The sequence below is a fragment of the Alnus glutinosa genome, chromosome 14 (assembly GCF_958979055.1).
Source record: "Alnus glutinosa chromosome 14, dhAlnGlut1.1, whole genome shotgun sequence".
Classification (NCBI taxonomy): domain Eukaryota; kingdom Viridiplantae; phylum Streptophyta; class Magnoliopsida; order Fagales; family Betulaceae; genus Alnus; species Alnus glutinosa.
This window is the reverse complement of record NC_084899.1, coordinates 24,352,083-24,413,030: the sequence shown is the minus strand read 5'-3', so window position 1 is coordinate 24,413,030 and position 60,948 is coordinate 24,352,083. Positions and strand designations below refer to the sequence as shown.

Genomic DNA, 60,948 nt, shown 5'->3' with positions numbered 1-60,948 from the left:
GTGAGTCTCACTTTCTGGCGCGTGGTGGCCGCGCTTCTCCCTCCAGCCTTCCCCTGCCCCTGTTGTCGGCGGTTCCTAGCAGCCCCTGACGACCACTGTTGGAAAGAGGTTTTCCAATTGTGGCTCATGGTCTTCACACGTTGCCACTGGCGACTCCCAACCCCTTCTCTCCATTGGTGCTGTGTTGTGTTGTGTTTGTTTTATCTCTGTATTTATGGACCTTTTGCTTTTTGTATCTTCTCCATATTTTTCTCTATATCGGTGTTTGGGTCCTCTAGACTCATTAGACACAATTAACCACTTTTACTGGTGACCCGATTATTGGCATCTGGACTAAGTATCAATAGGCTCACATCTTAATTTGATGCATTGCCTTTACGTACTTTCATTCCTAGTTAATTTCCGTTGGGTTGCCCAGCCCTTATTTGTTGTATTTTTTTTTCTTTAAGTCACAAACTTAGCTTTAGCTTTAATTTGTAATTCTTTTCCATGCATTTATAAAAAATAAAAAATACAAAAGCCACAAATTCCCTGTAATTAAAGGAGAAACCACATAAGTTTGTCATTCAAATATTAATTAAGGCCATGTTTGAGTTTTGTATTATATTGAATTATTTTTTATTATATTTGAAAAAGTTGTTTGGGTTGGTTTTTTAGGTTAAAATTATACTCGGGTTTTCCTCGACTCATTTTTCGACTCGTTTTAAACCAAACTAAAAAAAAATAAAAACCCAAAAGTGGTAGGGTGGATCGACCACCTTCGTCTGATTCGAGGGTAGCTAAGCCATTCCTAAAATAGCAGCTGGGGATGACTTCGAGGGTGGCTCGAAAACCACCCTATTTTTTTAAAAAAAAAAAAAAAATCGGTTTTTTTAGTTTTATAATAATAATAATAATAATAATTTATAATAATAATAATAATAATAATAATAATAATAATAATAATAATTATTATTATTATTATTATTATTGTCATATATTTTTCCTAATTATATTCAATTTAATTAACACTCATAAACATTTTTTTCAAATTTTGATTCAAATTCTCTAAATCATCAAAACATAATTTTAAAAAATAAATATTTTCGGTATTTATCATTTTAAATATAGCAAAATATAGTAAAATATAATATTAAAAAAAAAAATTGAACACCCGAAGGAGCTGTAATCTATGGAATTAAAAAAAAAAAAAAAATTGCAATATAGAATTGTGAAAGGAAAAAGTTAAGGACATGATATTAGAATGAAGTGTTTTGAATATAGCGTATTCAATACGCAATAGCCCACAAGACACTTTTAAAACGCATTTTAAAGTAAGGTGATTCGAGAATGGCGTGATGCTATTGCTATCTGCCTAGCTTGGTCGCAAATGGTCGGTGAGGAGAAAAAAGGTCTAAGCGCCCCTGTCTATCTTTGACCCACTCCACCCTTCCAAGCGTTCCAGTGGCGGATCCAGGCTTGTAAAAGTGGAGGGGCTAAATCAAAAAAAAAAATTTGAGGGGACAAAATTAAAAAAATTAAAAAATTAAGGGGTAAAATTTTAATTATTATTATTATTTTTTTTTGTGAAAAAAAAAAATTAAGGGAAAATTTTGGGGCTTGGGCCCCCCTAGCCCCAATGTAAGACCGCCCCTGAAGCGTTCCAACCGTTACTTCCATATGCTACGGCAGAATTAATATCTAACCATTGATTTTTTTATTTTTTTTTCCTTTACCTATCCATCCACAAGTTGTTGTCTTTGGGACTTGGATGGCAAATGAAACCAGACCGTGTTATAATTAGTACTATATCTTTTATTATAAAGTTTTTTAACAAACTAATTTGATAGTTCTTAATTAAGTAAAACATATGATATATATATATATGAACTATAAGTGATAGTGGTGGTTCAGTGGCCTCAAGAAATCTTCAAATAATTGGACATGTACTAAAGTGCTCCGTTTACTTTCGAAATGGACGGTTAGTATTAACCGTCTTGAATTACATTGATGCCTTAATGAGGCTAAGTCAAGCTATGATTTAGTCAGAGTGCTTGCAGTTTTCACCGCCCTCATGTGCGGCTCTCAATTGACAAATACTATTATGATCTGCCCAACTAAAACAACCACAATTGATCTTCACTACAAATCTTTTTCAAATTAAAAAAAAAAAAAGAAAAAAGAAAAAAGAAAAAGTAAAACATTTTATCAATCACAATGCAGGTTTCTTATAAGTTTTTGCCTATGAAAAAAAAAACAAAAGAATCAAAAAGTAAGTGACTATACTTATGAACAAATTAATGGCATGTTTGGGTGTCGCCGTTTTAAAAATAAAATTATTTTTATATTTGAATTTTGTCATGCTTCTAAACAAATTATTATTATATCAAAGTAAGTAACTATATATAGCCTCATTGATACATACGCATATATCTGAATTTCGTCAAAACATCTTCTTTTTTTAAAAAAAAAAAAAAAAGAAAAAAAAAAGGAAAAAAGAAAAAGAATAAGAAAGAAATAGAAAAACCCACAGGCAGTAAAATCAGGAAAAAAATTTAGGGGTGGGCAAAAAAAAAAAAGATAATTCGCCTCACACATCAGATTTAAAAAAAAAAAAAAAAAAAGAAAAAAAAAAGAGAGATAATTCGCCTCACATCACACGTCATGCAAATGGCAGTAAAAGTTGGGCGCACCGTCGTACTGAGATCCGGCGAGTATCCACGTCATGCTTGACAGTACTACCCAACTGTCGGGGGACATGGTTTTGGAAGCGGGAAGTACTGATTGGGGGACCCACCCCATAAGTTGAACAGAAGACATTTTTGCAAAGAGAATTTTGCCTATAAAAGAAGTCCATTTTTCATAAACTCGTACACCAGCGTTGGCAACTCGGCAGTCGGAGATGGCGAGGCTTCTCGTGATCACTGTTGTGCTTTTCCTTGTGACCATGAGCAACCATGCAGATGGCCATCCACCTGTAGCCAACCGAGGTCACAGTGTTGCTCCTCCGCTGGGCTCACCGGAGAAGGATCCTCTCCTTCCGTCGGCCCCAAATCCCGGCACATACATACGTAACATACCTGCTGCAGGGGGCTCCGCTGTGGCTCCTCTCCTCGGCTCACTGGAGAAGGGTTTTGTTCCTCCATCGGCTCCAAACCCTGGGACCTACATCCCTGTTGCAACAACAGGTCAAAGCGCCATCGCTCCGTCGTCAGGCTCACTGAAGAAGGCTTCTGTCCGGCCTCCGCCAGCTCCCAATGGCGACCCTTACACCCCTGGCCGGGCTTCAACAATTAACCAAAGGGGCTTGGCTGGTTGATCACACTGATACTCATTCAGGCGGCGCATGCCCTTAAATCTTAATTTAATGTTACGGTCTGATGTGAACGGAGACATGCTCCACTTTCGTCTTCTACAGTAGTCTAGTAGAAGGAAGAAGAGAAGACAGATAATTAAAAGATTTGTCTCCATATATTCACGACGTCCCTTTCTCTTGTAACGCCGTAAAGTTTTTTTTCTTTTCTGAGTAATTAATTTCTTGTTTAGTTTTACCTTTCGTGACTTCTCTGATCTTGTTGTCAAAAGTAAAAAGTGAAGAAATATTAATTATATTGTCCCGAGGTTTAAGTGGGGTTTTAGAATTTCGAGGTTAGCAAAAGGGCTTGGCTGCAATCTGATGTTTTACAGTAGTTTGGGGAGTAGCGAATACCTGCGTTCAATGATTTTATTATGGGCGGCGAGCGACCGCAACCGTTGGATTTCTAACTTGACGTCACGTCCTGTGCTTTTTCTGTTGCTGTTGATTTTTTATTTTATTTTTGATGATGTGGTGGGCGGCTGGGCTTTGACAGAAAGTAGTGGTGGTAATCCCCATGTTAATTTAATGACTCGGCGTGAGACGGACTCGTTTGACTGGGACCGAGTTGACGGGTCAACTCCGTGGGTGGCTATTGAGGTGGAGATGGGGTTCGTACAGGTGACAGAAAGTCTAGAGAGAGAGATTGTTTGTAGCGGTGTCGTGCTTTTTTTGGCGAGGGATGCTATTTTGTAGACGTGGTTACAACCAGTCTGACGTGGTAAGGTGCCACGTCAGTTGGAGAGAAAGAAAAAAAAAAATCACAAAAACTTTGTTGAAAACCTAATGTCCATCCAATATCCCTTCATTTCAGAAAATTTTTGTCCCAAAACTTTCAAAATCTCCCCACCCAAAGGCTCTGCCCACCGCCGCCCTCCGTTGAGCAAGTTGCCGTTCCCAAATCTCTCTCGCACTTTCTCTTCCCCAAACATTACCAACTCAATCGCAGGTCTCTTACTTCCATCCAAAATTTTCCTCTCTCAAGCAACACCCCGTGTACACCGGTCACTGTACGCCGCTCACCACCCACTGCCTACCGTACGCCTCCGCCAGAGAGCATCACCTACCATCCAGCCTATCTCTCTCAACCACACGCGGTTTAGTCGCCTCCGCCCATCGAACGATGCCCACCCATCACAACACCACTGGTTTTTTTTTTTCGTTCACTCATCTGGGTTGGTTTTGGTGCTTGATTTAGGTTATGTATTCAATTGCCTCCCCCCCCCCCCCCCCCCCCCCCCCCCTTTTTTTTACCCATAAAATCAATAGCGCATTGATTAAATTGGTTAATAAGAGTGTATTTTGTGGATTGGAGATAGACCCGAGTTATGGGTATTCATTCTTCGGAGGATGTTTTCAATTAACAACAAGTTTTTCAAAACAATTTGGTGTTTCACCAAGTCTTATCTCTAGATTTTGTAGGTCCAATGTAATGGAGTATTGGGTTTTCTCTTTTAAGTAGTGGTGTTTGGAATATTACAGTGTTTTGCTTTATTATTATCAATTAGAAGCTTTATCACTCTTTTTTCGTTCTTGTGTTTGTGGGTCGAGCATAAAATGCTTCCAATTTTGGTTCATTTTATCTTGTTTTTCCGTCTTTATCATTTGGGTATTGATTATTTTGTCGATTCTATTTTTTGGGCCATTTGATTCTCAAGAGTGAATTGAAATCTTTGAATTTTTTGTGATGTTAGACAATTCTTTGTGCTGTGAAATTGTTAAGTACCTGCAAGCAAGGGGTAATTCTTCAATCTTTAATCCTTGGAATGAACTTAATGATAATCCTTTTTCTTTCTTTTTTTGTGTGTTCTGTAGCTTTATATTGAATGGGAAAGGTGTACAAGGAAAGAATAATGTTTCCATGGTTTGTTTTTAGTTGCACTTGACTAGATACAATCTTATTGTCTTGTATAAAATTAATTATTTGATGTTTTATTTTTTTTTTCTTTCTTTCTATAAGGCAATTGATTATTGTTTTAGGTTCCCTTTGACTTTCTACATTGAATCCAAATGTTGGCACCCATTTTGATTAAAACTCGCTCTATCTTTTGTGTTTGTAGTTACTTATTGTAGCCAACTCTTCTTAAATGGACTTTTCAAGCTCACGCTTAGAGATTGAGGGCGAAGATGATTCTCTGTTTACACATATTCCAAATGATGTTGCTTTGACACACCAAGATGACCCTCAAATTGGTTAGGCTATAAACTTTTGTTTGCTTTTTAATTTTGCTTCGACTCGATGATTGTATAATTTATTGTTTCATTGTTGTTCAACTACGTTGATTGTTTCTTCTAAACTTTGTATTCTTATTCTTATTAATATATTTTTATATATAGATGGAAATCTAAATGTATGTGATTTCCTTATGCAGGATTTCATCTCTTCAGACAGTGGCTCAAACATTGGGTGGTCTCCATCAGGTCTTCGTATTATAGTCCCATTTCATATTCTTTGGCTTTTATGTTGGAATTCCATGTTGGTTTTACTAATTACAAGGGATATGTTCATTAGGTTGGAGTGCCGGTTGATCGAACATATGAGCTATCACGATTGCTATTTGAACAAAAATAAGAGGCTTTCACTGCAGCTCTACAAAGAAATGACGTGTCCATTGTGTCTTAGCTATGCTCCCAGGTGAATTTGTAGTTATTTTACTTCTCATTGTTATTGTTCAATGTACCCATACAAATGTTGTGGATGAGAATTTTGGTTGAAACAAGTTTAAGGTTTTGAACTTTTGTGGTATTTTTTGTTATTTTTAGGTTGATCTACGGTGGCTATTGTCAATGATTCCTCTCCCTTTGAACCAAGAAGTACTGCTATTTCTTTTGCAGCAATTAGCATGTGATATCTATAACAACCCAGTTAGAAAACTTGCTTGGATGACAGACGTAGCTAATGTCATAATCCCAATAGACCCGATGATTTCAATGCACGTGCATGTGCGGCTCATATTCGATCAAGTATATAACATACTCAACCATATGCGATGCTTGCCTACATTTATTGGTGATGAGCTCTCAAGTATCTATCGTTTGATGCATGTCATCAATTCCATGCGATTAGCCTGTAAATGATGTATTGTACTTCTTGTTGACATGTTGTAATGTACATGTGTAGATTTTAGGTGTTTAGGTGTTTTGCCTTTATTGATGGGATCAAAATGTAATTTTGTTAGTATGAAGGAAATGGGATTAAAGTGTAATTTTGGTGATCCCACCATGCACGTGGCAAGTTGTTGGAATATGTTTTTTTGATAATTATGGTGCTATGATTCATTTTGTTGTGCTTTGGGTGTTTGGTTGGCTTATGATTTGTGGATATGGAAGCGATTTATGGAATGATTTATTAATGATTGAGAGGGAAAATTTATGGTTGGTTTGGTATGGTGTTTAGGGTGAAAACCTTTGGGTTGTGATTTTGGTTGAGGTTTGAAATGGCCAGATTAGGGATGGTTTCTTTTGAGAGTTATATGCAGGTACGCTTGGTCAGGAGCAAAGGTTGTTGTATAGTAATTCCAAATCCAACTTCTGGGATATCTGGTTCACTTTTCATAGGTTTCCTAGTTTATACTGAAAGGAAATGGGCTAGCCAACTATAACAGGCGAGAATGATTATGCGATTGCTATTCAAAGAACACAGAATTCACACCTTCCCTCAAGTAAACAGGCAAGTCTGACGTGTTAGCTCAATGTTGTTCACTCTTTGCTAAAGAAATGGGGGTTTTCTTACTACTTTTGCCAATCAATGGGTGGAACATTCCCTTTCTTGTTTTTTGGTTAGAATGTATTTAGAATCAAATTTTAGTTATCCATATGTATCCATGGAAATGACGCAATTTAATAAATCTTTGTTTTTTTCAAACAAAATACCATCATATTTCCATAGCAAAATACAGACCATAAAAGTAAAGATATAATAACAAAAAATCATTACAATCCCAAAATCGTTTCTACCAAACGAAACAGATAATAACAAAAAATCACTAACATATTACTCCACAAACATTACTATTCCGCCATTGAGAGATTGCAGACATGGAATTCCCAAATAGCACGTTTCCCTTGTCTTGGTTGGAAGTAACCCAAAAATCTGGCAAGCACACAAAAAGATGATAGTTTGAGAAGATGTTAAAGAAAAAAAAGAAAAAAGAAAAAAAGAACATAATATGTGTAATACCCCGTATTTTAAATATGAATATAAATATTCATTTACTAAAGAACCTTTATTGTTTTAATTTAAGTTTAAACAGACCTTAAACTTTGAAATTGTGAAAATAGGGTCAAACGAACTCCGTTTTGGTCGATTCAAAATCCAGAACGCTTGTCTCGAAGTCCTCTAGCTACCCTCAAAATTTCATAATTTTTGAACTTCGTTAAGGGTATGAAAACACCCGCAAAAACTACAACCCCGGTTATGGACGAAAATTGATATATAATATTTGTGGGCCTATTTTTATTCCTTAAGAGCCCAGCCCAGTCCATATCTACATCAGCCTGTCAACCCAGTCCAAATGATTCAAGTAAAGCACCTCACCACACGTGGCTTCTTCTTTCTTCCCTTTGTTGATTTTTTTCAAGCTTGCTGCCCAAGTATAAATTCCACCCTTTGATTCTTCTTGCTGCCCACGCCGGCTTCCTCAAGCGTTGGATCAAACGTGCTGCCCAAGCATAAATCCCAGCCTTTGATCATTCTTGCTCTCCAAGATGAATTCCAGCCATTAGATGAGATCCAAAGGAGTTGATCTTGGCCGTCCAAATTAGTATAAAAGAAGCCCAAAAACTCTCTTCTTTCTCTGCAAGTTACTTCTCCTTCTCCTTTGATTTTCCTCTCGGTCCAGTGGCTAAGATAGCAAGAAGAGAGCTATTAAACTCTCTCTTCTAGGAAAACAGAAAAAAAAAAAATCCAGCCCTCTTTCATCTTTGTTTCGGTTCAGCAAGGAAAGAAAGAAAGCAGAATCTCTTCTCAAAGCTTTCTTCTCTCCCTCTGTTACGAGTAGACAGCAACTAAAAGGAAAGGAAACCAAGAAATTTCCAGATTTTTGGGTGTTGTAAGTCTCTCTCTCTCTCTCGTTTATATCTCTGATATGTGTGTAAGTTGGTGGGTACAAAAAGGAAAAGAAGAAAAGAAGACCCAAAAGAAAAGTAGAAGAAACAGTAGGCGCCTCTCCCTCAATCTTCTCGTGTGTGTGTATTGTACAAAAGAAAGAACAGAAAGTTAAGAAAGAAAAGCAAAGAAGATGGTCTTGGTCAACTAAGGGAAAAAGGAAGCAATAAATATTAATAAAGAAAAGAAAGACAAGAAAAGGACCCACTTTTTCTCTCTCTCGTAAGTCATTTTTTTTAATCACCTACTTTGCAAGAACAAGCTCTTCTCTCTACATTCAATAGATAAGGAGAGAAAAGAAATAAAAGACAAAAGAATAAGGACTTTTCTCCCTCCGTACGTGTGTCCCAATATATAGATATATAATGAGTAAAGAACAATAAAAGGAAAAAAAAAAAAAAAAAAAAAAAAAAAAAAAGAACGTAGAAACCACCTCTCTCTCAGCCGATTCTTTGTACAAAATATATTACTTTGTGATATATTTGGTAAGTTCTTAACAAGCTTTATTTTTTTTTAATGTTTTGTGACTTTATAAATTTTTATTATTTTTAAATTGTGTTTTAAAACAGGCTTTTCAAGGGACACAAAAGATTTATAAAATACGTTGTTATAATGCCTAAGTAAAAAGTTATTATTTTACAAATGCGTGGTTACGCCGTCCTAATATTTTTTTAAAAAAATATTTTAGGCGATGTTGATACTAATGCCGTTATTATGTGTTTAATTAATTGACGAAAGAAAATAAATAATAAGGAGAAGATACCTTAGTTTTAGTTTTAGGTTTTAAATCTTATAATATTTCTCTAAACTTTTTCTTGTAATTTATTTAGGAGAAGGTAGCAAAAATACTGCTGAGAAAATACCAAGTAAGGGAAACACTACCTCAAAACCCTGGCAAAGTTTTAATAAAACTTTTTCAAAAGAAAAAGTCGGGAATTTTCTAAACTCTTTCAACTCTTTTAATATTACTTGTCTTTTTATATTACTATTATAAATATGCTCTTGATATATTATGTGATTGAAATCTCATGTGTTCATACTTGGTTTATATTTGATACATGTACACCATATGAGTAAAGATGATGATATCATAGTATGTGTTACATGTGCACCATATGAGCAAAGGTTGATGATATCATAGTATATGTGTTATATGTGCACCATATGAGCAAAGGTTGATGATATCATAGTATATGTGTTATATGTGCACCATATGAGCAAAGGTTAATGATTTCATAGTACATGTTTTATACGCACACAGTTTTACCCCCGTGGTACCATGTCATAGACGATCCAGATCATATATGTGTTACGTGTTATGTGCTATGTGTTATGTGGGTAGCATGGCAACCACACGGAAGGACTAAAGTGTGGGCTACCGGCCGGGGAGGCCTTCACCTAGGGAAGTTCCCAACCCGGTACGGCTCTCCCCTGTGACGACAGGATGGGCTCATAGTCGTCTTTCGAGACGAGCCAAACGTGCGCCGCTCATGGTTAATTAGCGGATATTGGACCAAGGGTGGTTAAAACTTACACGTAGCATAAATGATTCATGCACCATTCTACATTTGATATAATTGTATGTCATTTAACTGTTTCTTTATTTGCTAAATTATTTGAATTCTATTTAGAATTCCTGAAAAGAAAATTACACTTTTGTTATTGTGTTTTCCTTACTGAGTTGTCAAACTCACCCCTTTTTCCCCCCAAATCTTTTCAGATGACACTGTAGACCGGAGTATTTTCTTTATGGATGGCATAGACCACACCCTAAGAGCAATAGATCAATAAAGACCGGTCTAACTTTTGTATTGTACATATTTATTTTGAATTCCTAAAAAAATGATGTAATAATTAAAAAACTACTATGTATATATTCTTATAATGAAATATAGCCATGTGCTATTCCTGGGAAAATGTGTATATGTTTTAAATTATAGGAATGTTTTATAGTTCAGATTCGCGTTCCCCTTATATCCCAAAACGGGGGCGTGACAATATGAAACAAAACAATGTTAAGATAGATAAATTTGGAATTTAAAAATGCCGGTGTCAGCAAAATTAAAGCAACACAGCTTTCCAAAGATACTAGGTTATTATAACCAAAGATAGCAGCCACAAAATGACAACAATTCAAAACTTCAAAAATCTCATTAGATGCATAAATTAATGGTTTATAGTGATGGACAAAAATCATACAAACTATGATAATGTAGTAAACAACTATCAATCGTCCATCTTTTGAGAAATATTCAATTAACTTCTCTTGCAGATTTCTGTAGATGTCTGATGGATAATTTTTTCTTAAAAATAAAAATAAAAATTTTCTGCTTCAGTTTGTTGACAAGCCTACTTAGGGTGTGGAGACTGCACCATACATTGATTTTTCCTGCTGTTTTGAGTTTTGGTGATTTGCATTTAATAAACTTTTGTTTTTTTCCAACAAAATACCATCATATTTCAATAGCAAAATACAGATCCAACTCATCCAATAACCATCCAAAAACCTCATAAAACATTACAATCCCAACAAAAGTTTCTAGCAAACGAAACAGATAATAAAACAAAAATCACCAACATATTACTCCATAAACCCATTCGGCCATAACAAACCCAGAAATTTCAAAAAAAAAAAAATTGATCAATAACCATCACCCCCAATTCGGCCCTTCCACAACTAAAATCCCCAAAATGAATGACACCCAAAAAAATTGTTCCTCTCCCCTCTATTTGGTCCTAGCCAAGCAAAAATTTTAGCTACTAACAACATCATCCCAAACCATCACCCCCAATCTACAAAATCCCCCTCTATTGCTGTAAATTTTCACTCCCAATATTAAAGCAACGCCCAGTGCCAAACACCAAATACCCAAACCAAATATCCATACCCATAGAACAGAACCCATGTATAGATCAAAGGAGAGAGATAGAAAGAATACCGGTGGAGGGTGGTCGACCGCCGAACAGAAATCCACGCCGCTGATGCGTCTGAACTCCGAAATCCGGCGCCGATCTAGCTTAACAGCGAGAGAGAGGGAGACTCGCCGGTAACTTCAACGTCGAGTGGGACGACCGGCGAGCGAGCGAGAGAGAGGACGAAAATATTTGGGGGAAAATCTTTTTCCCCCATGCTGCTTTTTAGCGTTTTTGATTTTGCTTTTGATAAGTTTGAGTTTTTGTTTTGTTTTTTTGTTTTTTTTTTCTCAGGGGCTGACGTGGCAAGACGCCACGTCAGCCTGGTCGTAGCCCGGTCGTAACTGGGTCTACGATTTAGACTTTCTCTTCTTTGGCACTTGGGGAATTGGGGACGGGGACAGTAGTGGGACAGGGCTTTGCGGATTAGGATCCCCTCAAATTTTTTGCCCGAATTTGATAGAATTCGGACAGGTAGTTGTGAGTAAGCATTTATGGGATCCACCTGACCGTTTTAGTAGTTGGGCAGCCCAACTTTTATTTGGTCAGGTGGATCCCATAAATGCTCACTCACAACTACCTGCCCAAATTCTATCAAATTCGGGCAAAGAATTTGAGGGGATCTTAATTCGGGCTTTGCTGTGAAAGGTACTGGCATAATTATGACATAATAAGGTCCCACAAAAAGTACAACTGGCTAACGTTTTTGCAATCACATATAAAAAAGTACACCAAAACAAAGCCAAATCAATAATTTGAAGGAGTTTTTTTTTTTTTGGTATTAAAATAAATATTTTAATGTGACATAAAAATCAAAATAGTTCTAATCATTTTGTTAGTGTTTTGTGTTCATGCCCCAGGGTTATTTGATAATTTTTTATTTTTTTTAAAAAAGAGATATTTTACCAAACAAAGCCTAAAAATTTAAAGCAAAACATGTAAGAATTCAAGTACAAAGGAGGTGAACTTTGAAATATATAGCAGAAATAATTAGAAGCATGATGTACTCTGCTTTTGAACCGGTGCTTGAAATGGTCCACCTGTTGCACAATAAAGGATAGTATTATTATACTTATGGCGTAAACGAAAAGGAATAGGAAAATGATCATCACATTACTTTACATTAATTTTACACTAAGACATATAAGGTGTGAGACCCATGCATATTAGTCTTATATATGTGGGTCACTTATACATAAATTTCACACCCAATGTGTCTTAGTGTAAAATTGATGTATGGTAATGCGATGTAAGAATAACACATCCCAGAGGAATATATATATACTATTGAAGAAGTACAATTCTCAACTTTAGCTACTATTTTTTCTATACTTGTTTCAACATATTCTCTATTTTACTATTTATTTTCTTTAAATATTATTTTATGTGGAAGAGAGTAAAAGAAAGAGGGAGAATGAGTGTGTGAAAGAAGAAAGGGAAGAGAGAGAAAATAATAAAAAAACTGTTTGTAATGTAAATAGTGATATCTCCAACAAAATAGACAAATGGTTCTGAGCCATTTTTTTTCTCTAGCAACATAGGCAAAATAGATTTTTTTTTTTTTTTTTTTTTTTTTTTTTTTTTTTTTTTTTTTTTTTTTAAGTAAAATAGGCTATTCTGCTTATTTACTATTTACGTACACTACAAAGAGTCTTTTTCTTTTTCTATCTCTCCCTAATTTTTAAGAACTACAGGAAATCTAGATACATACAATAGCTCTAATTTGGGACAATTGGTTAAAATGAAGAGCACATAATGCAACAATATATAGGAGGAAAAGAAAAATGGTGGCTTGCACCACATCCAAGCCATAAGAGTGGCCGGCCAAACCATTCATTTGGCCAGCCACAAGACTAGTTTGGTCATCTTCAACCAGAACTTTTAGAGATGATCAAACCATTCCTTTTGACAACCAAAAGTACTCAACCATCTAAAAGGTTTGCTTGTAAGTGGTTGAACTACCACAATGGCCAAAATGGTGGTGTGGCCACCCATGTGGCTCGCGGTGCAAGTCTCTTTTTCTCTTTCTTACTTGTTGTTGTGCCGTTCATTTTAAATGAATGTCTAAAACATTTTGGATTGATACTATGTTAAATCACTATTTATCTAAAAAAAAAAAAAATTAAACTTATTGAAAATAATCAATTTATTCATTTAATTAAAATATTCTAAAGGAGATAAAGAATGTCACACGACTTAGGTATGAATCTAATTAAGTGACAACTTCATAGTTTTTCACTAGAGCATGTATGACTCACCTTCTTTGTATCACGTTACGTTCATATATAGTTATATGCAAAGCGCCATAAAGAATTGAGTGTCAAAAGAGTAATGTTGATTGATAGTGCTACGTAAAAGTGTGACATTAATATAGCATTTCTCGTATTGAAATTACAGGGGAACGTTCTACTACATAAATTCATGAAATAGATTAGACATATTCAGAAACTGAAAAGAGAAAGCTGATCTTCACATATCATGAATAGCTAATCATATGGCACACCCTCTTATTTACCATGCACCAATCATCCCCATACTTTCCAACAAAGAATCCGAATCACCATCTCCAATCAAATTAAGGACGTGTTTTCCCTCGATCCATGACCAGCGATTCTTCACTGCCAATTAATTCTTCTTTAGAATGCATAAAATTTGAATCATCAGCACCAGCCTTGAGGCCACCTATTTGCAGGATCCCACCTGGGAAACCATCTATTTTTCTTTGGATTATTCAAACCCAACACAACCTTTTCCTTCCGTGGGAAGAACATTAGCTTTGATAAAAACCCTTTGATTCTGCGGCTTGTCTTGGGGGTGTAATCATGTTTAGACACATGATCAGCCTCATGCACGTAGTTGAAGTCATGATCCTGAGCTGGGAAGATCTCATCGCGGGTACGAACTGTGTTGAGCCTCAGGTACCTTAATTCAAGCGACTCCTTGGGAATTTCTCTTGCCAACAAGGGAGAAGCACCACCCCAGTGATTAGTGCCCAAAGATGGGTGTTGGGGTGTTCTAAATTCCACCAGCACTTCTCTTTGCCTCATTCCTGTCCTCTAGTGATCATCAGCCTTCCATTCTTTCTGCTCTATGTATATTTAGCATCTTTGGTATCTTTTTATTGTAGATATATATGCCGGAGAAAACTCCTAAGCCCCATTGGATTCTTCTTCAATGTTGTATATATGAGACTAAGAGTTCACTTAAATTACCATAAAGATTGTCACCACGGATTTACTGGTTGGTTCTATAAAATGACCGTATTGGCTTAAGCTTTTAGAATAATTGGTATCAAAACGATTTCACTTAAATATTTCATGTGTAATGTTTCCGGCTTCACTTGTTGAGGAAGAGTGTTAAAGTATTACTTAAATAATTAAATTCGTTCTTTTTTATTAATTTAAACTTTTGAGTTAAGTAGTGTGATAGGCTACCGCACGTAAAAATAAAGTAGCATCAATAAATTGCAGTTAATTCACGGTACTTCTACGGCCGATTTTGTCATTTAGAAGGTTAAATGAACTGGCAGAAAGGGAACTTTGAATTATTTGCAAAGATACTTGTAGAAGACAAAACAGGACGATTGCTTCAAGAACTTTTGATGATGTAAATGTCAATTTCCACATATATATTCAGATGCCAGCCACATGGAAGGAACAAAGCAATCACCTTGCTGGTTGATTCTGATATCCGATAGCATTTATTCTCTTTGTGTGTTTGTGTAAAAAAAAAAAAGAAAAATCGAAGTGACTTTCTCACCACGTTCCACTCTATCGACACTAATTCGAAGGTGGCGATTTTTTTTTTTTACGATTTCACTTACCTATCAGAATTTCAATGACTTAAAACTATACCCGCACATATTATCAAGATATTTTAATTCAGCCGATAAATTGCCCCATTCGTGACCCATTTGGGTTCCATCTTACATTCAACGTGGTGGCAGTGGCTTAGATACCAAATAATGCAAGTATCGAGTACAAGTCACTTTTAAAAACCGACTTGCAAAATTAGAATTATACTTTAAGCCGCGTGGGACATTTTCCAATTGTAACACTTTGTCCCACGTAGGATAGTAACACCTATTCATAATGCGAGAGAATGGTTTGTTAAGACATTCTCATATACCCAACAAGAAGTGTTCATCCAATCTACTGCAGGAGGGATGAATGGAAGAGGGAAAAAAGAACAACTAACAGGAACTAATATTCTGATTCTCATCAATAATTATTCCAATTTGAATGGTAACTTGCCTTGGCCACGAGGAAAAAATGTTCAAATATATATACTAAACTACCAATTGCGACGACCGATCATCACAAAAAGTTATTAACGACAACTTTTGGACTTCCAGCATCAACTTTTTGTTGTCGCTAAAGACCAAAATTCTTATAGTGGTTACAGTTCCACGCATGTGCAGCAGCTAAACTATATGTCTCAATTGCATTAATAGGCATAACACCTATTGTCTCTTTTCCATTCATGTTTGGGCAGTTCATCAACCAAGTTGTCAATTTATTTAGTTGGGAATTTCTTCAAGAATATGATACTATCATCATGCTAGCATGATGGGGACTCAAGTTCACATCCATGAGTATATATAGATGCCTTGTATGCTTCAACTGTAAAGAAATAAGGAGAGACGAAAAGGTAGGATAGCGCGCATAGCACATTCAAGAGCTATGGCAGCCGTAGTAGGTGATCAATTGAGGGTGTTCTACAGGAGATTTAAGCCACATATTTTCATGGTTCTGGTTCACATAGGTTACACATTTCTGTACCTTCTCACTGAGGTTTCCTTCAACCATGGGATGGATGCTCATGTCTTTGTAACCTACCGTCATGCTATAGGGGGTGTAGTGATATTTCCTTTTGCCTGTTTTCTTGAGAGGTACAGAATATATATATATATATAATAAACATGCATATACACTTCCTAACAAATAATATATGTTTTATAACATTAATTCAAAGGGTTCACCATTTGATTTTCATTTTCTTTTCTGCAGAAAAGTAAGGCCAAAGCTGACTTTAGCGTTGTTTTTGGAGATGTTTCTGCTTTCTCTATTAGGGTAGGTAGTCAAGCATTGCTCTTCAATAGAACATGAAAGAAACTCAAAGATTTGTGATTACTAAAGCAGAAGCACTTACAGTTTCCTTTTCTTTTTCTTTTGCAAAAACAGGGTTAGCTTAACCCTTAACATGTACTTTGCAAGTTTGAAATACACCTCTGCAACCTTTGTCACATCCGTGGTGAACACTGTTCCATCCTTGACTTTTATAATTGCACTTGCACTCAGGTGAGGCTTAAGACTTGATGAATGTTAGAACAGGTTATGGATGGACGGCCAGACTGGTGATAGAGCCCCTGCAAAACAGAGAAAGAAGTCACAGGAGTCCTCCGATGGTTAATTAAGTTAGTTTTTTGTTGAGAGGGAGAGGGAGAGAGGTATTAGTGTTCCCCATTTCCCAAGGGACCGACGGACTCAGGTGACTTCTTTCTCTGTTTTGCAGGAGCTCCATCGCCGGTCTGGCCGTTCGAAAACTGCTCTAACAATGAATATCTCTCTCTTCACTCAATGAACAACTGGGAGACTTGATGAACACCTTTTAATCTGTAATTTATGTAGGATGGAGACTCTTGATGTCAGGCACCCTCGTGGGATGGCCAAAGTCCTGGGAACCTTGACATGCTTGGCTGGGGTGATAGTCATCGCTTTGTATGAAGGAGCTGAAGTTCAAAGTTGGAAGGGTGCTCCTATCCACATAATCAGAAGTAATCATGTTCATGAGAACTGGATTAAAGGACCAATTCTAGCTGTTGCAAGTTGCATATCATGGTCTTCATGGTACGTTATGCAGGTAAATAACTCTTCAAACACTGTTTTCTCTCAACCGTTGCAGGTTGAGATTACATATCCCCCACTTTTCAACATTACAGTCATGAGGAAATATCCGTAACAAGAGATAAAATCTCATTCAAAACAAAATATATATCAAGAATCCCCTAAAAACATGAACTGATACAACAAACAAGTGATGTAGCAACAAAAAATAGCCCCCCGAAAAAAAGTGATGCATTTGGCAAGCTAGTTGCTATGCATTGTACTTGTAGGAAGCTTTCCACTTTTTTGGACATAAATTTTGGGATTGATTCCCATGTAACGGAATGGGTGGTCTTATGTGAGAAGGTACCCAAACTTTATCCAGTTTTGACAGGTGTCAGGACACTTCCGGACACCTGCCTGAGCAAGGTGGAGTCCGGATGTCTTCTCATATGAGCATGTGAGACTGCCTCATTGTATGGATCTACATCCTAAATTTTTATGTTTGCCTAATTTGAGAATATCTTTCTATGAGAAATAATAAAAGATGATAGTGAATATATGTGAACCGCATAGGGAATTACACTGAAGAAGTATCCTGCGCCACTGTCACTAACTGCATGGATAAACTTTCTTGGTGGAGTACAATCAGCCGTCTTCACTTTAATCATACAACACAAACCAGCAGCGTGGCTCATTCCATTCAACATTGACTTCTGGTCCACCGTATACGCTGTAAGTAGAATTCGAATGAATTTGGAATTTCAACTTATTAATTGATTCTAATAGTCCGTTTGGCCCCACAATTTTGTTGGCCGAAAGTGCATTTTTAAATAAAATTGCAAAAAGTTTTCCATTTGGAAGTACATTTTAGAAAAATAGCGGCTTGAAAACGTGACAAAAAAAAAAAAAAAAAAACACGTTTTGAAATAGTTAAACCAAAGCAGACACTAAATGATGTTTTTACTTTTTGAATGATAAATGGCAGGGAATTGTATGCTCAGGTTTGATAATCTTCATTCAACTACATTGTACGGAACAAAAAGGGCCAGTTTTTGTGACCGTATTTAATCCCCTCGGAACAGTGTTGGTAGGACTTCAAGCATACTTCCTTCTTGGCGCAAGGCTGCACATGGGCAGGTATAATCACCAAAGTCTATGCCCACATTCAGGATATATCCAGACACAGATCGGGATCTCCTGCAATCTGATCATCTGTTCGGACAAATGACCCTCTCTATTTAAGTAGGTAGATCTCATAAGAGGTCTCTTACAATTGTTTGTCCGGACATAATCTGTAATTGCAGGGGATTCCGATCCGCACATGGGTTTAGATGGTCTCTAAGTTGATATGTGGCAAATTCAGAATTGTGGGAGCTGTTGTTGTTATCCTCGGTCTATACTTGGTGCTGTGGGGCAAAGAAGGTGACCAATGTGACATCAAATCCCGAGAGAAATCTTTTTTGAGTAATGATGAGCCGAAGGAACCCAAGGCACAAAGAGAATTACCTTCAGAAACGGAAGTCCCCTAAAGGCTTGTTTCACCCAGAAAAGAAGGCCTATAGGCCAAAGGGTCCCGAGAGAAAAACATGATGCATACCAGTGGAAGGGAAAAAGAAAGCTACAGCAAGCAGCAAGTGAGCCTAGCTCATGTTTACTGATTTATTCCCAACGGCTTCTGTAAAAGAGTAGAGCAAACATTACAAGATCAACAGGTTTGAATTCAGGATCTTTCTTTTTTTTTTCTTTTTCTGAGCTTCAAGATTATGCTCTCTGGAAGTGTACTAAATCAATAGCATGGATATCCCATGAAAAAACAAATAAATGCAAGTCATTTCAATGTTCCTGAGATACCTGGATGCTGCAATAGCCATTTCAATGATGGTGCTCAGCTTGTTTGGACACTGCTATAGGATTATGTCCAATATCCCTTTTGGACAGGATGCTACATAATGCTAACATGCCTCGATACATCCCATGTTTCAGCATTCATTTGCTTATAAGTAGAGCTAACAATTTTTTATGACTTGCAAACTCGATACGAATTCAACATAAAATAAGCGATTTAGAATTAAAGAGTTCGACCCGTTTAATTAAATAAGTCAGGTTATGATTGACTTATATAATCTTGTATACATGTCTCGACATAACAAGATTTGAATCCGACACGCAAAATTTAAGACCGACAATTATTTATGAAAATTTAAGACCAACAATTATTCATGACCTGCGAACCAGGCACGAAGTTTATAGATTAAAGTCGAAAGGTATGACCTGTTTAATTAAATAAATCGAATTAGAATTAATCTATATAATCTTATACTCATGCATTAGCACAACTAAAATGTGCCAGCGAATGCGAATTATCACCCCTACTTATAAGCTTCTTATCAGGTTTTATGTAATTAATCATCTCGATTAAACTGGTCCCAATCAGAAAATTAACAAAGACGAGGAAAAACCTCTTAAGGACTTCATCTATAAAATTCATGATTCAATCGGCTGCTTACAAACATGCCTGATGCTTCTTTCGCATTCAAATTAAGCAAGCTTTCTTTTAAATAATCTTGCTATGTAATTAATATACTAGACAAAAGCCTTCATCCTAACCACCTGAGTCGGCTTTCAAAATCTACTCCTTTATAGTTAACATAGAAGAATTAGGCTAAAAATATTTACAAATAGCCCATCATAAAGAAAATTGTAGACAATCCCCAACATGCTTCTTTACAGTAATTTCCTAGAAACCATATCGTGCTCTAGCTCACTTTGCTTCTTCAAGCCGTGCCCGTATTGACTCAGGACTTGATGCTTTATTTATACTGCAAAAAAGATTGTGTCATCAGACAATTTGAAGTTGTTTCATTCTATGAAGAATAATTTATGATTTTCTGCAAGACAGATAATTTCAATGTCTATTATTTCTTCCAATCACCACCACCATACTATATATTAACAAGGCTCACCGGAAGAGTGAATCCCCTCCAGATGGAAACTTTTCTGAAATCCAGTCCGGAACTAGTTCTAGCAAGAGGTTCAGCTGCTCTACAACTTCTCCTGTGAACAGAAATCAAGAGCATGACTAAAAACTCCCGGAGAAATGGGAAATATATCTACAGAGTACAAAGGCTTACTTCTGTCAACAATGTCACATTGGTTTGCAATTATCTTGTGTATTAGCTCCTCTTTTGTGATAACGGTCTGATTAATAGACTGGAATAAGAAGTGAATCATGTTAAAGAGCTTAGGTAGACAAGCAATCATTTGTCGCCTCCTCTTTGCTTGTGAGATCGCAGGATCTCGCTCCTCTATTGCCTTCCTCTCTTTCTCTCGTAACTGCAACAAGCAAACATTGTTACTTCTCAATTTTAATCATGTGATCGGAATAGTTAAAAGCCTTCATGTCTTCATCTTCAACAAGATGTTAAGATATGTGCATCAATTCCATGGTGCTACCCAATAGGGGTTCTGCAAATAAGAAGAGTGGGGCTGGATGCTGAAAACGTTGAGTTGAAATACACTATTCTTTGTACAAAGATAAAATTCAAAAAAGCATGCCGGGTTATACACCTCGTTCTTTATCTAGTTTACATAATTGCCATAGCAATAGCATGCAAACAACATGTATAAGCCATTCATATCCTATCCCTGATTTAATTCCCTTTGAAGCAAAATAAAATTTATTGGTAAGTTAATTGCAGTCTAATAACATCTTTCTTAAAAAAAAAAAAAAAAAAAAAAAAAAAGCACTGATGTTATACTGCTTTAGATATAACTTAGAAGCATGCTCAGTTAAGGACGAAAGCATAAGGAATTGATGATGGGGCTTACCGATTGCAGAAGATTCTCTGGAAGAATATCAAAGATATCATTATCAAGTGAAACACCTCCCACGCCATCTATTTCATCCACAATGTTTTCATTCTTTATGGGAGTGTCAAATTTTAATGACCTGGAACGGGGCAGACGCCTAACTAATTTGTTTGGTGAGCTAGTAGAATCATCCTCTGGGCTCATATAACATCTCTTTGGCGGATGCAATGCTGGTGTCACATTCATCAGCCTAGCTGGAGTGGAAGCAAGTTTTGCAGGAGTAGAATTGATCTTAACAATTTTTGTGGGAGAACCATTTTCACTATCCAGGGCATCTAACTCTTTGCTTGGGGTTGCAGGTGGGTAAGATGGTGGGAAACAAGCAGGAGAAGCACAAAATGCTACATGCTTTCCATTGTTGTTTGGTTTAGATGACAAATTTGCTGGGAAAGGAGCAACAGCAGAACTAGTTTCCTCTTTTGAGGAACTCTTGTTAATGAGTGACTCTTGAACTGGAAGATATGAAGGTCGGAGGGAAGTCCTTGAAAAGTTTTGAGAACCACTCTCTGCTTCATTGCTCCTGACTTTATGTGAGAAGCACTTACGGAAAGATGGAGGGAGATGTGATGCTCCTGCTGGTTGCTGATTGTTAGGTTCTTCAGTTGATGTTGCCCTAGGCAATGACAAGCTGGGAGCTTCATTTATGTATGAATTCAGATCTTTCTCTATTCCTTCTGGAATTTCATCACCCTGAATGCAGGTTTCTGATACTCCGGATGGCTGAGCCGTTAGTGCACCAGTTGATGTCTTAAGAGGAAATGATGAGGTGGGTATTTTGCTCATGTTTGAACTGACATCTAGTTTTGGACGATTAAATGGTTCAGGCAATGTTTCCTCCGGAATTTCATTGACCTAAATGCAGAACAAATATGATTAAGACTACATGGTATTTGAACAAAACAAGGCAATCCAAAAAACTTTGGATTAATACATACAACAAATGCTTCACAGTGAACATACAACAGGTGGACTGCAGATATATCTTTAAGAGATACTAAATATAACGCAGACGGTAACATTTAGTTAAACATTTGTAGCAAGTGAGAGGTCAGAAGCACCTATACTGTAAAAAGTTTTCAATCAATTGAAAAGAAGACAAGAATAGAAACCACAGAATATTATCCAAATTGAAATGATCTTGGCTAGTTCATTATGGTATTATCTTCAAACCCAAATAAGATTCCTAGCAAGAAAAAACATAGGCTTGCTTTAAGTCCCATTCTCATTAGGTTGCCACGGTGGAAGATAGAACCTTTTACCAAAGTATATAAAGAAAGAGCTTCTCACTCATATATAGATAGGAATAGAGCCAACAGTTGAAACACAAGCATCTCAGTGAAAGAATTCCCTTGGGATTAATGGAATATGTGCCTACGGGTTTTGTCAGTACTATCAAGCATCACTGCAGTTCTTATTCCATATCATCTGTCCTTTGCAGTTGGTTAGGAAGACATGACAACCAGAACATCAATAAAATGCTAGGAGAAACTTCACTTACCTTATGGTGTTTCATCACTTTTACAATCGTACCCCTCAAAGCTTTAAAAAGTTGCAATATGAGGTCACTATGTTTTAAAAGTTTGCAATGTCATTGCAAAGTGATGGAACATTGAGAGTAAGTGAAGTTTCCCCAAAGGGCTAAATCAAGCAAATGATTGAAAAACTAATATTGTACTAGATGTGATTGCAGTTTGCAGCAACACAATGGCAGGTAACTAAGCGTAAATCTAGGATAACCATGTAATATACAGAAGGAATTGATGACGCATACCTCAGGATGGGATTTTGAAAAATCCACAAGCCGCGCACGGAAGACCTTCCTCAAATGCATGTTCCCGCTCTCAGATTTCAACTTCCCATCATTTTCTATCGCATCAATATTGATAGAAACATGTAGATCTGGCTTCATACAACTAGTCCGCTCGTCAAACACAAGTATCCTCTTTACCTCAATTGCTTCGCGTAAAATAAACTTCAACTGAGCCAAGTGACTATATGAAAACCTCCTGAAACGTTAAAAATAATAAATAATAAATAAATAAATAAATGAAAAAAAAAAAAACCCCTCTATAAGATTCCTTAGCCTCAAAAGCCAAAGACAACAACTGTAAGGCTCCGTTTGGCGACTATTGGATCTCAGAAGGAATAAAAAATGGTCAATTGATTAAGAAATTATGTTTTTTAGCATTTTTATACGTCTCGTCTACTTTTCCCCCCTTCTTTCCCCGATCCAAACAGGGTCTAAATAAATCAAATTACTAAAAAAGATTCTATTTTCTCAACAACCAAGCAGAGGATGTCAACAATAAGACTCTAAACCCACTTTCTAACCAGTAAACAACGACATTCAGAAATCCATACCAATCAAACCTAAGACACAAAATCTACTCATTTTCCATCCCTATTTTTCATTTTCTCAGCAGCCAAAAGGAGAAAAGAGACCCAGAAAATTAACGAAAATTTTAAATAAGAAACAAACGAATAAAAATACCTATCAGTTAAAGACTCGATTTTCGGGCAAATATTCGTGAAAGTCGGTGTCGAACCCTTCAACCGCAACAACCGAATCGAACTATCCAAGCTATCAAAAAACTCACCAAGAATCTCATACCTGCCCATTTAACCACAAAGAACCCCAATAATTAACCAAATCAATTTACTTAAAATCAAATAAGACAGGATTAGAATTAAAACAAAACTCAAATCTCTCACTTTTCCGGTAGCTTGACGGTCTCTCCAGCGGGTTTCTTGGGTTTGCGGGCCGGGCTCTCGTCGGTCCAGGATTCAATCTGCCTTCTGGCGGACTTTGGCCGGCCCGACCGGCCAGGCGATCGCTCGTGGAGGCTCTCAGCAACCTTTCGGACTTCATTGATCGAGAGCGCGACGCCACGGTTGAGCGAGCGGCCACGGCGGGGGAGCTGTGCGAGCTTCTCTGGGGTTTTGGAGCTCAATTGGTTAGGATTAGGTTTTCGGGAGTGAAAGAGGGCCTTCTTCGAGGTCTTGGAGGGGATTGAAGAGGTTTCTGAGGAGTTCATTTGGTACTCAGAAAATGCGAGAGAGACAGAGAAAGAGGGGTTCTGGGTGAGAAATTTGCGGAAGAGGAACTGAGTGAGTGTATATTTAGGGTTTTTTTTTGGCGCGAAGACGTGGTGGTGATGGTGTCGCTGCTTGCCACGTGGCCTCCCGCCAAAAAGACCCGTTGGTTCCCGCAATTTTAATGGGGTCTGTTTGGGCAGTGGGCTATTGTAAAACTATAGGAGGGATAAGTTATCCCAAAGTGCTAAGAGAACCAAAAAGAAAAAGAAAAAAACTGTTTTTGTTTGCTGACTCTATTTTATTTTACAAAAATTTATATCCTTATTAAAAATTGACATGATTGTATACGGTGGTGTCAAATAAAAGATAGTATACATATTATACTGTGTGCGCTACTTTATTGAATGGACAAAAAATTCTTTTAAATTAGGTTAGATTATTAGAAGAATTTATTTAAATTTAGTTTATTAAATTAATATGTGTTCTTAGAGTATACAATTCTCATATTCATTTTAAAATAAAGCATATGATTTTCATATATATTTTTAACATTTTTTCTCACTTGTTTTAAAAATAAATATCAATTTAATAAACAAATTATTTTTTCGGTTAGAAGGTAAGAGCATTCTCGATGGATTATGCATTTCTCACTTTTAGCTAGAAGAATTAAACAAAATCATAAAAAAGCCATTTCATCCCATTATCTACTAAAAATGCATCTATTTTTTCATCCCATTACACGATTCACAAATGCATCTATTTTTTAATATTTATCTTTGGCTTCTCTCCTTTCTCTTTTTTTTTTTTTTTTTGGTGATAATTGTTATTTTTTTCTTATTCACAAACAAACAAAAAGACTCATATTGACATTTACAACTTTTTCCAATTTCATTGATGATATTAGTTTTAATCGAACTTGGTCACTACATTATAAACAGTTTAAGAATTGCAATTATTTATATAGCAAGGTGCAGATTAGAAGTGAACTTTAATGACAATTAGAAAAAATACTGTTAAAAAATTATTACGTTAAAAAAATAATTGTTTTAACGAAACTACTATTGTAAAATATGATAGTTAGAAAAATGTCTGGTATGTAAAAACAAAAAAAAAAAAAAAAAAAAAAAAAAAAAGGACAATAAAAAAAAAAATCATTTAAATAGTAATAATAAAATGAGAATAAAGAAAAATAAATAAATAATCGGATGTATGGTATTACTTATTAATTAAAATAGATAAAATAAATTTTGATTAGTTATTTTACGTCTAAAAATGTATACGTTGGGAGTGTTCTACTTCTAAGGTCCATGGATAGTGGATTGGATCATTAGAGTACGATCTGTAATCATGGGCTGCTGGACAACGTTGTGATTGTGCAAAACCCAACATTCAAAGATATAGTTGGGCCAAACTGAAAGCAGGACCAGCCCACTTATGGCAATTAGACCCAAGTGTCTCATCCCACCAATAACCCAAATTCCTTTTTCATACGGGCTTAGAGAATCCCACAAGCCCCCATTCTCAATCTCAGTTTCCGAAGGCCAAAAAAAGGGGATTCTTATCAGTTAAGTAAATCACAATTTGCTCACAAGAAAAAGTAAAGAACAATGGGAGAAAATTTCTTTGGTTAAGTCTATTAAATTTATATGTTTTTTTTAGAATAAATATTTTTAAAATTACATGTAACAATTAAAAATTATGTAGGTTTTACATTTTCCAAGGCAATTTAATGAACTGAATTTGAAAAAAATAAATAAATAACCCAATTTAGAAGAAAATTTTATTCAAATATAAATCATAATGTATCAAAATTCTTAAACTCAGCTAAACTTTATGCATCGAATATTGTTGGATTTTGATCTTCTACATTATTAATTATATTTAATAAATTAACATGTTTGGGAACTGGATTTTTCAAAACAAAAAACTGACAAGCATATGAAAATAGGAAATATCATTTTGGTTTGACCTAAAAACCCTATTTTAAGCTAATTTTACCACAAGTGTAAGAACTTTTTAGTTCTAACCGTGGAACAAAAACCTAAAAAGCAAAAGTAAAAATAAATAATAATAATAATAATTGAAAAAAAAAAAAAAGATAAAAAAGGAAAAATGGTGTTTTGAGTATTTTCCTAAATTCATTACCCCTTAAGATAAAAGGAGAAACCCAACCGAAAGACCAAGCCCCTCTGAGAGTCCTAGTCCTACACAGATTAAAAGAATTCCAGGAAATTCCTCTTTCTTCCACGCAACCGAACTCCTCTCTCTCTTCCTCTTCGGTTTCTCCTCTCTTCAATCAATTCCCTGTTGCTTCGTCTTCTGAAATTAACCTCAAACCCTCTCTTGCAATCCTCTGAAATTCTTTCATTCCAGCGGTTTTTTTTTTTTTGCCCCAAATTGTTTACTGGGTACCTGTTGAATTCACTGAATTTCATTTATTTCTGGCTCTGTTAGTTTGATTACTCCCTATACTTTGGTGGGTTGCAGGTAATCTTGTCTTCTGCTTGAAATTAAGTGATATTTGTTGTGTTTTTTTTTTTTTTTTTCCTTTTAACTATTAGATTTTTTTTTTCTTTTATGTTTAATGTAAATTTAGTTTCATGATGAAATTTCTTTATGATATTATAATATGGGCGTATCCGTTTGACTTCTAGTTATGAAAACTAGCTCCTCTTAAGCTAATTGTGCTTAAAACTGTCAAGGGAACAATTTTATAGATTATATTGGTATTTCTCGTCGGAAATTTGTAAATCTGTAGTTTCTGATGATTACCCAGTTGGGAATTTTGATTAAAGTTTTGATTCGCACCTGTGGGTATTTATTTATACGCTAAAAAATTATCTGGGTGCTACTTAGTTTCCATTTCTGGATCGAATTCTAGGTTCGTGATTGTGCTGCAGAGGCTCGGTGTGCATTGGAGGTTCTGCGAAAGGGAACACTGAGCCATTCCGTTGTTTTGTTTATGTCAACTGATTAGTGGACGCGAACCTTTATGCTTTCTATAATTTTTTTTTCCGTACAAAAGTTTGGCAAAGTATTGTGTGGTGGTGTGTTTTAGCCCATTTTGTTAATCTAGTCGTGCATTTTTTTACATTTCTGTCTAGTTACGCATTTTTGACACAATGCATTTTTACTAGTTACACATTCTGCAGTCATGCTATGAAGAGGATGTGCCTAGTGGTTTTGACAAACTGAAGAAGATTCGGTCTAGATGTTTGGTGCATTTTGAACTAATAATGAACATGATTGCAGATGACGCTGATTCTTATGTGCAGTCATGGTGATACGTGACTGCATTCCTTATGAACTGGTTGTGGAATTTGAGTTAATATTTACATTTATTCTTATGTCTTCATTGACCATTTTTATTGATAAGACAAAATAAATAAGATTGTCTTCATTTCTTTCTTTCTTAAAATGTCTTTTTTCCACCTTAAGAATTTGTTTCTGGAAAACCTAATTCATGGGTATGACATGATTTTGATCTTCGAAGCATTTCTAGCTGATTGAGTTAGACCGCTGATAGACTAGTGCCATTTAAAGTATGATAATATGGTAGTCTCTCTCTCTTCCCCCACCCCCCGTCACCCTTACTGCCACTCTACAGAACCATTCATGAGCTGAATATCAAAAAATTATTACACGAAATCCTATTTGTTTAGAACGCTCAGCACTCTAAGGAGTACTTAAAACACTATATTTCCTCGTCATGATAAACAAATTTACCCTTGATTTTACAACGGTATATTGTTACATTTGCAGGATTGGTAGAGGAAATCCAATTTGTTATTGCGGCACTGGAGATTGAATTTTAGACTTCCATTTTTTGTCAAAGATTGCTACAATTTTTTTAGCTTATCTTTGATCACAATTACTACAATTAATGGGAAGGTACACAAAGAATGGCATTTGTTTCGGCATTAATTTCCCTTTTACATCAAAATAGATCTACTATACTAAAGACATACTAGCATTTTTCAGAATGGTATACCTTTTAGATATGGAGCAGTAGAACGCCCAGATATATCTGATTTTCTTCTCTGTTCATTTATTATTTATTTTTCTTAGGGACATTTGTTGCATCTATAGTAGTCACACTACTAAATATGGGCAGTTAACTTTGCCTTATGCTCCAGGGTGTCTCCTCATACTTTTTTACACAATTTTAGTCTTCGATTGAACGTAGAGTCTGAGACACTTTATGAGATTAGGTATCTAAGGTTTGCCATATGTTAGACTTCTTATAGGTTGTCACCTATTAGTTTTATATTCTAGGTAGTATTCGTAAGGTTGCATTGTTGTATCCAAATTCCCCCTCCCTCAATATGGTGATATTTAAAAATGGTTTCTGCTTGCTTCTATTCAGTTGTATAATGACTCAGTCAAGAAAAATTGCAGTCAGACCAGTTGGAGTCTTTTGATCCATTATATTTCTTCTCTAAAATCTCCCCTTACTCTTTCTACCATGTAATCAAATTATGTCTTATGCAGATGAAAAAGAAAAATGAAGTATTCCACTACTTATATTTTCCAAGCTAAAATAACAAGTACCGGGATAATGGTATAGACATGCTTCTTTTTCTTGAGATCTGTGTAGCATATTTCCACAAGTTCAATGGCTTAGATTTTTCATCATCTGACTAGTAAGGCTAAGGCATCTAATTTTTAAGTTGTTGACCAAACTAATCTGAAGTTGCACAATTTAAACATAATCTTGGGGGCAAAGTTGTCATCCAAATATGGTGGATGATCATCAATTGATTGCATTTATCATTTGATTGTAGTGCATTTTTTGGTACAGAAGGGGCTAATTTCATTTTCTTCTTCTTTACAGCACCTTTCCTTCATACTTGTAAGTGGTTTGGGGAATGGACTGGTTGTATTTGCATACTGTTAGTCTTTGTGAATGATGTTCAGTGGGCCAAAGAGTGTAAATCCGTTCAGTGTATTCCAATCGAAATGGCGTGGTGAATCATCTTTGACTACAGGCTTGCTTAAGGATGTGTCTCCCGAGATTGAATTGTCTGACTATGGAAGGGTACCACCAAGTCCTGGTAGTGAGAGCCCTTCGGGACTTCTTAATGGTGATTCCTTGAATGTGGAACCAATTGCTGATTTGGACCTATTCTTTGAAAGGCTTTACAGCTACTATTGTGAGAAAGGGCTTTGGTGCATCATTATAAAGTGGATAGTTGAGCTTCTAAGCCTGGGCTTCACAATTTGTTTCTCGGGATTTTTCTTATTATTTGTTGACTGGAATGGTCTTCGTAATGCAAAGTGTGGGATGGATGCAGTTGAATCTGGAATTAAGCCTTGTGATCTTGCTAAGGATGCTCTTCATCAGCACCCATTAACTCCCCTAACACTTACCAAAGCTATTATTGTTGGATATTTAGGGATATTTTCCATTTATTGGATCTTTTGTTTTTTGAGGTTTTTTGCTCAATTAAAGGACACTTTGGGGATTCGTCACTTTTATTACAACAGGTAAGCTGTGAATAAGCTTATCTATATAAATTTTGATTGTGTTGAAGACAATGTTTTCTCTTTTGCTACTAGTATGAAAAGATAGAGATTCCTAGTAAAAGTTCTTATGTTTTAGTAATATTTCATCATTAATAACAATGAGCAAGGTTATTATGTACTGCAGTCTCCATGTTACGGACAATGAAATTCAAACAATGCCATGGGCAACAATTCTTGAGAAGGTTGTTCGGCTGCAAAGTTCACAACAGCTCTGTGTTGTTAAGGATCTTTCTGCTCATGATGTTGTAATGCGATTGATGCGCAAGGAAAACTACTTGATTGGAATGGTCAACAAGGGGGTTCTTGCATTCCCAATCTCTCAGTGGATCCCTGGTGTTGGGCCGACGGTCAAATTTGGCTCATATGGAGCACAACATCGTCTGATACTGACAAAGACCCTTGAGTGGACCTTAAATTGGTGCATACTGCAGAGCATGTTTGATCGGTACGTTGAAATTTACATGAATAACGTGTTATATTTAGTGTCTTGAGCATATATTCACAGGGATGGTGTATAATCATGATCTGTAATAACATATTCAGTGTATTCACTTTTATTACCTTCTACAGTGTGTAAGAAAGTGTATTTTCCTTTGTTTGGGAATTGTTACAATTTTTTTCATTGGAAATATAACGTCGCATGATGCATTAATTTTCCAGAATTTGCTAAAATAATGGTGCATGATGCAGAACTAGCATTAATGCTATTGCATGTTTTCCGTGATCTATAATGATTTTCTGATTTGACTGTGCTTTTTCTGCAGAAACTTCTGTGTTAGAAGGGAATTTATATCTAATCCAACAACCTTAAAGAAAAGGCTTATGGTAGTTGGGCTTGCAATGCTTCTTCTTTCACCATTTCTTGTCATATTCATGCTGGTGTATCTCTTCCTGAGGCATGCCGAACAATTCTATAATCACCCAAGTACTGCATCATCTCGAAGGTGGTCAACTTTGTCAAAGTGGATCTTTAGGGAATATAATGAGGTAATTATTATTTTTACTGCTATTTTTTCAGTCTATCCAAGTTTCTTCCCAGTTGAATGACTTTAGTATCTTATCCTTTTACCAATTAAAATAATGCTACAATGTTGGGGAATGGTTGGTGATTCACATGATAAAGGATTAATTACAAAACACGTCCTTGTAATTAGCCTGATTTATACTATATCTCCATGGCTTTCAAATGGTTACACTAAATCTCCTTGCAGTTCGCTTCCTTACAGTTCACATCCTTGCGGTCTGGATTAAATTGAAGCATTTTAATGAACTAATGAAATTATGTTACATCATTATTTGCACCCTAATTGGACACTGCCCTTTTTCCTTTTTGTCTATCCTCAATTGTTGTGGCGTCGTGTGGAGTGTACATAAGCAAGACCACCATTACACTTTGCCATTCCCAACCCAAATCTCCAACAGGGTGCAAATATGATTTGGCATCACTTGATTGGTTCACCAAAATGTTTCAATTTAATCTAAACTCTGAGGAGGTATGTTGTAACTTTAAATTAGTCATGGAGGTAAGGTGTCAAAAGATTGTCACAGGGAGGTAAATCAGAAATAATACTGCAGCTTCATTGTTAATTTGCAATAATGTTTACAAAGAAACTTTTTAAGAAAAGTTTATTTGCTCAAGGATTTCTAATGCCTAAGACTTGGGGTCAGATAGTTGGAGACGTGTGGATCTCATTGACTATGTTAAAAATAAATAAATAACTAAAAACAGATAGAACAGAGGCGTGATAGGAATTAATTTGAGAACAACTTATGGGGACACTGTCACGAAGGCAGAAAAATCTTATCTTAAAATTAATAAGTTATTATCCTTTTCTGTATAACAGGTGGACCATTTGTTCAAGCACCGGATCAATAGCAGTGTAGAGCATGCTTCTAACTATCTCAAGCAATTCCCGTCTCCTATTATTTCTATTATAGCAAAGTTCATCTCCTTTGTATCTGGCGGCTTTGCTGCTATTCTAATCATCATTGCATTTCTGGAGGAGTCGCTACTAGAGGGCCATGTACTTGAATTCTTACATGTTTTGTTTCAATGGCATATCAGACCTTGAATGTATTGCTTATGGATGCCTTTTTTTTTTCTTTTTTCTTTTTTTTTAACCATGCAGATATTTGGGCGCAACTTGTTTTGGTATGCTGCTGTTTTTGGAACTATAACAGCAATCAGCCGGGCTGCTATTACAGATGAGCTTCTAGTCCTTGATCCTGAGGGAGCAATGTCTATGGTGGTCCAACATACACATTATATGCCAAAGAGATGGCGTGGCAAAGAAAATACTGAGATTGTCTGCATTGAGTTTGAAACCCTATTTCAGGTACTTGAGTGGTTTTCATCTTTTCTTCATGTTTTCACTGAAGTAGAGCTGGCATGAGTGATTAAGCAAGAAAGTTCTATAAACTTCTTTTTGTTTTAATTAGAAAAGGGTACCTTAACTGAACTATGAGAATTGGTAGATAGTAGTCCTAGTGAAATCCAAATAGACACAAGGCAGAGTGCTGGGAGATATTAATTGTTTACACGGACTTTGATATGGTGCCAGGTCAGCTACATACTCAATTTTAGGATTCAGCTGTGTTAAGACATTTTCTCACCTTGGTAGCCATTCCCTTTACCATGGGATTTTGTGTCAATATGGGTATAGCAGGGTGAAGTGTAAGGGTTACCAGGTTGTCAGTTGGATATTGGTCTGAATTTGCTCACATCTATTAGCTGCTGTCCCCTCCCCATTCCTTATCCTTGGTTCAGTTTGAGTAATTGCGAGCTTGGTGCTTATAAACATTTTGTGAACTGATTTTGCTTGAAAGTTTGGCAAAATTCTCTAAGGGTCATATCTTCATCCTTACTGAAAGGGTTATTGGTGGTAACGGCTGTGAATGGTCAATCTTTTTTTCTAGTTGGGAATATACTATAACGTTGGGCTTAATGCGTCAATGTTTTATCCCTTTTTCTTTGGCATGGACTGGTGATTTATCTAATTGTATATGCATTTTAGAATTGCATAGTTGTTACATTGAGAAAGCATCTTGCATAGAATGGTATTAAGTAGCTGTATGTTTCACGTTGTAGATAGGATCATGAATCATGGGACTTGTGCATAATCTTCTTTGTTGTATATTATCATAAGTGTCCCCATCTCCACTATGGTTTGCTGCTATCTGATCGAGGGATGCATTTTCATGCAGTATTTTGCTTATTTTTGTTTCTTCTTAGGCATTTTGATTCCTGGATGGTTTTTAGAGAAATATTTCTGGGCTCACTTGGGCAAACTGACGATAGCATTTTTTTTTTCATACATGGTAGAGAAGGTTTTAACTAATTTTATGCTCATGAGATTTTCTTTTTCTTTTTTTTTTTCCTCTGATGCAGTATACTGGAATGATGCTACTTGAGGAGATGGCCTCAATTTTCCTCACTCCATATTTACTTATATTTGTTGTCCCGAAGGTTGTTTACTTTTTCAATAGACTCATTATAATATTCTTCTGCACCATAAATGCTAGTTTTTGAACTGACATGCCCTATTTCTATGTTGCAGCGTGTGGATGACATTTTGCAGTTCATTGCAGATTCTACAGTGAATGTTGAAGGTGTTGGTCATGTCTGCAGGTTAGTCTTCCTTCTTTGTTCTGATTTACTTTTCTGGCATGGCTCAACTTTAGTGGCCTTTTTTTACGTGTTCATTGACAATTTTTTTTTGTTTCTTCTTTACTCTCGACCTTTTGGCAGTTTTAGTGTCTTTGACTTTCAAAAATATGGCAATAGCAATTATGGTTCACCACACAATGCACCTCGCACTGAAAGGAGTTCCCAGGGGAAAATGGAGAAATCATTTTTGAGGTATGATCGTGGCTATATTTCTTGTAGGATTGATATAATAGAGGTCATGAAGCCTTACCTTCTATAACATTTAATGTGGAAAATGCCGAGAATATCCTCCGTGCAGTTTCAATCTCCTATCTTTTGAATTTTTTATTTTTTTATTTTATTTTTATTTTTTACGACTATTAAAATAAAGGGATAATTGCACTATTGGTCCCTGTGGTATGCCATAATTATTTTTCACTCCCTATAGTTTAAAAAGTGCATGGGAGATCCTTGTGGTATGCAATAATTACAAATCGATCTCTGACGTTAAATTCTGTTAAAATTTTTAACAGATTCCGTCAAATGCCACGTCAGCACCACGTGTCTCCATCTTATTGGTGACACGTGGCACTAACATGTCCAATCTTAATAAAATAATATAAATTTATTAAAAAATAAATAAAAATACTTATTTTTTTAAAAAAATTAAAATTCAAAAAAAAAAAATGGGGGCAAGGGGGTGGCCGCGAGCCACCCCCAGAGGCCGCCAGGGGTGGCGCGCGGCCACCGCAGTGGCCGGGGGTGGCGCACGGCCACCCCCATTGGCTGGGGGTGGCCCAGCCATCCCAAGCCTGCCCTTTTTTTTTTTTTTTTTTTTTAAATAAGTTTATTTATTTATTTTTTAATAAATTTATATTTTTTTATTAAGATGGGCACGTGTCGCCAATAAGATGGCGAGATGTGTCGCTGACGTGTAGGGCTAATAGATTCCGTCAAAATTATGGACGGAAAATCGACCCAGGAAGTAAAACGTAATTATTACATATCACAGGGACCTCTCATGAACTTTTTAAATCATAGGGAGTAAAAAATAATTATGGCATACCACAGGGACCAACGGTGCAATTATTCCTAAAATAAACCCCAACAAGGCTGGAAGCACCAGTGCTGCTGCAACTACCAGTCATTTAGTCTCTATCTTCAATTTCTTATCTTGCTTAGTTGTCCACGTCTATGATTAATTGGGTTTCCAATGTATGAGTTTCAAATTGCATTATGGAAGATGATGGGACATGATTATCATTTTATATTAGAAATTGAAAAGTAGCAGCAGTGATTTCCATATGCAATTTGTGAAGTTGTAGCTACCATAGTGCTATGCCGAGTGGTTTTGGATGGGGTGGCTTTCAATTAATTATTTCCTTCTGCTTCTCAAATTCCAATCGTTCTGTTCTGGTTGCAGCTTTCAGAGTAGCTATCCTTCATGGGAACCAAACACTCAGGGAAAGCAGTTTATATCGAATCTTAGGACTTTCAGGGAGCAAAATCTGCAAGGTAAGGGAACTAGACAGGCATATTCTCCTTCTAGAATGTGGCGTGGGAGCCCCACTTTTAGAGGCCATGGAGACCGACGCAACGTTTTCTCAAGGGAGCATACACATAATATTCTTGGGACTGGCTATCACTTGGGTTCTCTCTGGCTAATTGATGCAGATCAAAAGAATCACCCGTATCTTCTTGATTGGTATTATATGTCACAACCTAACCGCGTGACTGGTTACTCGAGAGATGGTGCACCAGAACCTTTTGAAGCAACTGAGCAACATCCCGGAGATGATTGGACGCCATCCAACTTGACACAAAATGAACCAAAGTATGAAGAATACTGGGGTCACCATTATGAGGATCGAACCCAATCCCATCTGGGGGCTTCTACATCAACTCGTTTCTTCCGGGATAGTGTAATAAGGCACCATGATTCTAGTAATTTGCGAAACCCAACCAGAAGCCATTGGTGGGCTAGAAGTGGCCCAGATGCTGCCCAGCTCCAGACAAGTTTTCTTGAGCCTCCTGATTTCATTCACGAGAGTTCAGACAATTATCATGATAACTTTTCAGATCGAATCTCAGAGGAGCGAGAACAACACTTGGACTGGAGAAATGACCACCAATTATCCCGAACCACGTACATGGACGACTTAGAGGCCGGGGAGTTAAATCTTCATTTCGATGATATATATAGCAGACCTCCAGAAACTCCCAGAATAAATCCAGAGGCTACAAGCTTCGGCTGATCAGGCAATTCGAATGCACAAAGGTTTCCAGTACTCTAATTGTGATATCTGTTGTGTGTATAAAGGAAACTGTGTATTCTTTGTTGTATATAAATTCATTTTGGGGTTAATCTCTCAATAGGTTTAAAGCTTGACCTAGAGGTCCAGATTCCCCAGAGGCCTTCTGAAAATGTAAAAACTAGAAACAAATACAAGTAATCGACCGCATTGGTTTATATCTTAAAAACTAGGGCATTTTAATTTTTAGAACAAGTTGATGTTTGTCCATTTGCTAAGAGTGTTGTACCTGATTCTGAACACGTTGATGTTTGAGGGTTACTCTTTTTTTTTTTTTTTCTTTTTTTTTTCTTTTTTTTTTGACATGTTCACACAAGAGGGGGAGGGGGGATTCGAACTAGTGACCTCCGCTTCATGAGGCGTGGTCTCCAGCCCATTGAGCTACCCCTTAAGGACGATGTTTGAGGGTTACTTGGCCCGCAGAAATGAGATTCGGCTAGGGAACTGGAATTAGACCATTGGAATTAGGATATGTCCGGTTATCGGACGCATGTCTCAATCTCGACGAGTCCATGCCAAAACTATTTTAAGCTTAAGTATTCTTTAGGAAGAAAATAGTAGTCTTTTTTATTGATGGCTAACATAGACATGATAGTCTTGTCAATAAGTTATTTAATTTGGATGTACACTTCAAATTCATCTTCTATCCAAGTTCGATTTTATAAAAATTAAATATGTACACATAATTTCTTACTCTTTTTTCTCATTGGTAAAGTTCTTGACATGCGGTTTCAAAAGTATTATCAATCCTTTTAATAAGATTACAATATTTCATTATAATTGTCTTATGCCAAAAATAAGAGAATAAAACAAAAACAAAAAGAAAGAAAGAAATGAAAAGATAGAGGAGGTTGAGGACATGAGAGAAGAGGCCTTTGGCGAGGTAAAGGCTGAAGTGGTGGAGGCATTAGACCTCGTGGTGGTGGTTTTTCAATACTCTTCCTACTTTGTAGATGTTCGTACAGGTGATCGAACGTGGATAGTCTAATTAATGAGACCTGCTAAGACAAAAAACAAGCAAGGATCACTCACCAGAAGTATCGATAGAAAATATTCTTGATGCTTAAGTTAGTAAAATCTTTGAGAGAGAACCCAATAAAACGAGAGCAGGGGGAAGAAGATGTACATACCTCAAAATAAGGACTATTACCTTCATTTATAAGACTGCCGTAAAGATGATAAGTGGGTTTGATATGACAAGGAGTCAAGGACAAAGGTAAAAAGAGACCAATAAGGAAGACGACATATGCTCATGAATTGCTTTTCTTTGGGGATGCTTCAATGAATCCTTCACTTACTGAGTCAAGTTTAAATAAGCAAAACCATGAATGAAATGATATCCTTATTTTTATGGTTCCCTCATCATGTGTCTGCTAGGCATATGACTGTCTATCTAGGATCGCCGGTCGGCGACTCCTTCAATAGAGGACTGATCTATTAGGCACAGCCCAATTTGGGAGTAGATGAACCTTATTAGGACCAAGAGGCATTAGACTTTGTTGGGCTTGAGTGTGCCTTGAAGGGTCTGAGGGGCCCCTAGTAAATGATATCACTAGTAGAAAATATCATGTTTCATAAAAAGTTAGGGTTAATTATCTTTTCTCCCATGAACTACCACTCATTTATAAGTTGCCCTCATTAACTGACACATGTCACACTCGGTTGCATTGAACTACTGTTTTATTACAAAATAAAATAAAATAAATAATTGATAAGAGAATCTCGTTAAATTAAACGGAACATTCATTTTTTAGTTGATAAATCTCCTTAAAAGACAAAAATAACCTCAAATAAAAAAAATACAACAATTAAAATTAAAAACTAAATTAAAAAAAATTTAAGAATTAAAAAAATAAAAATAAAAAAATAAAAAAATAAAAAAAGAGAGAGAAAAGAGAGAGAGAGAGAGAGAGAGAGAGAGAGAGATCATCAAACCACCCTTCAAACTCATGCGTGACCAGGCCACACCCAACCCAAGCTCTTTTGGAGTGGCCACCCTCAGGATTTTATATTCATGATTTTTATTTTTATTTTTTTGTGCTGTTGGTAGCTATTTTTTAACTTTTTTTAAAAAATAAAATAAAATTAAGTGCATTTATGTCAATTTATTTTAGTAAAGAGGATATTTTCATCATTTTACATTTTTTCAACAATTTTGACTAAGATGATGTTTTTACAACAAAATGGTAGTTAAATGCATCTGAATGTGTCAGGTGTCAGTTCATAAGGGGAACTTAAAATCCAAAAAAAAAAACTGCCAAAATGCCAAAAAAATTAAAGGATTAGTCTGCAATTAATTTTCCAAAGACAACATCACAAATGACATTGAATTAAGACAAAAAGGGAGTGAACCAAAAAGAAATAAAAGGCAAATACTGGTCACATAAAATTGAGTATAAGCTTATAGATTCAGAGAATTAAAACTAATTATCATGGAATTAGCACAAACCAAATTCGCACACACAACATTCCATAACAAGTTACCTAGGTAAGGTAGAAGGCCAGCAAGCCATACTTTACATTTCCAAAAAAAAAAAAACAGGAATTTCATGGCTATTTTCTAGAGCAAGAGCTCAAGAAAAAGTTCATTACAAAACGATTCTACATTTTTTTGACATTTCTCCAGAACAATCATACCATTTCAAAACAATTTTACAATTTTGTGATCCTCTAGGGAGCTCAATCAATTGCTTACAAAACTTCACAAGATTATCGAACTTCTGTGCAGGATACACCGAGATAAATATAACTATTTTCTCCAAGACAACTGCCTTCTTTAGCAAAATTTTTATGGCAGAAAGCTTATTCTCATCTCCATCATAACAATTGACTTTAATCCGCTTGAGATGGGACAAGAAACATGGAGGAACTGGATCCAATATCCTATCATCTTCCTCACAATTTGCCGTTAGGCCGCCCTAAATGATCATTTCAAAATAAATGTTTTATCCATCATTGTAAATCAGCAATAATAAGAAGGAATAGATACAAGATAGTAGCCATTGTAGATCAGGTGAGGTTACCGTCCAAAATTCCAGATTCTCAAGACAAGGAGATCTTTGCAATATCTCCAGCAGTGCTTCATGGTCAAGATCCATTGACATTTCATTGACAGTGAGCTTCAAATCCACTAGATTATTGAACATAGGTATATGAGATAGGAGTTCTGCTGCATATATTAGAACCTAAGCATAGGATAAAGCAATGCATCATAATTAAAATACATCCAGAAACAAAGCAAATACAAATGACAAACACGATATAAAAGCATGCTGGGATCATAGTGGAGCATGATTAATAATTATGATATTATATTTGAAAAGAATAACTTAAAATTAAACAAAAACCTAATCAGCAATTTCCAATCACTCACTAATATAGGTAGAAAGTCATCTGGATTTAGTAAGAGACTGTATGGGATAATGGTAAGACTTGGGTCCAAAAGAAGATTTTCTGGGCAGAAGAATTTTCTGTTTAATATCAATAACACACAGCCTAAGAGTAGAAACAAAAACGACACATGGAAACATTCATCACCATCAGAGAAGCACTTATCCAATGGTTTTCCAAACGCTATACAGATACTAAAAGAAATTAAAAAAACAATTTAAATAGCATGAAAACATTGAATGGTAACTTTCCCTTTTTTGATAAGTTAGAATGGTTACTTTCCTTTATATGACATTAGCTTCACCCTTTGGTTTGTTACCCCTTTCCAATTTTACCAATAAACCATACCACATTTATCCAAGCAATACAAAGGAGAGCTTAATTTTTCCAGCATTATATTGATATGTTATAGTAAAATTTGAATTTACAAAGAGAGACGCATGCATACCTTAACCGCCTTAGAGGAAAGTCCTAGAACTTCTATGTTGGAGAGCCCTGAAAGAAGCTTATACACGCGATGAGCAATTTGTTCTGATGTATTCTTAGTTTCAAGATAAATACATGCCTTTTCCAGTGAGAGTGACTCATATAAGCAATATTCGCTTGAAAGAAGACCAGAGTAATGAAATTTTTTGAGACTAACTCCAAAAATCATAACCTGACAACCACCATCCTCATAACTCTCAAATTCAAATATGCTCATAGAATGAAGCTTGGGAGCAGAAATACGCACAACCTTGAGACCAACCCAGCTGCAACCGTTTAATTCCAACTCCTCTAGGACGGGCAGACCAGAGAAAAACTGCTGGGTTAAGTACTCATCTGAAAATGTTACTTTTCCAATACGCAAGAATTTGAGATTTGAGAAACAAATTGTAGTAGGAAGCTTGAGGATACAGCACATATAAAGGCCCAAGCTTGTCAGTGTCTTAGAAGTAAACAAGCAATGAGGCAGTGAAAAATCTCCTTCGAAGTTCTCAAGCTCAATATACAACTCTTGAACATTATGGCTAATTGCTGCAGAGATCCACATATTAACACAAGATACATCACTTAGCACATCACAACGGAGAGTGAATCGTTCTATAAAAGAGGAGTCACGAAGACTAAGCGCCCTCTCCACAAATTTCATAAAAAGCGTTCTCTTACGCTTTCTCTTAGCAGGCGATGAATGTAACTGGTTAAAATCTAGGTTGGGAATTGAAGCCCATAAGTATTCCCACCTTTTGCAAAGTACGCTTGTCCTAACAGCATCTTTTGTTTTAAGAAAGGAAAGGATGTGAAGAAGAATCTCCTCAGGTAAATTAACTAAGCATTTGTTGTTCCCATCAATGTTTTCTTCTTCATTCAGTTTCTGCTTCTTTTTGGGTTTTGAAATAACGGAAGTTGTCTCCATAACTCAGATGGGTTCCCCTGATACACCCAATACTTTGTCAGATACAATAACATCTACAAAAGGCTTTAGGCCTGTAATGGAAATTTTGTAGAAACATATGAACACTGAGATTCAGAGTTACAAACATTCAATACATAAACACATGAGCATTTTCAGCTACAAAAATGGGCGGGCAAATGCAAAATTTTGGCTGTTTCAGAATCTTGACCAGATTGACAGATCCATTATTCACTTATTTATTTTTCTGGGTCTTTCTTATTTACATTTCTAACATTTACCACAATCAAGAAAGGAACAGAATTTTCGCTATTACTTGAGGATCATAAAGACAAAGGTTGGATGGATGATTACCGCTTGTGCCACTGGCGGGAACTAAACGACGGCGTTTCTCATAGATGGATTGGTGTTTGCGTTGGAGGGCAGCGAAAGAGAACCACAAAGTGAAAAGATTTGGAGGAGGGAACGTGTTTTATAGGTCCGCTTTTGTGTGATGGAAGGCGTCTCTGGTTCTTGGGCAGGGGAAGAGCCAGCGGCGAAGCGGAGGAGACGATGAGTTTTGGAGTTTTCGCTATTAGGTATAAGAACGGCTGAGATTGATTGAGGTTTCAGACATAAGAGGTTGAGATTCAAAGCTCAAGAAGCTAGAAAATTCGTGGGAATATGATGTAATCATATCATTTATGCTCCATTTATTTTAGCGTGAAATGATTTTCTGAAAAATGATTTTGGTATTTTATGGTGTTTGGTAAGGACAAAAATAATGGTCAACAAAAATAATTTTCAGTTTGACCGTAAAACCTTCTTTAATTTTTGAAAAACGATTTACGGTTTTAAAAACCGTAAATCGTTTTCCGAAATTAAACTCTTTGTCCTTGCCGGAATCTGACAATGATCGGTCGTCAGAATCCAGGCGGCATCAGAATCCAGCAATATCCGGCCACCGAAAAACAGCCGGTGCCGGAATCTAGCCATCGTCGTCGGATGCCGGCGGACCAGATTCCGACCGAATCTGGTCGAAATCCGGCCATGGTTAGAAGCCGGTCGGATCTAGCCAAACTGGCCGGAATCCGGCAATGGCGACCGGACGTTGCCGGATTTTGGCAACAGTTGCATTTTCTCCTTTTGTAATTTTTTTCATGCGAACCAAATGCCGGAAAATATTTTCGAGAAAATTATTTGTTTTTAAAATGATTTCGTCGAAAATATTTTACGAAGGAAACCATTTTACGTCGAAACAAACAGACCATTAGTATTTGTGTAAGTGTCCAATAACGAAATAATCTCTTATAGGGAGTTTGATTCTAATTATTTTTAGTATAGTTAGAGTTTTAGTCTAGAGTTAATAGAGTCTGTTTTAATCCTAGTTGGTCAGTTAGATAATTTAAGAGTCCTATTTTTTATTACTAACTATCTCGATCAGTATTGCTCCTCTATTTAAAATAGATTATTAATGAATAAGATATATAAATTGAATATTGTTTGGTATAATACAGTTTAGTGTATTTAGGAGATCAAACTCTCTTAAAGTAACCATTGGAGGTCACAGTTTCTTCGAACGAGCCCATTTATCATTTCCCTGTATTTTATATTAGTTGATATACATCAAAATCATATGCGTAGCTAAGTGTTTGAGCTCCTTTGGAAGGAACTCATTGGAGTTCATGTGACTTAATTATTTAAGTTTCTTTTTGTACATTGTAATTTTTAAAGGGAATAATTGTACCATTGGTCTATGGGGTTGGCATAAATTACAAATCACTCCCTGTAGTACAAAAAGTTAATGGAGGGTCCCTGTGGTAAACTACAATTACAAATCACTCCTTGAACCCGTTTTCCGTCCACCAAGTTAACAGATTTCGTTAGTTTGTCACTCATACCCAATAAGAAATCGACATGTGTCCATTAGAATAAAAAAATAGAAATAAATAAAACTTAAAAAAAATAGAAAATAACAAAGGGGTGGCTACCAGGAGTGGCCCGGCCACATCGGGGGTGGCACACGGCCTCCCCTAGGCCTAGGGTGGCCACACGTCGATTTCATATTAGGTATGGGTCCCTGTGGTAAACTACAATTACGAATCACTCCTTGAACTTGTTTTCCGTCCACCAAGTTAACAGATTTCGTTAGTTTGTCACTCATACCCAATAAGAAATCGACACGTGTCCATTAGAATAAAAAAAAAGGAATAAATAAAACTTAAAAAAATAGAAAATAATAAAGGGGTGGCTACTAGGAGTGGCCCGGCCACGTCGGGGGTGGCACACGGCCTCCCCTAGGTCTAGGGTGGCCACATATCGATTTCATATTAAGTATAACGTGGCAAACTAACGAAATATGTTAACTTGGTGGATGAAAAATGGGTTCAGGGGGTGATTCGTAATTATAGTTTACCACATGGACCCTCCATGAACTTTTTGTACCACAGGGAGTGATTTGTAATTATGGCCACCCTCAAGGACCAATGATGCAGTTATCAATTTTTAAAATTATCATTTAATTTGCAATAAAACAATATTGAATTTTGAACAAATGATAATTTCAAAAGTCATGTAATTTTTTTAGAAACAAAAAGAACACGAAGAACTTCTGTCATTATTCTATGTGATTTCATGAATGAAGAATCTTCAACCACACTGACGCAGTTGCTTTGTCGCTCCTTCAACTACTCCGCGACATTCTCCCGGCTCGCAGAGCATCATGCACCGCCCGCTTAAGTGTCGGAGTATAGATAAAAATGATTTAGAATGATATTTAGATGGTTTAGAGAATAGAAAACAAATTTGGGAATATATGTTTGGGAAGGTAAATTAGATCAAATATAATTGGAAAAATTAAAATTAAAACTGATAAAAAAAGAAACAGAAAAAGAAAGTGGTTTTCGAACCACCCCAAGTGTTTATGGGTGGTTCGGTTATCCCTGGATCTGGCCACCCTTAACCGTTGTTTGGGGGTGGCTTGACCACCTTTAAATCTTATGGGCAGGTTGAGCCAGTCCAAAAGCTCTCGGGATGGCTTAAACACCTTGGGACCTTTTTTTCTTTTTCTTTTTCTTTGATTGCTTTTTTTAATGTTTTGGTTTTTTTTTTGTTTAATTTTGTTTTAATTTTATCCCATAATTATTTTATAATGATAATGTGGTAGTATTAATTAATTCTTGTTTTTTTCTTAACAATACTAAGTCATGGCTTATTGAAAATGTCATATTAACATTATACGATGTGTGGTTGTAGAATAAAAATGTGGTATATAACATTAATCATACTTCGACTAGAGCAGAAAATTAAAATAAAATGTTATTTTCTTTATTTCCTTCGTAAAACGTCAGTGTTTTGAGGGAGCATCTCCGAGTCTGCTTCTTCTTTCAACCCCTAAACAGAGAAACCTGGATTACGAGGGTTTAAGGAAACCCCAACAAAAGGTTTAAGGAAACCCCGACATTCAGCAAAACCTCTCTAGAATTCCACCATGCGAAAAGCTTCAGTCTCACTTCTTTCACACCTCTCTCGTCACAAACCCAAATCCTTTGCCCCTCTTCTTTCAAGAAATTACATATCCGGTCCTTCTTCTTCTTCCTCACCACTAGTCTCACCCACCCATTTCAAGCCCAGCGCCAAGACCCATGGCTTATTATTCAAGCCCAACCAATTTAGGACAAACCCAATTCGAAATATGGACACTCTTGTTGAGAAACCAAACCAGTTGTCCTCCAGGCAGAGAAAAATCCAGGAAAAAACTGAGCTTGAAGAGGCTTTTGAGTCGGCAAATACCACGGAGGAAATGCTCAAGGCTTTTAAAGACATGGAGTCAGCTTTTGATGAGCGAGAGCTTGGGTTGGGTTCCTTGAAACTTGGCCTCAAACTTGACCAGGAAGGCGAGGATCCTGAAAAGGTTCTATCTTTTGCAAATAGAGCTTTGAAAGCTTTTGATATAGACGATCAACTGTCTTCTTTACCTCTTGCCATGACTTTGCAATTAATGGGTTCTGCTAATTATGACTTGAAGAGGTTTGCTGATAGTTTGGGGTACCTTAATAGGGCTAATAGGATATTAGGTAGGTTAGAGCTAGAGGGTTTTAGTGGTGAGGATTTTAGGCCGGTGCTTCATGCAGTGCAGCTTGAGTTGGCCAATGCGAAGACGGCGATTGGAAGGAGAGAGGAGGCTCTTGAGCATCTTAGGAAGTGTTTGGAGATTAAGGAGGTGATGTTGGAGAAAGATAGCATGGAATTGGGTAAAGCAAACCGGGATTTGGCTGAAGCATATGTTGCAATTTTAAACTTTAAGGAGGCGTTGTCATACTGTTTGAAGGCATTGGAGATACATAAGGAGCACTTGGGGCAGAATTCGGTGGAGGTTGCATATGATAGGAGGATTCTTGGGGTTATCTATACTGGGTTAGAGGAGCATGAGAAGGCGTTGGAGCAGAATGAATTGTCACGAAAGGTTTTGAAAAATTGGGGTCGAAGTTCCGATTTGCTCCGTGCGGAGATTGATGCTGCTAATATGCAGATTGCACTGGGGAAGTATGAAGCCGCTATTAATACTTTGAAGGGTGTTGTTCAGACGGCAGATAAGGATAGTAAGATTCGGGCACTTGTGTTTATCACAATGGGGAAAGCCTTTTGTGATCAAGAAAAATTTGCAGATTCAAAAAGGTGTTTGGAGATTGCCTGTGGAATTCTTGACAAGAAAGAGACGACCTCTCCAGTGGAAGTTGCTGAGGCATACTCGGAGATCTCAATGCAATACGAAAATATGAATGAGTATGAAACTGCAATTTCATTGTTAAAGAGATCGGCAGCTTTGCTTCAGAAGCTCCCGCAAGAACAGGCCTCCGAAGGAAGTGTTACTGCAAGAATAGGGTGGTTGCTTTTGTTGACAGGTAAGGTGGCAGAGGCTATTCCTCACTTGGAGTCGGCAGCATCAACTTTGAAAGAGTGCTTTGGTCCCAAGCATTATGGAGTTGGGTACATCTACAACAATTTGGGCGCAGCATATTTGGAGCTAGATAGACCTCAGTCAGCTGCTCAGATGTTTGCTGTTGCAAAGGACATCATGGATGTATCTCTTGGTCCTCATCATACAGATTCAATTGAGGCATGTCAGAACCTTTCAAAAGCTTATGATACCATGGGAAGGTATGATTTCTTTTCATGGTCTCTGGTCTGTTTTCCTAGATGGTATTTAATTAAGTTATTGGTTATAGGAATTGAATGTATTTCTGAATCTGTTCGATAATATGGTTACTTCTGTGATGCTGTGTAATTTAGTAGCTTCCTTTCCTTGAGGCCTTTATCAAACAGGTTCTTTTGTGTGTAGGGATAAGTAATGAGCACTCTTGGAGAACGTTATTATTAGTTATTGGACACATAAGAAATATGATTTTGAAAAAGTAAGCATTCTTGTAAAGTCTCAACCTTTCCTATGCAAGCATTCTCTCTTTCAAAATGTGAACACTAACCATTCCCATGTGATGTTTCTTTCTCACTGCTCACCTTGTTTGTCTTCAAAAGTCTATCATGACATGGCCTCCATGTCTTCGTCAGAAATCTAAACCACCCTCTGGGCTGATAATCTTAGACTTTACAGCTAAAAAAAAAAATCTGGAAATGCATCTCTCTTTCTCAGATTCAAGGAAAAAGATTTTGTCAAGAGTTCTGGATTTGACTGTTTGCTTACATTGGCTTCTTTTGTGGCTTATTTTTATACCTGTTGATTTCCTCTATTTCTTTGGCAATTGTATTAATAATATAATATTGTTTTGTTGGACTGTTAAAATACTTTATTTTAGCACCCTATCTTTAGTTATTCCCACGGTTTTTTCATTGAGCACTTATACACACATGCATAGATGTGAGTAGCACATAATGTCTGCATGTATATATTCATCATGACAGCAATTTAGTGACACAAAAGAAATTTTAAGGTTTAATTCGTCTTATCTCAAGCTATTAGGGAAAATGTTATGTTTGTTGAGATGTCTCTCTTGGTTTGTGCAGCTATGCTCTGGCAATAGAATTCCAGCAGCGAGTAATTGATGCTTGGGAAAGCCATGGCTCAAGTGCCGAAGATGAGCTCAGAGAAGCCCACCGGCTTCTCGAACAGCTAAAGAAAAAAGCCCGTGGTGCATTGTCAAACGAGCTTCCCATGAAGGCATTGCCCTCGCCTCATACTAATGTCTCTTCCGGGAGCTCATAACCTGATATTCTTGTTGGTCAATATCAATCCAGCAAAGTTTAGAGATTTCCTGCACAAACAGATCTACTTCATAGTCTATCACACTGCTGCATACATTATCACTGAAGTGGTGAGGGAGATTTGTTGTTCTTTTGACTTATTGAAAGTATGTAAGTAACCTGTCATTTAGGCCGCCTGAGTTTGATTGTGGTGAACTTATCATTTGGAGTTTTCAAGATGCCAATGTGTTACTGATTCTGTAGTGATAAGTTTTGTGTAACAAATTATGAAGCCTTCTGTTTGTTTACAATAACAGATTTTGTTTTCAATGAAAAGTTGTGAAAATATTTCATTCTCAATAATCAAATATGTACACTTAATCTCTTACTCCTCTTATTCTACAAGAAAATGGGTTAACATGCAGTTTCAGAGAAAAAAAAAAAAAAAATCGCTTTTTATTATGTTACGCCTAAAAGAAAAGAAAAAAAAGACTTATTCGTCTTGCATTTTCTCAATTTATACCAATCTTGTAAACTAATTGATCCAAATTATTTACAAATAAAACTTTAAATATGCTTTGAGATATGCAAAAATGCAAAGATCTATCACAAATATGCTCAATCCATTTCATTGGAGTAGATTCATTTTCATAATACAAATGACATTTTACAAATTTAATAGAGTATATGATGTTACTTTATTTAAAATTTTAAATGAAATGACACTATATTTAAATGGTGTGACATTGTATATATCGTTAAATGCAATAAAACAAAATCTTAACGGTAGATTTTGAGAGATCCTCCATGAGCACTTAAACTTGTATATGACTCAATGACACTCGAACTTGTATCCACCATTTTTAATGTCTCTCCAATCTTACAATTTTTGTATTGTTTCCCGATTCCCCCCAATTTGAGATTGTAATGTCTCTTTTCTGCGTTAAAAAAGACGAAAATAACATTGAAAAAAAAAATCCCAAAATTTTTTATTTTATTTGAATTATTTTTATTTTTTCATTTTTTTATCAATGTATTTTAATCATTTTAAGACGCGAATGGGAACATTACAACTTTAATGATAAGATCGGGGGACATTACAGATTTATTTTTAGTTAGTGGAGATATAATTTCCAATAATATAAAATGGAATCTTTTTTTTTTTTTTTTCTTTAGATGAATGAGATTTTTACCATGGTAAACTCAAAGTTTACAAACACTAAAATAAACTGGAAACCAGCAGCATATCAGCAGCTTAACAAACTATATACACTTTCTCAAAAAAAAAAAAAAAACAAACAAACAAACAAACTATATACACCATACACAATTACTCTGCAAGAAACAAAAAACTATAACCTCTGTTATCCACAACCAAGACAACTAACTATAACTACATAATTAGAAAAAAAAGAAAAAAAAAAAAAGAGACAACTAACTATATACACTTTTCTTTTACGATCTCAGGTTTACAAACAAGAAGTTATCGTGCACGACCGTAACATCTCGGTCTCATAATGGGAATAAATGAATAACTCACATAGAGTGAATGATTTATAAAGATACTCATGGGTACTTAATCTTACATTGCCTAGTTAGTAGGTGAAACTGGTCTTTATAAGGAATTATAAGGAAACTTCAAATTAACTAATCATTTTGGGGTGATAAAGCAGATGTGGCTAGAGCTTTTTCTTGGATCGTTACAACAATAATCAATAATATGGAATCGAAAAGAGAGAGAGCAAGAGAAAAACAAGACACAGATTTACGTGGTTCGACAATGTGCCTACGTCCACAGGAGTGCGACTATATTCAATAAATGATTTAGGGTTACAACATAACATATTTATATGATTTAGGGTTACAACATAACATATTTATAACAAAACCCTACTGTACAGACAGAATATGAGCCACTTGTTCCAACAAAAGACCTCCTAAACTCCAAATATCCTATCCGGCCGGTAAGCCCCAACTACAGCAGAGCATCTCATTTTCACTGTTTTTCTTAAGTCTTCCTATCTTATTTTCTGGGCAATCTTCTCTTCAGTTTGCACTTGATTTTCCATGTCTGATATTGTTCCTCTCTCTTTCAAGATGTTGTACAGTGAAGCACTGAAGCATAATCTGCACAACACATCTTTTAACCCTTCCCTTTCCATTCTTTTAACACCCTTCTCTATGATATTTTCCCACTCATTAGGAGGATCATCAATTGAGCATTTTCTGGAGTTCTCCATCCAAATCCTTTTGCAGAAACCATAATGAAAAAATAAGTGTCATCCTCCTTTAATGAATGCATTTTCAGTAGAAAACACAAAGAACATTCCCTCCATATCCCCAACTCAATGATTTCTCCCATGTTGTAAGACTGTCTCGAGCTGCCAACCACAACATTGCCATAGCAAACCAGATTAACCTCTACCAATCGACGTGCTCACATCTTGTTGGCTGCCAAATGCCAATATCAAACTACTAACAATTGGATCAAGTGCTTTATATTCTCTTAAGCGTAGAGAGTAATACAAAAATACTTTGTCATATCGACATTTATCACTTTATTATTTATCATCATTTATCACCGGGTAAAATTCTCTAGAAAATTTGATGACGATAAATAATGAAATGATAAATGTTGATGCGACAAATTGTCTACCATAATTTGAAAACAATTGTTGAAATTTGAAAATATTTACTTGGTGGAATACCATAAGAATTTTAGAGGATCTTGATCTGAACTTGTTTTCTTCATCAGTAAGAAACAATAAAATAAAGAGCAAAATAAAATTTATAACACTAAACTGGTCAATTAGTGAATTTTTCTCGAGATTAGCTATTAATTACCATAACGTCCAACTTTGAATGTCATTTTCTGAAGAGTGATTGTCAGTACTAAAAGCTCAAGCTCTCAGATATATGGGCTTAGCCTTCTTTGATGACCAATTTTTCAAAATGTTATCTCCAGAGATCTAAAGAAGGCAAAACAACTCTTATGGACTGCGCAAGATGCGCCATGTTAAATTCGGGAATTTGCAGAAGAAATCTGATTATTTTGCATATACTAAGAGCCCGTTTGACTATGCAATTTCATAGGTTTAGAGTGCGTTTTTAATCAAAATTGATAAAAGTGTAGCGCCCCAAATTTTTAAGATATAAATTATAATGGTTTAAATTATTTTTAAAACATTTTTAATAAGGCAAAAGAATAACTATGATTATTTATGAAAATAAATGTGTATTTTTGTTTTTAGAAACGTTTATAATTACAATTTGATAAAAACTCAAAATATACCTTAAACTTTGGAATAACGAAAACAGGGTCAAACGAACTCCGTTTTGGTCGATTCAAAATTCTGAACGCTCGTCTTGAAGTGCTCTAGCTACCCTCCAAATTTCATAATTTTTGGACTTTATTTGGTACCCGAAAACATCCGTGAAAAATTACACCTCTGAATTAGACGAAAATTCAGATATATAGATTTTGTAGGCCCATTTCTTTTTCTATAAAAACTCAGCCAAGCCCATGTTAAGCCAGCCCATCTCATCCCAGCCTCCTTACACGTTAATACTGCCCAAGTTTAATTAAGAAAGAGAATCAATGATGGCACTCAATAGCTAAGGTTCCACTAAAATGGCACTTTACACTAAACTAATGTTAATGGACTAATTATGCTGCAGACATGGAGTAGGTGAGTATTCCATTAGAACCTTCTCCCACCCACATCAACTTGCTGCCCTAGCATGACTCCTAGCCATTAGATCCATTCCAGCTTCAAGCAATCTCCACCGTCCCATGCATCTATAAGAAGAGGTGCAGCCCCCATTCGAATTACAGCAGGAAACCAGCACCTCTCTCTCCGTCAATTATATATATATATATGGAGAGAGAGGTGCTGGTTTCCTGCTGTAATCCGAATGGGGGCTGCACCTCTTCTTATAGATGCATGGGACGGTGGAGATTGCTTGAAGCTGGAATGGATCTAATGGCTAGGAGTCATGCTAGGGCAGCAAGTTGATGTGGGTGGAGAAGGTTCTAATGGAATACTCACCTACTCCATGTCTGCAGCATAATTAGTCCATTAACATTAGTTTAGTGTAAAGTGCCATTTTAGTGGAACCTTAGCTATTGAGTGCCATCATTGATTCTCTTTCTTAATTAAACTTGGGCAGTAACTGGGCAGTATTAACGTGTAAGGAGGCTGGGATGAGATGGGCTGGCCTAACATGGGCTTGGCTGAGTTTTTATAGAAAAAGAAATGGGCCTACAAAATCTATATATCTGAATTTTCGTCCAATTCAGAGGTGTAATTTTTCACGGATGTTTTCGAGTACCAAATAAAGTCCAAAAATTATGAAATTTGGAGGGTAGCTAGAGGACTTCAAGACGAGCGTTCAGAATTTTGAATCGACCAAAACGGAGTTCGTTTGACCCTGTTTTCGTTATTCCAAAGTTTAAGGTATATTTTGAGTTTTTATCAAATTGTAACTATAAACGTTTCTAAAAACAAAAATACACATTTATTTTCATAAATAATCATAGTTATTCTTTTGCCTTATTAAAAATGTTTTAAAAATAATTTAAACCATTATAATTTATATCTTAAAAATCCGGGGCGCTACATTCCTCCCCCCTTAACAGAATTTCGTCCCCGAAATTCGTAAACTATGCTTCGCATAAAGTTTACATTAAGGGAAGATTTAGATTCTTAAATCTTAAGTCTAGTGATACAGATTTTATGTGAAGCATCTAATTATTAAACATGAAAAATAAACAAGCATACAGCACCGTATGACAAATTATCATATATATAGAATTTTAAGCTCTTTATAACAAGAAATATAACAGATCAAACTAATATGAAGATTGCAGAAAAGAAAACATTTCATTTCTCATTATAGGAAGATTTCTTGCACAACAAATCCCTTTTGTGATGATGTTTTCTGATAATCGTGGTGGAAAGCTTGCCAAATGAGAACATGGAAGCCTCGAAGGAGAGGAAGGTGGGGAAGGTGAAGAAAGCAAAGAAGGCGAGGCAAGCAATCAGGAAAGGATATGAGTGCGGTACTCATATCGTGGTGCTCTCTCTCTTCTGTCATAGATCGCCATCACCGGATTGAGAGTAGATGCCAAAAAAGTTTATGGTGATGCGAAGGAAGAGAAAGATACTTCATCTCAGAAGCATGATCAAGGATAATCTTGCTTCTGGATGACATGATCAAAAATAATCTTGCTTCGTTGTTTGTGAATCTGGTTGTGATGCTGCATTTTTTTTTCCAACTTTAGACTTTGAAATTAGTTATGAAACTACATCTTCCTTCTCAGGAAGCGATGATAAGCTTAGACCAGAAGAAAAATTTTGGCTTTCAAAGTGTGAAGGGTTGAGAGCTCAAAGGTGTGCTTTGCAAGGGAGAAGATGAGTGAATTTATAGAGGAGATTTGAGAGGGAACGGTGCAAGTGATGCCGACAGTGGATCGTGAAACGCTCCTCCAGCTCTGCAGGGTGCGTAAAGTGCGGCGAGAAATCAGGAAAAGTCATTGGGTGATTTCGGAATTCGAGAAGGTGAAAAGGGTGAAAACCGAAAAGAGAAAGGTCTCGCAATTCGAGAGTTGTCTACTAGTGGTAGTGGCGGCTGCGCTCGGAATGACGTTGATTAGACCGCGTCTCGTCCACCGATTAAGTTTTCTTTCCTTCCCTTCAGATCTTTCGAATAACCGCTTCATTTCTATCTTTTCTCCTTCAGATTCTTTGAGGGATATCTTCGTTTCCTGAGCTTTCTAAACATGGCTTCTTCTTCCTCTAATTTTGATCTGAATGCGGTGCTTGAAGTACTACCAGAAATCTGGCGTCCGTTGTTCCTATCTCAGAGAGGTACTCTTATGACTAATGACTCAGTGATGCTGGATGATGCGGTAGCTGCTTCCGTGGATCAAGGCATCTTAACTCCTCGGGATGAAAAATTGTTGGCGGATAGGACAAATGTCCAAGTCATCAATGACTCTTTGGCATTCAGTATTCAGGGTACTTCTTCGGTTTCAAATATGGCTCGACGTCTGCAAGTTCGAGGGAATGAGATTCAAGCGTTGAAAGTTCAAATCTTGACTTTGCAGCGAATGTATATGGACTTTAGGCGAAGGAATCGGGTTCTTCAGCAGGACAATAAAAGGCTGAAAAAGGTGGTAAATTCTTATGCGAAAGACTTAGGAAAGAGGTATGCCGAGTTGGAGCAGAACACTAATCGTCTCCAAGAACAACACCAGGATCTCTTGCAGTTCAAAATCTTAGGGTTTTCCGCTCTGAGGCTTAGCCAGGTATTCTATTTGATCTAGCAGTTCTTTACTAACAAAAATAAATAACTAACTGTAGTATAATAAAATACCCGCAGGTATAAGCATACTGAACTCTCAGGGGATGAAGCAGAAAAGGTCCTATTTGCAAGTCTATGTTTTCTTTGAATCAGAAGTAATTCATCTTGTAAAACAATAATTATTTTCTACGTACTGTTCTTATCTCTAAAACTCTCATAAGGTTGCTATAATCCTTTGAACTGTTATTTCTTCTCGATCTTTTACTAAGGTATAATTCTTATATGATATCATGATCTTCTTTCTTATAGATCAAATCCTAATTATTTCACAGAAAGGGATTTTCAAGTGCTACGACATCTAGGTTATTAAATCATTTGATCTATTCTAAATGATAATCTTTATCAAACATTTAATAACAAAAAGATACTAACAAACACAATCATCGATAATTATAACACTAAGAACATAATCTAAATAGTGTTATGTGCTAAGTGTACATACACATGCATAGCACACATACCCCTAAAAGTTTTTTCATAAATGAATTCTTATTGTTTCAAAACTTCTTTTGAAAACATATATTAGTACATGAATGGGTATTATTTCCCATCCCAGAACATGAGTTTGACTCCCTCATATTCATTGGATTGGTTTACACAAATGAGTAGCCTCATTCGGGAACAAGAGTTTAACTCCCTCATATTCATTGGATTTACACAAATGAGCAGCCTCATTCGGGAACAAGAGTTTAACTCCCTCATATTCATTGGATTTACACACAAATGAGTATCCTCATCTGGGAACAAGAGTTTAACTCCCTCATATTCATTGGATTATTACATGAATGAGTATCCTCATCCCGGAACAAAAGTTTTACTCCTTCTATTCAATAGGAGTGTCTCCGTTGCTATTAGACAAACAAAACAAACATATGTCTATAATATACATATATCATTTTCACAAAGCTTTTGTTTTAACCACGTTTTCATTGCGTCAGAAAATCATTTCACAGCGTCCAAACATCATTTCATCGTGCCAAAAATCATTTCACAATCAAAAGTGACAGTGCTAAAAGGTATACTTAATATACTTAAAACATTTTTGAGGGTCTAAATCCAAAAACATTTTCTATTGTAAACCCCTTTTTAGCATGCGATCATGCAAATATATATATCTACTATGCTAATCATATCTATGAGTTTCTAATCTAGAAATCATATCACTATGTTCTCTAACACACAAATGGTATGTTACTAACATGATTAGCAAGACATATATAAAGATTTATACAATGCATATATGATCATGTTTAGCAAAGAAACAAATAGACATCAAAATCATGTCATGCATACATTATCATAAGCATAGATGACAATATTTAAGAAATCCTAACTGTAGATAACAGTTATTAATCTTAACAATCATGTTATTTCACACAAAAGCTTTTATAAAAAGTTGTTTATTTTACTTATGGCTCTTGTGTTATTCTTAGACTCCTATGGTCAAGTCTTAAGGTCCCCAGAGCAAACTGCTCTGATACCATTCTGTAACGCCCCGAATTTGAGCCAGCAAATTCGTAAGCAGAAACCTCCGGTTCCCACGTGACATTACTACATCAGAGATAACTGACGCAGCGGAATATAAATTTGTTTTCTTTAAAAAGATACATCATAGTTTATTGAGTGATAAATGTAATTAAAGTATTACATTCCAAATTGATACAAGAAATCACTATAATTATCAACTACATTAACGAACAGTTCTAATTCTTGTAATGCTGACAAACTCCCATCCTTGGGCTTTATACATTTTCGTACCTGCAACATGGGCTATACCGCCCATATATAAATATATGGGTCAGTCAACTGCTTTCAAATAATGATAAGATTACTGATTTAATTAAATGTATGCGATGCAACAATATGTAGTGCAACAATATGAGGACAATTATAAACACTTAAGCCAAGGACTCAAACTCCAGAATCTCTATTCCTTTGCTAAGGGCCTCTAACCCAGGGACTCTATTCTCTTGCCAAAGGCCTCTAACCCAGGGACTCTATTCTCTTGCCTTGGGCCTCGAACCCAAGGACCTCTATTCTATTCTCAGGGCCTCAATCCTGGGCTGTCTATCCCATTCAGGGTCTCAAACCCGAGGATGTCTACCCCTTTTAAATCTAAGACTGTCTATCCCTCAGAGTTTCAAACCCCCCATTCTAGGGTTGTCTATCCCTCTCCAAAACATATCATGTTACAAACAATATGCTCCAAACAAGATGCATACTATTAAATAAAGCAGATATCAAAACATTAAAGAAAGCTCTACGTGTATCACTCTGAGTGAGTAAGGAATACTCACAGTCTTTTTTGTACAGTCTCTCAGTTCATCATCTGCATAATTATAAATACATATACACATAAAGTGTTAACATCATCTACTACAATTCTTAATTCTATTTATATAACCTCGTTACATAAAATTATTATTATTAGTTCTTACACTACTGTATAGCCGAAACACACAAGAAATTCACAATAATTACATACTCATAAATCTATCATTAATCAATATAAGATGCTCCAAAATTCATCAATTAAAAATGCTACTTGAAATACTTGTCAAAATAGAACTAATGATATTATAATATTTTAACTTGAAGATCGTAGTAACCAAAGTATATTACAAAATATATCAACATACTATATATATAAATTACTTACAATAGTCAATTTTATATATATATATATATATATATATATATATATATATATATATATATATATATATATATATATATATATATATATATATATAGCCATCATTAAAATATACACACCTAATATTTTAATAACACTAATTATTATATGATATTTTCATTAGAGTAACAATTTAGACGTGGGGGACATATGCTGCCCAAGACAAGGAGAAAGTATATATATATATATATAGCCATCATTAAAATATACACACCTAATATTTTAATAACACTAATTATTATATGATATTTTCATTAGAGTAGCAGCTTAGACGTGGGGGACAAACAGAAAATCAGTTTCAAAGGAGTTCGGCCAATCAGTGAATTTTACTCAATAATTTCACATCCAAAAACACCTAATCATTTATCAGAAATCGCACTCCTTGCTCACCTGAAATCGCCTTTGGAAGTCGCCGGATTTCCGGCCAGAATCGCCGGAAATCAGCTCCGACCTATGATCCACCGGAAGCTGCGCCTCTGCTCTCTAGAAATCGGGTCTGGGTCTTTGGATGGGTTTACGGGTCGCCGAGTGGCTGGATCGGGTCTCCAGCTACGGGTTTTGGGCTCCCGGTTGCTGCTAGTTGGGCTCGCGGTTCGGGTCAGATCAACGGGTCCTCACGGTTCGGGTCAGATCAACGGGATGGGTTTGGATATCGTCCGGGTCACACACACACAAACGGTGGAGAGCTGAAAATCTTAGAGTCCACAGTGAAGGTCGTGTACAGCAGAGAGGAAGAGAGAGGTAAGAACTTGGTTTTTGTGTTTTTCTTTTCTTTTGACTGAAACAGAGAGAGGGAAAGGGAGATCTTGTTTCTTTGTAGAAGAGGAAGAGAAAAGGAGGTTGTTTGCTGAAATTTACAGCAACAATGCTCTGCAGAAAACCAGAGAAGAAGCCGCTGAAAGTGAGAGAGAACAAGGAGAAAAGAGAGAACTTTTGCTTTACTATTTTTCTGTAGAAGGAGGAGAGTTTTCTTTGGCTTTTTAAAGAGAAGAGGCTGCTGTTTTAGGAGAGAAAACAGGTACTTTACTTGCTGTTTTTGTGCAGCAAAGGAGAAGAAATGCTGCTGGTTCGTGCTACTGTAATTAAAAAAAAAAGGGAGAGCATTCCTGTGGTTTTGTCTTGCTGTTTTTTCTGCAAAAGAGGAAGAGATGGGCTGTTTGCTGCAATGGACAAAACAGAAAAATAGAAGGAAAGAAAGTTGCAGAAAAATAACGCAGACCGGGAGAGCTTTGCAGAAAATGGAGAAAGAATGAAGAAGGAAGTTGCTGTCCAGCTTTCTCCCTACTCAGTTTCTTCTCTCCATCTCACGGTCTCTCACTCTCTCGTTCAGTCTCCTTGTGTCTCTCTCGGTAAGAGAGAGTAAAGGGAGGACGGGAGAGAAGGAGAACAGAGAAGAAAGAAGAAGGAAGGAGAAAGAAAAAAAGAAAGAAAAGGAAGGAGAGAGAGGTGCTGGTTTCCTGCTGTAATCCGAATGGGGGCTGCACCTCTTCTTATAGATGCATAGGACGGTGGAGATTGCTTGAAGCTGGAATGGATCTAATGGCTAGGAGTCATGCTAGGGCAGCAAGTTGATGTGGGTGGGAGAAGGTTCTAATGGAATGCTCACCTACTCCATGTCTGCAGCATAATTAGTCCATTAACATTAGTTTAGTGTAAAGTGCCATTTTAGTGGAACCTTAGCTATTGAGTGCCATCATTGATTCTCTTTCTTAATTAAACTTGGGCAGTAAGGGCAGTATTAACGTGTAAGGAGGCTGGGATGAGATGGGCTGGCCTAACATGGGCTTGGCTGAGTTTTTATAGAAAAAGAAATGGGCCTACAAAATCTATATATCTGAATTTTCGTCCAATTCAGAGGTGTAATTTTTCACGGATGTTTTCGGGTACCAAATAAAGTCCAAAAATTATGAAATTTGGAGGGTAGCTAGAGCACTTCAAGACGAGCGTTCAGAATTTTGAATCGACCAAAACGGAGTTCGTTTGACCCTGTTTTCGTTATTCCAAAGTTTAAGGTATATTTTGAATTTTTATCAAATTGTAACTATAAACGTTTCTAAAAACAAAAATACACATTTATTTTCATAAATAATCATAGTTATTCTTTTGCCTTATTAAAAATGTTTTAAAAATAATTTAAACCATTATAATTTATATCTTAAAAATCTGGGGCGCTACAAAAAGTATCCCGTTCAAGAGTGCATTTGAAAAAAATTGGCTTTCTCATTTTAGAGAGAGAAGCTCTTTTTTTCCTAGAGAGAGAAGTTTCGTTTTTCTGGTTTGTTGTTCGCCAGGAAGGGAGGTTCTACGCCTCCCTTCCCCGATGGTGGCTCCTCCTAGCTACAGAGTTTTTTGTTCCTCCATGGTGTGTACCAATGGAGGTAGTTTTCTCCCAGTCATTAGGGCTGTGGAGATTTTGATTCTCCGAGTCCTTTCTGGACACCGGAGTTTGTGTTGGTTTTTGTTGTTTTTCTTCTTCTCGTTTTCTCTAACAGGAGGTTCATCTTGAGGCGTTCGGTGGGGTGATTCCGTTATCGTTCGTGTCGTCGGTGGAGAGTTCTAGCCGGACTCCAGTTGGTCTTAGCAAATTTTGATGTTAGATCTACACTCATCCTTTGGCTTCTAAGAGACACGCGCTACTCAGATGGGTCCACCGGTGTTTTCTAGTTTTGCCGTTGAATGCATCGGCCGTGTGGTTTTCCGGTGACCGGCGCGTGGCTGTCACGTGCCAAGGAAGTCTTCACTTCGAGCAACGCGTGACGGTATCGCTTCGCCTCTTTTTGTCGTGCAAAGGTGGTGCTCGAATACAGGGAGGTCGATCTATTGTTTAGTAGCTTCGGAGGAGGCGCATGCCGTACACGCGTCGGAATCCGGCGATGACAGTGCTCTACTGCCGACTTGGGTTGATTTTTCTATTATATGTGTTTGTCTATTCCTTAGTTTCTTTGTACAGTTTGCTTATGTATGGCTCAAATTTTATTAGAATTTTCTTTGTAAGGGGGACTTAATTGTAATTATAGTAAAATTTGGGATTCTGCTTAGGCAACTATTTTTTAAGTCATATCCTTCTGGCTTAAGAGTATGGGAAGTCTGTCCCTCATTTCTCAATATTGAAGTCTTTGAGCTTTTAGATTCAGTAATAGCACGTGCTATTAGTTCAAAAAAAAAATAAATAAATAAAATTGACGATTTGAAAAAATGAAAAAATTCACATGCTCAAATTGCAGGATATGGGTGTATCTTTTAAAAAATACAATTTTAAAAGTTGAATCGCTATTTCACAAAACATTTAATTGTGTTTTTAAAATTTTACTTTTCATTTACTGCTGAGAATTTTATAATAAAAAGAGTCTCTACAGCAGGATTGTAAAAGTAAAGTTTTACTGTTATGAAACCTAGCATTACTGTTTGTGAAAATATCGGAAAAATATACTTTAGTTCTCTAAGTTATCACTACAATTTCATTTTTTTTAAAAAAGTGACATTGGAGCCTCCATACTTGCCGATTCGAGACGGTAATGCCATGTATTTGAAAGAGTAATAACATGATTTGCATGTGATCACAAAGGGAATCTTGATGGGTAAACAGAGAATTCACTTGCAACACGTCAAATTATACACTAGTGTTTTTCTTCAAATACCCTTAAAAATATTAAAAATAAAAATAAGCATTTCAAAAATAATAATTAAGGGGGGCTAATAAGAAAAGGGCCACTTTTTTTTGGTTTATTTATTTATTTATTTTTAATTAAGGGTGGATGGAGCATGACAACTCAATGGGAATATACGCGAGATGGATACCAAAATGCAAAAAAGCTTTTCCTAAAAAAAAATAAAAAATAAAAATTGTTATGGAAAATGCAAAGATCTATCACAAATATGCTCTCTCCATTTTATTGGAAAAAATTCATAAGAGAAATACTATTTTTTTCATCTCCCACTCATTTTTTTTTAAAAATTTATAATTAAATTTGTAGGATCATATGTAGGACTTATAGATCTAATGGTGCATTTTAAAAAAAATATATAGAAGATGAATGAGAGGTAGAGAAATAATAGGTCTCTTCTCATAATACAAATTATATTTCACAAATTTAATAGCGTATATGTTGCTGCATTATTTGAAATTTTAAATAAAATGACATTATATTTAAATGGCGTGGCACCACCATTTAATAAAAAAAAAAAAATTATTTACAATGATTTTTTTTTTTCAAACGCAGGAAAACTGCCACAAAGAAAGAAAGAAAGAAAAAATGCCTCGAGTTTGAGGAGGTACTTCCCTCCTTCTCCCATGGTGTTTTTGGTACTTGCTTTTAGATTTCAGTATGGGGTTTTTCTCTTTTAGGGCGATGTCGTCACCTTAGAGGAGAATGTAGTTTTTTCTCGTCCTATTCTAAAGTTGAGAAGTAAATTTTTATCTTTGTTGTGGTTTTTTCTCATCCTGGGATTAAGAAGTAGATTTTTTTTTTTTTTTTGTCTTTGTTGTGGTTTTTCTCCTTTGGAGTTTATTTTTACGTTTGCAATTCGTATTGTGGGTAAGATTGCCATAAAGTCCACCCTGATCCAAGAATGGAAACCAATCTGAGATGAATGCTTTCACGGTCTTGGGTGAAATTGATTTGGTTACATTGTGGTGTAATCCTAGAGTTTGTCTAGGGGGTATTCCTACTATGGCAGCATGGAGCAACGATGGTCGGTTGGTCAAGCCCGTGACGGTAGGTAGAGAAGGCAGTATCAATTATGTGGCAAAGGAAACTGTTTTAACTGCCTCGGGAAAATCGGGCATAATTGTAGAAAATGTGGTCATACATGAACAGTTATTGTAAACTTCCAATATGGAGAATGTTACGAAGAAATTTAGGTGTATAGCTAGTTTTGTTTCTCAGCATGTTTTCGGAAAACTGTATCCTCAGAATCTAGGACTCTGTTTTCTGTACAGCGTTTTTGCTCTATTGGTTTTATAAATGAAATTAGATTTATTATCTCAAAAAAAAACAAAACAAAAATTTAACCACAGATCTTCTCCAATCTCCATTTTCACTTAAAATGGAGACCCTCTATGAGCATTTGAACTTGTTTGCATCATCCAAACACAACATTAAAATCTATGAAAGGGAAAAATTCATTTACGTACCCTCTCTAATTATCAATAAATTTACAATGTCTTTTAAATCTTACAATTTTTGCAATGTCCCTCAATTTGTCATTGGGATTGTAATGTCCACTCCTGCAATCAAAATGATAAAAATAACCTTGATAAAAAAATTTTAAAAAAATAAATAAATAAAAGAGGAAAAAAATTAACTTTTTTATTTGTTGATATTTTCTATTTTTGTCTTTATTTTTATTTTTTTA

At 36.1% G+C, this 60,948-nt stretch overlaps 5 protein-coding genes and 1 long non-coding RNA gene across 10 annotated transcripts; 4 read left to right on the top strand and 2 right to left on the bottom strand.

Annotated features, from left to right (window-relative positions):
• Positions 1–8,057: 8,057 nt before the first annotated feature.
• LOC133857754 (uncharacterized) lies at positions 8,058–10,358 on the top strand. The gene is made up of 2 exons (XR_009898371.1): positions 8,058–8,385; positions 10,162–10,358. It is a non-coding gene; the product is annotated as an uncharacterized LOC133857754 (long non-coding RNA).
• A 5,638-nt stretch (positions 10,359–15,996) lies between these two features.
• Positions 15,997–19,030, top strand: LOC133857864 (WAT1-related protein At4g08300-like). Of its 3 annotated transcripts, XM_062293223.1 has the most exons (7): positions 15,997–16,245; positions 16,364–16,426; positions 16,538–16,654; positions 16,985–17,216; positions 17,756–17,914; positions 18,168–18,319; positions 18,546–19,030. In XM_062293223.1, exons 1-7 carry the CDS (start codon positions 16,037–16,039, stop codon positions 18,709–18,711), a joined length of 1,098 nt encoding a protein of 365 aa, XP_062149207.1. In that variant the 5' UTR covers positions 15,997–16,036; the 3' UTR covers positions 18,712–19,030. The 3 variants fall into 3 exon arrangements, with proteins under 3 accessions (XP_062149207.1, XP_062149208.1, XP_062149209.1); XM_062293224.1 differs by lacking the exon at positions 16,538–16,654; XM_062293225.1 differs by lacking the exon at positions 17,756–17,914.
• A 602-nt stretch (positions 19,031–19,632) lies between these two features.
• On the bottom strand, positions 19,633–24,161 carry LOC133857597 (CDT1-like protein b). Its single transcript, XM_062292865.1, has 7 exons — positions 23,765–24,161; positions 23,544–23,663; positions 22,824–23,058; positions 21,011–21,904; positions 20,314–20,515; positions 20,146–20,236; positions 19,633–20,001 (listed from the first exon to the last, which is right to left on the bottom strand). Exons 1-7 carry the CDS (start codon positions 24,085–24,087, stop codon positions 19,944–19,946), a joined length of 1,923 nt encoding a protein of 640 aa, XP_062148849.1. The 5' UTR covers positions 24,088–24,161; the 3' UTR covers positions 19,633–19,943.
• Positions 24,162–26,251: 2,090 nt separating this feature from the next.
• Positions 26,252–35,790, top strand: LOC133857144 (autophagy-related protein 9). 3 transcript variants are annotated; one of them, XM_062292278.1, is made up of 12 exons: positions 26,252–26,575; positions 27,851–27,979; positions 28,580–28,649; positions 28,923–29,575; positions 29,739–30,059; positions 30,379–30,601; positions 31,459–31,638; positions 31,744–31,950; positions 33,003–33,080; positions 33,172–33,242; positions 33,363–33,473; positions 34,684–35,790. In XM_062292278.1, exons 4-12 carry the CDS (start codon positions 28,995–28,997, stop codon positions 35,513–35,515), a joined length of 2,604 nt encoding a protein of 867 aa, XP_062148262.1. In that variant the 5' UTR covers positions 26,252–26,575; positions 27,851–27,979; positions 28,580–28,649; positions 28,923–28,994; the 3' UTR covers positions 35,516–35,790. The 3 variants fall into 3 exon arrangements, with proteins under 3 accessions (XP_062148262.1, XP_062148261.1, XP_062148263.1); XM_062292277.1 differs by lacking the exon at positions 28,580–28,649; XM_062292279.1 differs by lacking the exons at positions 27,851–27,979; positions 28,580–28,649.
• A 2,144-nt stretch (positions 35,791–37,934) lies between these two features.
• LOC133857572 (F-box/LRR-repeat protein At3g59190-like) lies at positions 37,935–40,983 on the bottom strand. The gene is made up of 4 exons (XM_062292840.1): positions 40,710–40,983; positions 39,411–40,375; positions 38,596–38,757; positions 37,935–38,490 (listed from the first exon to the last, which is right to left on the bottom strand). The coding sequence occupies exons 2-4, from the start codon at positions 40,356–40,358 to the stop codon at positions 38,161–38,163; spliced, it is 1,440 nt and encodes a 479-aa protein (XP_062148824.1). The 5' UTR covers positions 40,359–40,375; positions 40,710–40,983; the 3' UTR covers positions 37,935–38,160.
• Positions 40,984–43,685: 2,702 nt separating this feature from the next.
• On the top strand, positions 43,686–46,900 carry LOC133858017 (protein KINESIN LIGHT CHAIN-RELATED 1-like). Its single transcript, XM_062293427.1, has 2 exons — positions 43,686–45,494; positions 46,356–46,900. The coding sequence occupies exons 1-2, from the start codon at positions 43,825–43,827 to the stop codon at positions 46,552–46,554; spliced, it is 1,869 nt and encodes a 622-aa protein (XP_062149411.1). The 5' UTR covers positions 43,686–43,824; the 3' UTR covers positions 46,555–46,900.
• Positions 46,901–60,948: the final 14,048 nt, after the last annotated feature.

Coding starts and splice junctions, on each gene's coding strand:
- LOC133857864 (XM_062293223.1), top strand. CDS start 16,037: ATGGCAGCCGTAGTAGGTGATCAATTGAGGGTGTTCTACAGGAGATTT. Junction 16,246..16,363: donor TTTGCCTGTTTTCTTGAGAG/GTACAGAATATA, acceptor TCTTTTCTGCAG/AAAAGTAAGGCCAAAGCTGA. Junction 17,217..17,755: donor CTTCATGGTACGTTATGCAG/GTAAATAACTCT, acceptor TGAACCGCATAG/GGAATTACACTGAAGAAGTA.
- LOC133857597 (XM_062292865.1), bottom strand. CDS start 24,087: ATGAACTCCTCAGAAACCTCTTCAATCCCCTCCAAGACCTCGAAGAAG. Junction 20,516..21,010: donor CAGAGAATCTTCTGCAATCG/GTAAGCCCCATC, acceptor TGCTTGTTGCAG/TTACGAGAGAAAGAGAGGAA. Junction 20,237..20,313: donor ATGTGACATTGTTGACAGAA/GTAAGCCTTTGT, acceptor TTCTGTTCACAG/GAGAAGTTGTAGAGCAGCTG.
- LOC133857144 (XM_062292279.1), top strand. CDS start 28,995: ATGATGTTCAGTGGGCCAAAGAGTGTAAATCCGTTCAGTGTATTCCAA. Junction 33,081..33,171: donor TTATATTTGTTGTCCCGAAG/GTTGTTTACTTT, acceptor TCTATGTTGCAG/CGTGTGGATGACATTTTGCA. Junction 33,474..34,683: donor ATGGAGAAATCATTTTTGAG/GTATGATCGTGG, acceptor TTCTGGTTGCAG/CTTTCAGAGTAGCTATCCTT.
- LOC133857572 (XM_062292840.1), bottom strand. CDS start 40,358: ATGGAGACAACTTCCGTTATTTCAAAACCCAAAAAGAAGCAGAAACTG. Junction 38,758..39,410: donor TTTCCTCTAAGGCGGTTAAG/GTATGCATGCGT, acceptor TCCTATGCTTAG/GTTCTAATATATGCAGCAGA. Junction 38,491..38,595: donor AGAATCTGGAATTTTGGACG/GTAACCTCACCT, acceptor ATGATCATTTAG/GGCGGCCTAACGGCAAATTG.
- LOC133858017 (XM_062293427.1), top strand. CDS start 43,825: ATGCGAAAAGCTTCAGTCTCACTTCTTTCACACCTCTCTCGTCACAAA. Junction 45,495..46,355: donor GCTTATGATACCATGGGAAG/GTATGATTTCTT, acceptor TGGTTTGTGCAG/CTATGCTCTGGCAATAGAAT.